This window comes from Zea mays, chromosome 5 (assembly GCF_902167145.1).
Source record: "Zea mays cultivar B73 chromosome 5, Zm-B73-REFERENCE-NAM-5.0, whole genome shotgun sequence".
NCBI lineage: Eukaryota > Viridiplantae > Streptophyta > Magnoliopsida > Poales > Poaceae > Zea > Zea mays.
In genome coordinates, this window is record NC_050100.1 from 22,246,096 (window position 1) to 22,307,043 (window position 60,948).

The 60,948-nt window shown below is 46.7% G+C and overlaps 1 protein-coding gene across 4 annotated transcripts; it reads left to right on the forward strand.

The window, feature by feature from the left end:
* The first annotated feature begins 31,866 nt into the window (after positions 1-31,866).
* Positions 31,867-57,443, forward strand: LOC100274006 (uncharacterized). Of its 4 annotated transcripts, none has more exons than XM_008683295.3 (30): positions 31,867-32,011; positions 32,101-32,230; positions 33,039-33,127; positions 34,933-35,056; positions 39,296-39,779; positions 39,867-39,967; positions 40,053-40,424; positions 40,559-40,660; positions 40,777-40,959; positions 42,694-42,835; positions 42,930-43,111; positions 43,292-43,377; positions 44,141-44,189; positions 46,532-46,598; positions 46,680-47,158; positions 47,244-47,343; positions 47,471-47,604; positions 47,719-47,786; positions 47,876-48,095; positions 48,974-49,189; positions 49,286-49,438; positions 49,596-49,649; positions 49,725-49,933; positions 50,024-50,090; positions 52,570-52,886; positions 54,101-54,281; positions 54,360-55,781; positions 55,875-56,678; positions 56,767-56,838; positions 57,031-57,443. In XM_008683295.3, the coding sequence occupies exons 2-30, from the start codon at positions 32,156-32,158 to the stop codon at positions 57,049-57,051; spliced, it is 6,573 nt and encodes a 2,190-aa protein (XP_008681517.2). In that variant the 5' UTR covers positions 31,867-32,011; positions 32,101-32,155; the 3' UTR covers positions 57,052-57,443. The 4 variants fall into 4 exon arrangements, with proteins under 4 accessions (XP_008681517.2, XP_035823719.1, XP_035823718.1 ...); XM_035967826.1 differs by having other exon boundaries at positions 31,876-32,011; positions 32,083-32,230; XM_035967825.1 differs by having other exon boundaries at positions 31,876-32,011; positions 32,083-32,230; positions 39,296-39,967.
* Positions 57,444-60,948: the final 3,505 nt, after the last annotated feature.

Sequence of the window (60,948 nt, forward strand, 5' to 3'; positions counted from 1 at the left end):
CGGAAGCAATTACATAAACTTACATTTATTTAGAAAGTAAGATCAAGTTACTTATTACAGACCAGAGCTATAAACGAGTGCTGAGTACACATATCATGGGAGGCAAAAACTCCTCCCAAAAACTATCAACAAAAAGATCCTATGTGGAGGACCAAGTCCTCCCGTATCTTCATTCTTGTTTTTCTTCATTAGATACCACCTTGGAGCAAAAGCAACAAAACTTTGTCGCTTCCTCACCTAAAAACAACAAAGGGATAAACCCTGAGTATGGAATACTCAGCAAGTCTTACCCGACTAAGGAAAAGACTCTCAAGGGTATGCTGGATAAATAGGAGTCAAGGAGAGGCTTTAGCAAAAGGTCAACTTATACTTTTGCAGAAGTAGCTTACTAAAGTGAGTCCTTACTTTCAGTCTTTTAACGCCATGTTAAGTATTAATAGACTTCATTTGCATCTAGTCTAATTTCACATCATATCAAAACAACATCATTTTTATCCATCGTGTTCACATCCTGACTCTAGGTTGCAGGGTAGTGACCAAGTCTTCATAACCGCGAAGGTACGGCGATCCGAATCGATTATACTCAGCTGAGGATCTCCAATCACACGACATATGTAGCACTTAACCCTTGCATATGTCAACCCGCCACCGGGGTTCTTAAGACCGGATCAGGTTCACGCAAACCGAGAGCACAGATACACCACCGTCCAGCCTCTTGCCACGGAGGGTACACGCTACTCTCGCCACCGCTCCACGCCCATTTCGTGTTATCTTATTCCGGCCTTAGTCTGCCCGAGGCAAGGCTTACCCATGACGAGGCATGTGACCAGTTAAAGGGTCCTCGATCATCAAGCCTACATACGCGTTAATCCTTAATCATCCTGGGTAGAACATCACCTGTTCCTACCCCAAGTCTCGATTTACATAGTTCCATCATTAGGATTGTTTCTGTTCCCAAGGATGAAAAGAGCATCACAGGGAGCTTTGCAGTAAGATCCCACCACTGCTCCAAATGAAAATATTCTTGCAGGTAGAAGCCATCCTCTCCCGGGTTAAATTGAGGATAACCTCTATCCACAAGATCTAAGCAAGGCTAAGCATTTTTGTAAATCATAATTTTGATACTTCACAGAAGTATCTATAAAGGTATGGATATCAAGGAAAGCAATGCATCAAAGGGTTCCAAGCAACTCCTATGAACCTAATGCACATTTCACTAGACTTAAGTGTGCAAAAAGTATTTTTAAAACACAAGGAAAGGGGTTGCATGCACCGGGGCTTGCCTTCGTTTACAGGTGAGTCAGGCTTGGACTCGCAGATGTCGAAGTAGAGCCAAGTCCTTGCCCGAGATTCCAAAGGTGGTTGTGCCTTCTCTTCAATCACTTCACTCTCTTCTCCGTTTTCTAAATATAACCATATAGGTATATATAAGAATGAATGCCATGTAATGCTCATGAGAATGCAAAGATAATATAAACTTATTATCTATGTCTTGAGTACAACTTTCCTTCACGGAATTCCGGGAACTTAGGTTTTCCGGAGTCGGTAAAGGAGTTCATAGGGCAGGGGTGGTTTTGGGTTCTAGTTATCAAACAATGTTCAAATCAAACCAAACTCTACCCATGGCTTCTAAATAATGTGAAAAGCTCACATAAAAAGTTTGGGAAATTTTGGGATTATTATCTATTTTCTAAAAATCTAGAACCAGTAGTTTAGGCTATTTTAAATACTCTAGAATTTCTTATTTCCACTAAAAATCATAAAACTATTTTTATTAAATACTATGGAAAATGAGAAGCCTAGGAAAATTGGTCTCATGTTTTTAGGATTTTTCTGTAATTTTCTATATATTTTTAAAGATCTACTGAAAAAGAAAAAGGAAAAGGTGTAACAGTATTGGGCTCAAACTGACTTAGGCGGCCCAACCACGCGCAGAAGTGCGCCCGCGTACGCGCCCGCGCCTGCGTTGGCCATCTTGCAGAAGGGCCCTCGGGTTTTAAGCTAACTGGGAACAAGTTCTTTCACTGTTTCATGTGTCGCTGACGGTTTGCAGTATGGTCCCTGGATTTCTATTTCTTTACCCGACACAACCTCGACGGCGTCGAGCGCGGCCGAAGCCCGGCGAGCTCCTAGACCGGCGGGATAGGACAACGACTAGGGTTCCCGAGCGACGGACACGGAATTGGACTCATCCCAAACCTTTCCCCCAACTTAATTTCATTAATGATCAACAGGGTTGTGCTGGCCACGGTGGCCGTGAAGGTTGCGGATGAATGAGGATGTTCCTGGCGATGGGTGGGCTTCTAGTGTAATTGGACGGTTTGGTGAGCATTAAGGGCACATGAGGACGCTAGAACAAGAAACAGAGGGACGCGAGCTAACCGGAATCAAGCTGGCCACAGCGAGCTGTTCTTCACGGCGGCGGAAACTGATTTGGGGCGAATTCAAAATTCGTGGATTCTAGCGAATGGATGCGGCTGATTCGTGGTGGCTGGATAGTTTACTGCCCTACGGAGATTGTGGCGCACTCAATTTATAGATCCCATCGACGGTGGTGTCCAATTTCGCAAGGTCGTGCTGGCGGCCGGAGATGAGGAAGGACTCTGGCGCCACGGTTTCGTGTCCACCGCCGTGGCGGGCTCACCGGCATCGGTGAGACAGCAGCGGGGAAACACGATGACACGACAGAGGTGCCCGGATACGTGGCGCAAGGCCGTGCGACGGTGGTTCCCCGGCGAGCTTATCTGCTCAGCCGCAAAACAGAAAGAAGATGGTGACGGTGAGTCACCGGAGTGACCTCCAGCCCACTGACGACAAAGATCTTTCCTCACGCGATGTTATCCACCCAACCGAGCACGAATCCTAACGCCGACGACACGTATTGCGGCGGAGGAGTGATCGACGGCGATGAAGTGCTCTGAACCCAAACAGGTTACTGTACCATCGACTAAACCATTCAGTTGGCCTGACAGCCAATATTTAGGCTCGATTTGCTCACAATTTCCTATGGTAACATACCCCATGCTCTGCAGTAAAGTTGGAGAGCTACAAATCAGTTACATCTTTATTATAGCACTCCAAGACAGATTCTCTCTGGATCAGGGCTAAATTGGCTCTCAAACTTGGATCCAAGTCACTATCCATCTGCAATTCAGATTGTATCAGCCTGACAATCAAGTTTAGAGCTTAATTATCTTTGGATTTTTCTTAACAAAGGAGCTCACAACCTTAAGCAAAGTTGTTCTCCTATAATTGGGCTACAATTTTGATGTGGTGACCTAGGGCACAAACCCCATAATTTGAAAGTTACAAGGGCTTCAAGTTGAGGCAATCACACTGAAATGCAGACTTAACCAAAAAGGGTTAAGTATGGCTCTTTTGCACTTAAGTCCAAATCTCAAGTTTTGGATTGCAAATTCACATATGATTGACCCAAATGACCTAATATACTTATTTAACTTGATTTTTGCACTTTAACCCAAAAGTGGGCTAATTTTGCACATAAGCCCCTAGGGTTTGGTTTTAGGGTTTTCCAGGGTTCCAATTAGGTTTTCTGGTATCCCAGGGGTATAAAAGTGATTCAAGTTTATTCTTAGGGTCATTTTATGACTTTTACCCTAAAGTCTTTAGGTTTTCTTAACTTGGGTTAAGTTTTACCCCTTTAACCACTATTTAGGGTTAAGTCCAATAACCAGGGTTCTATTTGCAAAAACATTAAAACAATACAATTTGTTTGAAATTTTTGCCTAGTGAATGCACTCTAGGTGTGTCAAACATATGCAATGCCAATGCTTATGATGTCATGCTCAAGTTTTAGTTATAGTAACACCAGGGGTGTTACATCCTTCCCCCCATAAAAGAATCTCGTCCCGAGATTAAGATCCTAGGGTAGATAATGGTAAAGGAAACACATCACATTTTTATTTCCTAAGTTTTGGTACAAGGCAGGGGTAATGTGGGGGTTACTTCTTTATTACAATAGCTATACAGGCTTTACAATTTACATGAGGCTAGAAAACCTGGGAAATTCTTATCTAAAAAGTCTTGGGTTTCCCATGTAGCCTCATCTTCCGAATGCTGGTTCCACTGTATCTTGTAGAACTTGAGAGTCTTTCTTCGGGTGACCCTGTCCTTTTGATCCAGAACTCGAATAGGATGCTCCGAGTATGTTAAATCTGGTTCCAGGACAACATCAGCCACTTCAACGGTTCGATCAGGAACCCGAAGACACTTCTTCAATTGTGACACGTGGAACACATTATGCACAGCAGACAATGTTTCGGGGAGCTGAAGTCGGTATGCCACTGGTCCACATTGCTCAAGCACCAGGAATGGACCAATGTACCTGGGTGCAAGTTTCCCTTTAACCTCGAAACGCGATACACCCTTCATTGGTGAGACCTTTAGGTAAACATAGTCTCCTTCCAGGAAATATAAGGGCCTTCGCCGTATGTCTGCATAACTTTTCTGACGAGCTTGTGCCTTTTTCATATTATGAATGATTCTCTAAACCTTTTCTTCGACCTCTTTCACCATATCAGGCCTAAAGAAGCACCTTCCACCAGGTTCAGACCAATTTAGCGGAGTACGACATCGTCGTCCATATAAAGCTTTGAAGGGTGCCATCTTGATGCTTTCTTGATAGCTATTATTATATGAAAATTCCGCTAAGGGCAAACATTCATCCCATTTCTGTGGGAATTCCAGAACACATGCCCGTAGCATATCTTCCAGTATTTGGTTTACCCTCTCAGTCTGCCTACTGGTTTGAAGATGATACGCCGAACTGTGGAGCAACTTAGTACCCAGGGATTTATGAAGTTCTTCCCAAAATTTGGATACGAATTGCGATCCATGATCCGACACTATGGTCTTCGGAACACCGTGCAGACTAAGAATACGAGCAATGTACAATTGGGCATAGACAGTAACTGGGAATTGGTCTTGACTGGCAGAAAATGAGAAATTTTCGTAAGCCGATCAATAATAACCCAGATAGAGTCATACCCTTTTGTAGTCCTGAGTAATCCCATGATGAAGTCCATACAATATCTTCCCATTTCCATGTTGGGACAGGTAAGGATTGTAATGGACCAGCAGTCTTCATGTATATGGCCTTGACACGTTTACAAGTGTCACATCTAGCCACGTAGTGTGCAATTTCAATTTGCATCATTGCCCACCAGAAGAACACATAAGGTTCTATGTGTGCAACTTGCTTTTTCTGATGACACTGTACTATCTGAGTCTGTTGGGTGGCAATTATGCAACTTTACCCAAAAAGAATCAGATGCACCATCTTGGGTAAAACACACCAGAAGAGGTTTACCAACAAGTGGTTACAGTAAGTTCATAGCACACGAGACGAGTGTGAATGTCGAATAACATCACGGTCAACTCGTGTTAGCCAAGGAATCCAAATTCACGAAAGGTGATATTGATTCAAGAAAAATCACCAGTGGAGGGATCTAAAAATGCGGACTTTGCAACTAGTCCATTTTATCGGGCACTAGACATGGCTCGACCCAATCACTTATGCTGGAAAAGCATACATGAGGCAATCGAGGCACGACTAGAGCGATGGTTAGGTGGTTATTGACCGACTTAATCTCGATTCTTGAAAATTCTTCCTTAAGAGGGGTTGTACAAAAGTGAGCTTAGACAACTCGATAAAACGATCTCTAAACTCAACATTCGTTCAACGGGCAGTTACAAGTTAGTTAAAACCAACTTGTTGAACTACTTTTGACATTAAGCAAATCCTCTCAGTACCATTGGTAAGCCAAGGGGTTGAGAGTTCACATTTGCAAACAAAAGGTCATGCATTTGGGTAAAAATCCATTTGGTCATGTTGTTCATCCGTTTCTTTATGCAAGATGAATTATCCACTTGGTTAGAGAATACATGGATTAAATAAGAGAGCGAATGAACAAACTCCTGTATCTCAGCAGTAGGGAAAACAGATTTCCATTTTAGGAGCTAATCAGTTGTTGTCCAACACTAACAAGCTTCAAGGCTTCACCTTTACACAAAGGATGTAAAGGGAACTATATGAGTAGCCACTACCAAGATCAAAAGAAATAAGACCACACATGAAAGTGGTATGGCCTTTTGATCCAATGGAAATGACAGATGTTGCTTGATCTCTTTACAAACAACAAGAAACTGTTTTAAGGAAGGAGTCCACAGAAGATCACACATCAGCGTAGTTTCACAATGGATCATGACCAGAGACTTCGATACCAACATGCGCCAAGCAGCAGAATCCTGAATGTACATTCACAGGAGGCTCTCAGTTTCGCCGCGGTACCATAAGTTCTTAACCATGACACTATTACAAAACTGGCACCAATAATGGATCCACGTGATAAGAACGATTTGCGTAGAGATAACATATTGATATAATCTCATAATGGATTATGACTACTAACTGTGATACAAGCGTGCATCGAGCAGCACAACCTTGTGTGTATACCCACAAGAGGCCCTCGGTTTTGGCGCAGCATCATCAATTTTAGTCATAACGCCAATACCAGACATAACCAATAAGGAATCTCACACAACACAAATAGACTGATCAAGGATGACAAGGTACAAAAGAGACTCCACCTGTAAGTACGATCACAAGTAGAGATCCAAATAGATCATGGCCCAAGGAAGTGAACAAGGCATGGCCATAACCTAAACTTGATGAAAGAAGTATGATGGGAGACTGTTAATTCAGCCCAAGCATATTTCTATGCCCATCATAGGGATCACCAGGTCAAAGATTAAGTTGGTAGGCCTTCGATAGATAACATGTCTTTCCTAGGTTAGGTTAATAAGGCAACATGGTGATCCACATGGAATATCCAAAGGAATAGCCATCTTAACTCTTGAATTTTGATAAACTACTATAGATATTAAAAGTTGCTTCATAAACCGGCAGTCGTTTCTTACACCATAGTCATATAAAAGCTCACATGTTACATGATCCAGGTAAAACAGGAAAACTCTTTCCAACAAAGTTTAACCTGTTTTTATTACCAAGCTGGTCTATCTACACCTACCTTATTACATTGATCTACTACATCTTCTCTAGCTACACCATCTGCTAGATGTTTGTTGCCATTCTTCCAAGGAACCCTTAGTCCGCCGGTGCAGGAGTAGGATAAAAGGCAACATTGAGCCTATGCACTGCTTGCTGCAGATGGTTGACAAGCCGTTGTGCTACTTGAAACTCCATGGGATGAGCACGATTCAATTCTTTGATCGCCTGATCCTGATGGCTTATGAAGCTCATGGTTTCCTTAAGGTCTTCTCTAACAGCAAGAGCATACAGACAAATTTCTTCTTGTTGCTTACTCAAAATTTTTAATTTAGAATGAGCATTAGTTAGCTGATGCTCAAGCTCCTTAATGCGATTCTGATCAGCTTGGTGTTGCATCTGAAGTTCTGTCACCTGATGCTCTAGTCCAATAACCTGTTCCGCTTGAACCTTTGTTTCCTCAAGTCGTTCTTGTGCTTGAGTACAAGCACTGTTCTTGGCCTTTTCCATCATCTTAAATGCTGCATAGCTCCCAGTGTACAACTGCTGCCACTTTTGACGATTGTGCCCCCGAGTAAGTTGCAATTCTAGCACGGTCATCAAAACTCGAGCAGATGCCGATTCAACAGAATCCTGCCCAATAGGAATGCTTTCCATTAATCGGGCCTGGTGATGATACACCAACGGGTCACTTAAGGCAACTGCAGGGAACAACCTCATAGATGTGGCTTGTATTTCTTCCCTTTTCTGGTAACAAATGGTTGTTAGTACCTCTAAGGCAGCTACCTGAGCACCCTCCCAAGGAGTCATTCCTTCGGCATGGAACATCCAATACGGCCAAGATGGTTTTCTAGCACGTTCTGGAATACGCACTACTACCTCATACCATGGTTGTCCTCTAAGAACAGTGCGTGACCACTGGTACTTGGGTGCTTCGATATATCCAACCTCTTGAAGTAGTCGCCACAGGACCACTGGAACACCAAAATCTCATAGAAACTCTCCAACTCCTGTAGGAGCTTCTTGTTGATTCATCTATAGAGAAGGGCAACGGACACACTCTATTTACTAAGGATGTATGAACAAGGTAGATGAATCATGTACTAAACTAGCTACGCAGGGGGTTTAACTTAAAGTTTGTATGACATGATGCATGTGTAATTACAGAATCAACCTTAGTTGATTCATACCTTCTATACGTTGCACTCTTCCTATCTGGTCTTTAAGATAGACTCTTCAGAATACTCAGGGAAGAAGAGAAAAGAATTTTGAGGTAAGACTTTTGAAAATCTTTTGAAGATGCCTCATAATATCTGCCAAGAAGGGCTACGCTCCGATACCAGCTGTGACGGAACCTCCCAAGTAATTAGGCCCACCTACAGTTGTCCTTGTCCAACGGACATCAGACAACCCTGTAGGTGCCCCTGACTACTTGGCAAGTTCGGTATCTTTCCTTACATTACCAGGAACGTCTCACCCGTCTTGCAGACATTACAGAACATCGGAGATATAGAAGTGCGGAAGCAATTACATAAACTTACATTTATTTAGAAAGTAAGATCAAGTTACTTATTACAGACCAGAGCTATAAACGAGTGCTGAGTACACATATCATGGGAGGCAAAAACTCCTCCCAAAAACTATCAACAAAAAGATCCTATGTGGAGGACCAAGTCCTCCCGTATCTTCATTCTTGTTTTTCTTCATTAGATACCACCTTGGAGCAAAAGCAACAAAACTTTGTCGCTTCCTCACCTAAAAACAACAAAGGGATAAACCCTGAGTATGGAATACTCAGCAAGTCTTACCCGACTAAGGAAAAGACTCTCAAGGGTATGCTGGATAAATAGGAGTCAAGGAGAGGCTTTAGCAAAAGGTCAACTTATACTTTTGCAGAAGTAGCTTACTAAAGTGAGTCCTTACTTTCAGTCTTTTAACGCCATGTTAAGTATTAATAGACTTCATTTGCATCTAGTCTAATTTCACATCATATCAAAACAACATCATTTTTATCCATCGTGTTCACATCCTGACTCTAGGTTGCAGGGTAGTGACCAAGTCTTCATAACCGCGAAGGTACGGCGATCCGAATCGATTATACTCAGCTGAGGATCTCCAATCACACAACATATGTAGCACTTAACCCTTGCATATGTCAACCCGCCACCGGGGTTCTTAAGACCGGATCAGGTTCACGCAAACCGAGAGCACAGATACACCACCGTCCAACCTCTTGCCACGGAGGGTACACGCTACTCTCGCCACCGCTCCACGCCCATTTCGTGTTATCTTATTCCGGCCTTAGTCTGCCCGAGGCAAGGCTTACCCATGACGAGGCATGTGACCAGTTAAAGGGTCCTCGATCATCAAGCCTACATACGCGTTAATCCTTAATCATCCTGGGTAGAACATCACCTGTTCCTACCCCAAGTCTCGATTTACATAGTTCCATCATTAGGATTGTTTCTGTTCCCAAGGATGAAAAGAGCATCACAGGGAGCTTTGCAGTAAGATCCCACCACTGCTCCAAATGAAAATATTCTTGCAGGTAGAAGCCATCCTCTCCCGGGTTAAATTGAGGATAACCTCTATCCACAAGATCTAAGCAAGGCTAAGCATTTTTGTAAATCATAATTTTGATACTTCACAGAAGTATCTATAAAGGTATGGATATCAAGGAAAGCAATGCATCAAAGGGTTCCAAGCAACTCCTATGAACCTAATGCACATTTCACTAGACTTAAGTGTGCAAAAAGTATTTTTAAAACACAAGGAAAGGGGTTGCATGCACCGGGGCTTGCCTTCGTTTACAGGTGAGTCAGGCTTGGACTCGCAGATGTCGAAGTAGAGCCAAGTCGTTGCCCGAGATTCCAAAGGTGGTTGTGCCTTCTCTTCAATCACTTCACTCTCTTCTCCGTTTTCTAAATATAACCATATAGGTATATATAAGAATGAATGCCATGTAATGCTCATGAGAATGCAAAGATAATGTAAACTTATTATCTATGTCTTGAGTACAACTTTCCTTCACGGAATTCCGGGAACTTAGGTTTTCCGGAGTCGGTAAAGGAGTTCATAGGGCAGGGGGTGGTTTTGGGTTCTAGTTATCAAACAATGTTCAAATCAAACCAAACTCTACCCATGGCTTCTAAATAATGTGAAAAGCTCACATAAAAAGTTTGGGAAATTTTGGGATTATTATCTATTTTCTAAAAATCTAGAACCAGTAGTTTAGGCTATTTTAAATACTCTAGAATTTCTTATTTCCACTAAAAATCATAAAACTATTTTTATTAAATACTATGGAAAATGAGAAGCCTAGGAAAATTGGTCTCATGTTTTTAGGATTTTTCTGTAATTTTCTATATATTTTTAAAGATCTACTGAAAAAGAAAAAGGAAAAGGTGTAACAGTATTGGGCTCAAACTGACTTAGGCGGCCCAACCACGCGCAGAAGTGCGCCCGCGTACGCGCCCGCGCCTGCGTTGGCCATCTTGCAGAAGGGCCCTCGGGTTTTAAGCTAACTGGGAACAAGTTCTTTCACTGTTTCATGTGTCGCTGACGGTTTGCAGTATGGTCCCTGGATTTCTATTTCTTTACCCGACACAACCTCGACGGCGTCGAGCGCGGCCGAAGTCCGGCGAGCTCCTAGACCGGCGGGATAGGACAACGACTAGGGTTCCCGAGCGACGGACACGGAATTGGACTCATCCCAAACCTTTCCCCCAACTTAATTTCATTAATGATCAACAGGGTTGTGCTGGCCACGGTGGCCGTGAAGGTTGCGGATGAATGAGGATGTTCCTGGCGATGGGTGGGCTTCTAGTGTAATTGGACGGTTTGGTGAGCATTAAGGGCACATGAGGACGCTAGAACAAGAAACAGAGGGACGCGAGCTAACCGGAATCAAGCTGGCCACAGCGAGCTGTTCTTCACGGCGGCGGAAACTGATTTGGGGCGAATTCAAAATTCGTGGATTCTAGCGAATGGATGCGGCTGATTCGTGGTGGCTGGATAGTTTACTGCCCTACGGAGATTGTGGCGCACTCAATTTATAGATCCCATCGACGGTGGTGTCCAATTTCGCAAGGTCGTGCTGGCGGCCGGAGATGAGGAAGGACTCTGGCGCCACGGTTTCGTGTCCACCGCCGTGGCGGGCTCACCGGCATCGGTGAGACAGCAGCGGGGAAACACGATGACACGACAGAGGTGCCCGGATACGTGGCGCAAGGCCGTGCGACGGTGGTTCCCCGGCGAGCTTATCTGCTCAGCCGCAAAACAGAAAGAAGATGGTGACGGTGAGTCACCGGAGTGACCTCCAGCCCACCGACGACAAAGATCTTTCCTCACGCGATGTTATCCACCCAACCGAGCACGAATCCTAACGCCAGCGACACGTATTGCGGCGGAGGAGTGATCGACGGCGATGAAGTGCTCTGAACCCAAACAGGTTACTGTACCATCGACTAAACCATTCAGTTGGCCTGACAGCCAATATTTAGGCTCGATTTGCTCACAATTTCCTATGGTAACATACCCCATGCTCTGCAGTAAAGTTGGAGAGCTACAAATCAGTTACATCTTTATTATAGCACTCCAAGACAGATTCTCTCTGGATCAGGGCTAAATTGGCTCTCAAACTTGGATCCAAGTCACTATCCATCTGCAATTCAGATTGTATCAGCCTGACAGTCAAGTTTAGAGCTTAATTATCTTTGGATTTTTCTTAACAAAGGAGCTCACAACCTTAAGCAAAGTTGTTCTCCTATAATTGGGCTACAATTTTGATGTGGTGACCTAGGGCACAAACCCCATAATTTGAAAGTTACAAGGGCTTCAAGTTGAGGCAATCACACTGAAATGCAGACTTAACCAAAAAGGGTTAAGTATGGCTCTTTTGCACTTAAGTCCAAATCTCAAGTTTTGGATTGCAAATTCACATATGATTGACCCAAATGACCTAATATACTTATTTAACTTGATTTTTGCACTTTAACCCAAAAGTGGGCTAATTTTGCACATAAGCCCCTAGGGTTTGGTTTTAGGGTTTTCCAGGGTTCCAATTAGGTTTTCTGGTATCCCAGGGGTATAAAAGTGATTCAAGTTTATTCTTAGGGTCATTTTATGACTTTTACCCTAAAGTCTTTAGGTTTTCTTAACTTGGGTTAAGTTTTACCCCTTTAACCACTATTTAGGGTTAAGTCCAATAACCAGGGTTCTATTTGCAAAAACATTAAAACAATACAATTTGTTTGAAATTTTTGCCTAGTGAATGCACTCTAGGTGTGTCAAACATATGCAATGCCAATGCTTATGATGTCATGCTCAAGTTTTAGTTATAGTAACACCAGGGGTGTTACAGGTTGTTTCAGTTGAACTCCTTTTGCTCCTTTTGGATTCGGCTTAATTGAGTTCTTGGCACTTAGACAAGCATGTTTAGCTCATAAAAACAATTGTCTAAGTGTTTAGAACTTACCTTCACACTTGATCCATCTTGATTTTCCTTTGCTCAACATTATGTTAGTTCACACATAGTGTGTTGTGCATCTAATCACCAAAACAATATAGAAATAGCCCAAGGGCACATTTCCCTTTCAATGTCCCCCTTTTTGGTGATTTGTGCCAACACATCAAAAAAGCAACTCATTTAGAACTAACATATCTAGAAGAGCTCAAAAGCACAAGTTTATGTCAAATTGAAGACCACTAGAATTATTATAGAATTTTGGCATATGTGGATCACTTATACCACCACTTGGTTAATTTTCACAAAACAAATTCTTTTTCCTATCTCTAAGTCCAACACACTTGTTTTGGCAAATCGAGAGATCTTTCAAGAGTAAATTTGAAATTTGATCAAATGCCACAAACTCCCCCTTTTTACCATAATAAAAAATCCCCCCATAAGAGAACATTTTTTTGCAATAAGAGGGTTTTGATCAAACACAAAGATTCTAACTCTACGGTTTTTGAAATTCACAAGTGGTTGGCTGATCCATTTGCTTTGGCCTTAATTTCTCCCCCTTTGGCATTAAGCACCAAAACAGGAGAACTTTTGGCCCTTTAACCCCATTGTCTCACCAAAATGTCAAATAAGAGCAAAAGACAATGAGAACACAAGTACAAACTTGGGACAAGATACATTGATACCAGAATGCAGTGGAAGCCCACTCTTTGTCCAAGTTCACTTTTCCCTTTCAATATAACTTCGAGACCGTATCAAGAGTACTTGTCACACCCGGTTTTGGAAGGCAAACCGAATGCGAACTATGTACGTGCCAGGATCAGAACTCACGTACACAGCGATTACATAAATGAACATCATCGCACAATGCTCGAATAATAACATAAAAGAGTATTAACTTATTACATCACAGAGTCATAGACATCCACATAGTCATCAACTTAACAGTTAAATCAAAGTGCTAGCGAAACGCAGTAAAGATAAGGCCTTCACAGGCAGCTGACTGGGGGTTGCCGCCAACCCACACCTAGAATTCGTCGTAGTCTTGAAACTCCTGGAAGTCTCCTTCCACGGCTTCACCTTCTCCTGAGCAGTGGTTACAATGCGGACAACCTGGTGTTTTGTGGTAAAGCAAGGATGAGTACACATCAACGTACTCAGCAAATGTCCCGTTTGGCTGAAGTGGACTAGCTTTATGTGGGGTTAGGCTCAAGCAGTTGCTTTTAGTTGGCCAGGTATTTATCATTAGTAGAAGCCAGATTTTAGCATTAACCAACTCGTAAACCATTTCCTCATCGAGGAACAACATCATCATAGTCGAACCAAAACCATAACATAATCCTTGTATCTCGAACCATCTGTATCTCTAATCAAAGAGGATCCCAAGGCTGCTCTTAACCGTGAGCACGGCTGATATATCAGTTTCACTACCCTCTGCAGAGGTTGCACACTTTACCCATGAGTCATGATTCCCTTTCTACCCGGGGAGAGCTAATCCCCATTGACCACTACCCAGGTGGTCCGGCAGGGCATCACTACGTAGCTTTTACAAAGATTCCCTAGAGATCATAGCTGCCCGTTAGGTTTCTCCGGTTTGATAAACACAGTACCCCTCCCCGCAGGAGAGTGACTAACAAAGAGCAAAACGAAAGAACCTCGGCACTCAGCCTCGGCAGAGCAAGCACTGTGCCTGGACCCCATTGACGGCACGACGGCTAAGCAACTACACCTCTAGTTCCTCTAATTAATTAGCTAAGGGCATCCCATTTCACCCTCATGGTTGCACTGTTATCCCGGGTGGTCTCTCAACGAACAGGTCCTTACGGAGAGGTACTCAGGAAACAGCCTGAGCCCCCTAGAGTATCACCAGATCATCAACATCATCAGGATAACAGTATCATAAATAGTCACATCATGTTCATTGATTAAGTTAAGGCAATAGCAGAATGCTAACCATAACAGCCCATAAGGTCATCAAGGATAAAGTAAAGTGTAAAGCTAGTCAATCCTTAGGTTTCAAGTAAGTAATGTGGGGTAGTAAGTTATAGATGAATAGGACATAATGGGACAGAGGACACTTGCCTTCACCAAACTGCTGATCAGGGACTTCCTCTGCAACTTCCTCGGGAAACACAGACTGCTCGTTGTCTACGTAAAGTAATCATTCACACTATGCACTTGGGAAATAACAAACAAAAGCAATATACCAAACATATGCAGCAGAGAGATCACAAGTTCATAATAGAAAAGGGATAGGCACTCTGGTGTTCCCTAGGTCTAGGGTAGAGGACTATACAAAGTGATTCATTATCCACTAATCAGATTTAAGTCAATGGTGGGGTTAAATCATTACATGGTTTTAAGTTCCTAAACTTAGGTGCTTAAGTCCATAAACTTAGGTGCTCTAACTTTTATTAAAGTCTACCATCTTCTATTTATCTCAAATAGGGTTCCAATAACCTTAATCCTATCCTAATGATCAACTATTAATTGAGACATGGAAACAGCAGAGAAACATTGTTTAAATAGATAGACAAAAATACTATGAGCATTTTGCAATTTGAAGCACCTAATTTGGAGTTCATATGACAAAGTTATGAATTTTACAAGTTTAGGGGTTAAAATATACCCTAAATACTTATTTTGAATTAAATAAAAGGTCTGAGGACCTAACTGTGAGAATCCAGGGACGGCGGGTTAAATTTCAGAAAACCGGGGGTCTCTTTAAGAAAACGCGCGGGCGAAGGGGTATCAGGCTCCTACGACCGTCGGATCTCAGATCAACGCGCAGGATTAGATCCGCGGGCGGGCGCGCGAGCGCGCGGCAGCCTGAGCGGCTAACAGGCGGGGCCGGGCGGGCAGCGCGAACGCGGCGGCTGACAGGCGGGGCCAGCGGGCAGCGCGGGCGCGGGCGGGCTGATAGGCGGGGCCAGCGGGCAGAGCGGGCGCGGGCGGGCTGACAGGCGGGGCCAGGTGGGCAGAGCGGGCGCGGGGTGTGGGGGAAGCGGCCCTGGGCCGTTGGATCTCCGGTAGGCGGCCAGGATTGGGCTCGGGCTATTTAAATCAGGGTCACCCGATCTGGGATGGACGGCGGGGATCGGGTGGCCGGCCTCTGTCCCCTTCTCCAGCCAGCAGAGACAGCGGCGGCCGCACCCGCGGCGGAGAAGCTCGCCAGAGACGAGGGCGCGGGGGCTCTGCGGGTCCTTAGGGCGACCGGAGTGGCCTGGGAGGTTGGGGAAGGCGCGGGGAATCCACTGGCGGGGGCTAGGTCGGGACAGAGGCACCGGAGGGGGGCGGTTCACGGCGAAGCGACTCGGCGGCGGCGTTAATCAACTCCGACGAGGAATTAAGCGCATCAGAGAGCAATACAAAGGTCGGGAGGGGACGGGAGAGGTTCCTTACCTCAAGGCGGGCTCCGGGGACTCCTCGGTGGCGGCAATGGCGCGACGGCGGCCCGGGTCAACGGTGGCGGACCTCCGCGGCTGCACGGAGGACGGCGGGTGAGCGCGGGCAGAGGGAAATAGGGAGGGGACGGGGAAATTGGGGCGCGTCCCGGGTTGCGGACGCCGAGGCGAAGCTCACCGTGGCAGAGAGCACGGCGGAGCTCCAACGGCGACGGGGAAACGGGCTCGGGCGGCGATGGTTAGTGGCGGCGGCGCTCTGGCGTGCGCGCAGCGAGGGGATGTTCAATGGAGGCTTCGTGTATTGCTTCATATGCCTGGGGTCCCTTTTATAGCCCTAAGGCAGCTAGGAGCCATTGGAGCTACATTTGACAGGTAATTATTGCCTTCTATCTATTGGCGCATCGGATAGTCCGGTGCACCACCGGACATGAACAATGCACGATTTGTTTCTTTCTTTGGCGAAGTCGACCGTTGAACCCTCGGTCCCCTTGGCACACTGGACACTGCCGGTGCACACCGGATAGTCTGATGCGGCCTAGTGACCATTGCCTCTGGCCACGCGTCACCCGTTGATTACGCGTCGGTCGCACCGCCGACCGTTGGCTTGGACGCTGTTGGCTCACCGTATAGTCAGGTGCCCACCGGACAGTCCGGTGAATTTTAGTCGCGGCGTCCTCGGCGATTTCCAAGAGTAGCAAGTTCGTCGCTGAGCCAGCCTGAGCACCGGACACTGTCCGGTGCACCCACAGCTGGTGCTATACTGGCTGTTTCAGTTGAACTCCTTTTGGACTCGGCTTAATTGAATTGCTGGCACTTAGACAAGTATGTTTAGCACATAAAACAATTGACTAAGTGTCTAGTACTTACTTTCACACTTCATCCATCCTGATATTCCTTTGCTCAACATTATGTTAGTTCACACATAATGTGTTGTGCATCTAATCACCAAAACAATATAGAAATAGTCCAAGGGCACATTTCCCTTTCAAAAACGAAAATTTATCTCACTGATGTTCGTGGGCCCTAGATGACGGGTGGCACTGGAGGACTGGTGGCCGCTGTGATATCCTGGCCCCTAGGATGGTGATTTCCTGGCCTAAGGCTTAATAGAATTAATAGAGTATTCATACAAATAAGGTGTATCTTCTTTTTCGAAAGCCTATCTCGAAAGAACTCCAAGTTAAGCATTCTTGGCTTGGAGCAATTTGGGATGGTGACCGACCGGGAAGTTTTCTCGGGTGCGCATGAGTGAGGACAAAGTGCGCACAAAAGACTCGTGTTGGTCTGTGGGGACGATATATGATCCTAGAGAGCTGCCAGGAGTAAGTATCGTCGGTCCAGAGATTGGACGAGGTGTTACAGCCGCAGCAAGGATGGGTTGCCGAGGCGCTGCAGACGGTGGTGCGGCTAGGCGAAGGCGATGACGACGTGGCCTACAGTGGCCTCAGACAGGGGTGGTGCGGGCGGGGTGGTGCGAGCGGTGGTCTTGGGCGACGGTGGCGCGGGCGAGCTTGGGCACACGGTAGCGACGAAGAAGGAAGACCGGTTTTACTTCAGAGCTCGGCGCCATGTAGGCGCCATCGCAACACTCGGGCCTGTACCTCACGCACCATAAGTAACGATGTCGAGACGTGTTAACTCAACGTTGTGGCTTGTGGTGCTAAGAAAAGGGTCCAATAATAAGATTACGTCATCCAAGGGGCCAACACATATTTTTTTTTACGAAAAGGTTAAAATGCAAAAATTGGCCAAAGCACGAGGGGATAGGGATTTATTCGTGTTAGAGGTGTATATAGTAATTGTCGGGGACCATAATTAGGGGTACCCTCAAGGCTCCTAATTCTCAGCTGGTAACCCCCATCAGCATAAAGCTGCAAAGCCCTGATGGGTGCGGTTAAGTCAGGGATCGGTCCATTCGAAGGACGCGATCAAGCCTCGCCCGAGCCTAGCCTCGGACAAGGGCAGCCGACCCCGGAGGATCTCCGCCTCGCCTGAGGCCCCCCTCCAGCGGCTAACGTGTTTCCAGCTCGCCCGAGGCCCTGTCTTCGCCAAGAAGCAACCCTGACCAAATCGTCGCGCCGACCGACCAAATCGCAGGAGCATTTAATGCAAAGGCAGCCTGACGCCTTTATCCTGACGTGCGCCCTTCAGCCGACAGAGCCGAAGTGACCGCCGTCACTTCGCCGCTCCACTGACCGACCTGACAGAAAGATAGTGCCGCCTGCGCCGCCTGCGCCGCTCCGACTGCGGTGCCACTTGACAGAGTGAGGCTGACAGGCAGTCAGGCCCGGCCACAGGCACCATAGGAAGCTCCGCTTCACTCGACCCAGGGCTCGGACTTGGGCTCAGCCCCAGAAGACGACGAACTCCGCTCCGCCCGACCCAGGGCTCGAACTCGGGCTAAGTCCCGGAAGACGGCGAACTCCGCTCTGCCCGACCCAGGGCTCGGACTAGGGCTAAGTCCCAGAGGACGGCGAACTCCGCTCCGCCCGACCCAGGGCTCGGACTCGGGCTAAGTCCCGGAAGACGGCGAACTCCGCTCAGCCCGACCCAGGGCTCGGACTTGGGCTCAGCCCCAGAAGACGACGAACTCCACTTTGCCCGACCCCAGGGCTCGGACTCCGCCCTGGCCTCAGCCAACGGTCTCCGCCTCGCCCGACCCAGGGGCTCGGACTCGACCTCGGCCACGGAAGATGGACTCGACCTCGGCTTCGGAGGAGCTTCCACATCGCCCAACCTAGGGCGCAGACCTGCCATGTCAACAGGAGGCGCCATCATCACCCTACCCCAAGCTGACTCGGGCCACGGGGAACAAGACCGGCGTCCCATCTGGCTCGCTCCGCTAGATAGACAATGATGGCGCTCCGCATACTCTGTGACGACGGCGGCTCTCAGCCCCCTTACGGAAGCAAGAGGACGTCAGCAAGGACTCAACAGCTCCGACAGCTGTCCCTCCGCCAGGCTCCAGCGCTCCTCCGACGGCCACGACATCACACCAGCTGGGTGCCAAAATCTCTTCGACTGCCACAACGGCATGTACTTAGGGCGCTAGCTCTCCTCCGCTAGACACGTAGCACTCCGCTACACCCCCATTGTACACCTGGATCCTCTCCTTACGCCTATAAAAGGAAGGACCAGGGGCCTCTTAGAGAGGGTTGGCCGCGCGGGGACGAGGACGAGACAGGCGCTCGCGTGAGGCCGCTCGCTCCCTCTCCCGTGTGGACGCTTGTAACCCCCTACTGCAAGCGCACCCGACCTGGGCGCGGGACGAACACGAAGGCCGCGGGATTTCCACCTCTCTCACGCCCATCTCCGGCCACCTCACTTCCCCCCTTCGTGCTCGGCCTCGCGCCGACCCATCTGGGCTGGGGCACGCAGCGACATCTCACTCGTCGGCTTAGGGACCCCCCGGTCTCGAAACGCCGACAGTTGGCGCGCCAGGTAGGGGCCTGCTGCGTGTTGACGAACAGCTTCCCGTCAAGCTCCAGATGGGCAGTCTCCAACAACCTCTCCGACCCGGGACGGTGCTCCGTTTCGGGAGCCTTGAGTTCATGTCCCTCGACGGCGGCTACGACATGATACTCCTTCCACCGCCTGACAACAGCGACAATGACGGCCGACAGCCCGCCCGCCGGCGGCGGAATCGACGACGTCTTCCCCGCGTGGTGGAAGAACAACATTCGAGCTCGCCCCGTCCTCTCCCCCGCCAACGGAGGAGGAGGCGGGGCAACCAAGGCCAAGCGGGAGGCAGCGCCTCGTCGACTGTCGAGCGAGTCGACGGCCCCAGCGCCCCAACGGGGGGCGCGTCGGGCATCGACCTCGCGTTTGAGACGAAGGCGAGCGCCGTCTCCCCGCGACACGCCAACTCCGAGCAAACGGACGACGCCGGCACGCTCGCGAAAGGCTTGCAGGACGTCACCCTCGTACCTGAGACGACGGTGCAGTCAGTCCCCGACGTGACTTCATCACCGCCCGTCGACCGAGAGGTACCGACCGATTCCCATCTTGCGCCTTTCGGATTCAGCCTCGACCCGCCAAGCGGCCTCGCTTTGGCGGACGCTCTCGTAGAGGCGAGTCCGAACCCTCTGGGGTTTCGTATGCGGTCACCTTGGGACCGGCTGACGGACGTCTCGACCTACGGGCCCTCTGGGTCCGAGGAAGACGACGAGCCCAGCTTCTGTTGGGATTTCTCCGGACTTGGCAACCCCAGTGCCATGCGGGACTTCATGACCGCATGCGACTACTGCCTTTCCGACTGTTCCGACGGCAGCCGCAGCCTCAGCGACGAGGACTGCGGCCCAAGCCGCGAATGTTTCCACGTCGATCTAGGGGGTCCCTTCGAAGGCAACCATCTCGGCATGCCGGAGGACGGTGACCTCCCTAGGCCGGTGCCTCGCGTTGACATCCCACGGGAGCTAGTCGTGGTCCCCGTTCAGGCGGGGGGGCATGACCCACAGCTCGAGCAAATCCGCGGGGTGCGGGCCAGGCTCGACGAGGGAGCAGGAGCGCTTGAGCCGATTCGCCGGGACGTCGGACAGGAATGGGCGGGCCGACCTCCGGTCGGAGAAATACCTCATCTACCCCAGGGCTTCCAGCACCGCATCGCCGACGATGTCAGGGTCAGGCCGCCACCCGCATCCAGTGGGGTTGGCCAGAACCTGGCTGCAGCAGCAATGCTCCTCCGCGCGATGCCGGAGCCATCAACCACCGAGGGGCGGCGAATCCAAGGAGAGCTCAAGAATCTCCTGGAAGGCGCCGCGGTCCGACGGGCCGAGAGCTCCGCCTCCCGAAGGCAGGGGTACCCCTCGGAACCTCATGCCGCGACTTCCCGATTCATGCGGGAAGCCTCGGTCTGCACCGGGCGCACGCGCAACACAGCGCCTGCGGCCCCGGGTCGCCTCGGCAATAAGCACCATCACCGCGATCGTCAGGCAAACCTCGACGAGAGGGTGCGCCGAGGCTACCACCCCAGGCGTGGGGGACGCTACGACAGCGGGGAGGATCAGAGTCCTTCGCCCGAACCACCCAGTCCGCAGGCCTTCAGCCGGGCCATACGACGGGCGCCGTTCCCGACCCGGTTCCGACCCCCGACTACTATCACAAAGTACTCGGGGGAGACGAGACCGGAACTGTGGCTCGCGGACTACCGTCTGGCCTGCCAACTGGGTGGAACGGACGATGACAACCTCATCATCCGCAACCTCCCCCTGTTTCTCTCCGACACCGCCCGCGCCTGGTTGGAGCACCTGCCTCCGGGGCAGATCTCCAACTGGGACGACCTAGTCCAAGCTTTCGCCGGCAATTTCCAGGGCACGTACGTGTGCCCCGGAAATTCCTGGGACCTCCGAAGCTGCCGACAGCAGCCGGGAGAGTCTCTCCGGGATTACATTCGGCGATTCTCGAAGCAGCGCACCGAGCTGCCCAACATCACCGACTCGGATGTCATCGGCGCGTTCCTCGCTGGCACCACCTGCCACGACCTGGTGAGCAAGCTGGGTCGCAAGACCCCCACCAGGGCGAGCGAGCTGATGGACATCGCCACCAAGTTCGCCTCCGGCCAGGAGGCGGTCGAGGCTATCTTCCGGAAGGACAAGCAGCCCCAGGGCCGCCCATCAGAAGATGCCCCCGAGGCGTCAGCTCAGCGTGGCGCCAAGAAGAAGGGCAAGAAGAAGTCGCAAGTGAAACGCGACGCCGCCGATGCGGACCTTGTCGCCGCCGCCGAGTACAAGAACCCTCGGAAACCCCCCGGAGGTGCCAACCTCTTCGACAAGATGCTCAAGGAGCCGTGCCCCTATCACCAGGGGCCCGTCAAGCACACCCTTGAGGAGTGCGTCATGCTTCGGCGGCACTTCCACAGGGCCGGGCCACCCGCGGAGGGTGGCAGGGCCCGCGACGACGACAAGAAGGAAGATCACCAGGCAGGAGAGTTCCCTGAGGTCCGCGACTGCTTCATGATCTACGGTGGGCAAGCGGCAAACGCCTCGGCTCGGCACCGCAAGCAAGAGCGCTGGGAGGTCTGTTCGGTGAAGGTGGCGGCGCCAGTCTACCTAGACTGGTCCGACAAGCCCATCACCTTTGACCAAGCCGACCACCCCGACCATGTGCCGAGCCCGGGGAAATACCCGCTCGTCGTCGACCCCATCATCGGCGACGTCAGACTCACCAAGGTCCTCATGGACGGAGGCAGCAGCCTCAACATCATCTACGCCGAGACCCTCGGGCTCCTGCGTGTCGATCTATCCTCGGTCCGGGCAGGCGCTGCGCCTTTCCATGGGATCATCCCCGGGAAGCGCGTCCAGCCCCTCGGACAACTCTACCTTCCCGTCTGCTTCGGAACGCCCTCCAACTTCCGAAGGGAGACCCTGACGTTCGAGGTGGTCGGGTTCCGAGGAACCTACCACGCGGTACTGGGGAGGCCATGCTACGCGAAGTTCATGGCCGTCCCCAACTACACCTACCTGAAGCTCAAGATGCCGGGCCCCAACGGGGTCATCACCGTCGGCCCCACGTACAAACACACGTTCGAATGCGACGTGGAGTGCGTGGAGTACGCCGAGGCCCTCATCGCCGACCTGGAGAGCCTCTCTAAGGAGGCGCCAGACGTGAAGCGTCATGCCGGCAACTTCGAGCCCGCGGAGACGGTTAAGTCCGTCCCCCTAGACCCCAGCGGCGACGCCTCGAAGCAGATCCGGATCGGCTCCGAGCTCGGTCCCAAATAGGAAGCAGTGCTCGTCGACTTTCTCCGCGCGAACGCCGACGTATTCGCGTGGAGTCCCTCGGACATGCCCGGCATACCGAGGGATGTCGCCGAGCACTCGCTGGACATCCGAGCCGGAGCCCGACCCGTCAAGCAGCCTCTGCGCCGATTCGACGAAGAAAAGCGCAGAGCCATAGGCGAGGAGATCCACAAGCTAATGGCGGCAGGGTTCATCAAAGAGGTATTCCATCCCGAATGGCTTGCCAACCCTGTGCTTGTGAGAAAGAAAGGAGGGAAATGGCGGATGTGTGTAGACTACACTGGTCTGAACAAAGCATGTCCGAAGGTTCCCTACCCTCTGCCTCGCATCGATCAAATCATGGATTCCACTGCTGGGTGCGAAACCCTGTCTTTCCTCGATGCCTACTCAGGGTATCACCAAATTAGGATGAAGGAGTCCGACCAGCTCGCGACTTCTTTCATCACGCCCTTCGGCATGTACTGCTATGTCACCATGTCGTTCGGCTTGAGGAATGCGGGTGCGACGTACCAGCGGTGCATGAACCATGTGTTCGGCCAACACATTGGCCGGACGATCGAGGCCTACGTCGATGACATCGTAGTCAAGACGAGGAAAGCCTCCGACCTCCTTTCCGACCTTGAAGTGACATTCCGATGTCTCAAGGCGAAAGGCGTCAAGCTCAATCCCGAAAAGTGTGTCTTCGGGGTGCCCCGAGGCATGCTCTTGGGGTTTATCGTCTCCGAGCGAGGCATCGAAGCCAACCCGGAGAAGATCGCAGCCATCACCAGCATGGGGCCCATCAAGGACTTGAAAGGCGTACAGAGGGTCATGGGATGTCTTGCGGCTCTGAGCCGCTTCATCTCACGCCTCGGCGAAAGAGGCCTGCCTCTGTACCGCCTCTTAAGGAAAGCCGAGTTCTTCACTTGGACCCCTGAGGCCGAGGAAGCCCTCGGGAACCTGAAGGCGCTCCTCACGAAGGCGCCTATCTTGGTGCCCCCGGCTGCCGGAGAAGCCCTCTTGGTCTACGTCGCCGCGACCACTCAGGTGGTTAGCGTCGCGATTGTGGTCGAGAGGCAAGAAGAGGGGCATGCATTGCCCGTTCAGAGGCCAGTCTACTTCGTCAGCGAGGTACTGTCCAAAACCAAGATCCGCTACCCACAAGTTCAGAAGCTGCTGTATGCGGTGATCCTGACACGGCGGAAGTTGCGACACTACTTCGAGTCTCATCCGGTAACTGTGGTGTCATCCTTCCCCCTGGGGGAGATCATCCAGTGCCGGGAGGCCTCGGGTAGGATTGCAAAGTGGGCGGTGGAAGTCATGGGCGAGACAATCTCGTTCGCTCCTCGGAAGGCCATCAAGTCCTAGGTCTTGGCGGACTTCGTAGCTGAATGGGTCGACACCCAGCTCCCAACAGCTCCGATCCAGCCGGAGCTTTGGACCATGTTCTTCGACGGGTCGCTGATGAAGACAGGAGCCGGTGCAGGCCTACTCTTCATCTCGCCCCTCGGGAAGCACATACGCTATGTGCTACGCCTCCATTTCCCGGTGTCCAACAATGTGGCCGAGTATGAGGCTCTGGTCAACGGGTTGCGGATCGCCATCGAGCTAGGGGTTCGACGCCTCGACGCTCGCGGTGACTCGCAGCTCGTCATCGACCAAGTCATGAAGAACTCCCACTGCCGCGACCCGAAGATGGAGGCCTATTGCGATGAGGTTCGGCGCCTGGAAGACAAGTTCTACGGGCTTGAGCTCAAGCACATCGCCCGACGCTACAACGAGACTGCGGACGAGCTGGCTAAAATAGCCTCGGGGCGGACAACGGTTCCCCCAGACGTCTTCTCCCGAGACCTGCATCAACCCTTCGTCAAGATCGATGACACGCCCGAGCCCGAGGCACCCTCAGTCCAGCCCGAGGTACCCTCGGCTCAGTCCGAGGCACCCTCGGCTCGGCCCGAGGCGCCCTCGGTTCAGCCCGAGGTACCCTCGGCCCCCGAGGGCGAGACGCTTCACATTGAGGGGAAGCAAAGCGGGGTCGCGCCTGATCAAAACTGGCAGGCCCCGTACCTGCAATATCTCCACCAAGGAGAACTACCCCTCGACCGAACCGAAGCTCGGCGGTTGGCGCGGCGCGCCAAGTCGTTCGTCTTGCTGGGAGATGGGAAGGAGCTCTACCACCGCAGCCCCTCAGGCATCCTCCAGCGATGCATCTCCATCACCGAAGGTCAGGAACTCCTCCGAGAGGTACACTCGGGGGCTTGCGGTCATCACGCAGCACCTCGAGCCCTTGTCGGAAATGCTTTCCGACAAGGTTTCTACTGGCCGACGGCGGTGGCCGACGCCACTAGAATTGTCCGCACCTGCGAAGGGTGTCAGTTCTACGCAAGGCAGACCCACCTGCCCGCTCAGGCTCTGCAGACGATACCCATCACCTGGCCTTTTGCTGTGTGGGGTCTGGACCTCGTCGGCCCCTTGCAGAAGGCACCCGGGGGCTACACGCACCTGTTGGTCGCCATCGACAAATTCTCCAAGTGGGTCGAGGTCCGACCCCTAAACAGCATCAGGTCCGAGCAGGCGGTGGCGTTCTTCACCAACATCATCCATCGTTTCAGGGTCCCGAACTCCATCATCACCGACAACGGCACCCAGTTCACCGGCAGAAAGTTCCTGGACTTCTGCGAGGATCACCACATCCGGGTGGACTGGGCCGCCGTGGCTCATCCCATGACGAATGGGCAAGTAGAGCGTGCCAACGGCATGATTCTACAAGGACTCAAGCCTCGGATCTACAACGACCTCAACAAGTTCGGCAAGCGATGGATGAAGGAACTCCCCTCGGTGGTCTGGAGCCTAAGGACAACACCGAGCCGGGCCACGGGCTTCATGCCGTTCTTTCTAGTCTATGGGGCCGAGGCCATCTTGCCCATAGACTTAGAATACGGTTCCCCGAGGACAAGGGCCTATGCCGACCAAAGCAACCAAGCTAGTCGAGAAGACTCGCTGGACCAGCTGGAAGAGGCTCGGGACAGGGCCTTACTACACTCGGCGCGGTACCAGCAGTCCATGCAACGCTACCACGCCCGAGGGGTCCAGTCCCGAGACCTCCAGGTGGGCGACCTGGTGCTTCGGTTGCGACAAGACGCCCGAGGGCGGCACAAGCTCACGCCCCCCTGGGAGGGGCCGTTCGTCATCGCCAAAGTTCTGAAGCCCGGAACGTACAAGCTGGCCAACAGTCAAGGCGAGGTCTACAACAACGCTTGGAACATCCAACAACTACGTCGCTTCTACCCTTAAGATGTTTTCAAGTTGTTCATATACCTCGCTCCTACGCAAAGTTTAGTCATCAAGGAAGGGTCAGCCTTGCCTCGGCAAAGCCCGACCCTCCCTCGGGGGCTAAAAGGGGGGAACCCCCTCTGCGTCGAAATATTTTCCTCGAAAAAAGATCTTTTCTGCCAGAATGTCTTTCGTGCTTTTCGACTACTTCGAAAGTGGATCCTGAGAACGACGGAGTACACGTAAGCAGCCAAGGCTGACCGAGCCGAGGGACTCCTACGCCTCCGGGATACGGATACCTCACTCATCACCTTCTGCGATAAGTAACTCACGTTCGGATAAGTGATTCCGCGGACCGAACAAGTCTTCACGCTCGGAAGCTCTTCTGCCGGAGCGATTCTTCGAGCCTTCTCGACTGCGTCGGTGACAGAACCCCATGGACGGGTAAGAGTGCGCGTAAGCGGCAAGGCCGACCGAGCCGAGGGACTCCTACGCCTCCGGGATACGGATACCTCACTCATCACCTTCCGTGAGAAGCAACTCTCGCTCGCACAAACAATTCTGTTACCGACAAAAAAGTCCGGATACTCGAAACAAGAGGAAAAGAGACGCAGCTTTACAACACGGCGAGGGTGTGTTCTGGCCTCGGCGGCCGCAGAAAACACGCGCTACAAGATGATCTGATCCTGCAGGCTCGGATCTTGACGCTTGAAGGGAGCAGCAGCACCCTCGGCGTCGGCAACACCTTCGGCGAGGTCCGACCTAGCCTCGGACGGCGACGCAGTCCAAGGGTCTCCGCTTTGAAGGACAACGTCATCACCAAGCCCGGGCCGTCGCCGCCAGGGCCTTCTCCGAGAATCTGGCTCGGGCAGGCGGCTCGGCTGGCCACCCCGAGGCCTCGGCCAGCTGTCCCCCGAGGACATCAGCCCGACCCGAGGCCTCGACAGGTCAATTCCGGCGTCGGTCCCGCTAACGGACGACCCGGCCAGGCTCCGCCGACCAGGTCTTCTTTCCGAGCCAACTCTGCCTCTGTTCGCGCTGACACCGCTACCCCTGGCCTCGGCTCATCGAAGAGCGGCCGAGGGGTTCCTTTAACTGAGCAAGAGAAGCCTCGGGCAACAAGGCTGACCGAGCCGAGGGACTCCTACGCCTCCAGGATACGGATACCTCACTCGTCACCTTTACACGGGGCGACTCACGCTTGGTGAAGCGGTTCAGACAACCAACAGGCGAGTCTTAGTGCTCGAAAATGAGGAAAAAATACATACATGTTCAGGCCCCGACAGCCACAATGAACAAAAACACTGGCATTCAAAGTGCCATTACAAGCGGAACTCCGGTTCCACCTCCGCAGGTACGAACAACCCCACTCGATGGGGGGAGGCCTGCGGAGCAACAGAAGACCGACGAACGGCGTGCCGTCGCCCGCTCCGGCAGTGGCGACGACGACGACTTCTGCTCCGGGGGGCCGAACAGCAGCAGCAATGACCTCAGGGCGGATGCTGCTGCCAGGAGGCCCCCGCCCATGCCCAAACTCGTGAGGCAAGGACGGGCAGAAGGCCGTAGAGTTGGAGGTCGGTCCGTGGGCGGCCCTGGCTATCTCGTCGGCGGAAGAACCTCTTCCAGCTGCCGTGGCAGAAGCCGGTGCCGAGAGCGGCTCCGAAGCCACTCGGGCCCGAGAGCCAGGCACGCGGCAGCTGCCAGCGCCACGGACGACAACCGCCCTTCCCCCCAATCACTGAGGGAAGGAGCGGGCCACCGCCCACGCGGGGACCGGCCCCAACTCAGCACACTCCCCTCCCCAGCCCTGGTGATGAAAATCCTTGAGGCTGAGGGAGGGGCAGAGGTCGCGGCCCGGTTTGCTTTCCCCCGCCATCAAACTGGAGGTCACCATCTTGGGTGACCGCCGGCGGAGGGGTGCAGCCGGGCCGACTGATGAAAATCCTTGAAGCCGAACGATGGCTGAAAGGTACCAACTCCCGCGGAGTTGCGTTCCTCCAATGACGAGGCGGAAAGACGGCAGGTATCCCCCATCCGGGGGCTTGGAAGGTGGAAGGACACGATGCATAAGGGAGCGCGGAGACATAGTAACCTTCAAAGGGGGTCACCCTCCTTTTAAAGGCGACTCTCCCTACTTGCGTCCCCAGCCGTCGTGGGCTGAGTCTTCTCCAACACGCTCCAAGGTCCTCCCCTACGGCGCGGGGGCTAGGTCCCACACGTCATGCAAGCCGGCTCAGAGCAGAAGAACCAAACCGCCGTGCGCGGTGCGTGCAACCGCCCAGCGGTTACAAGCGGCTCTCCACTTTTGCCCAGACCAGCGGGCGAGAGGGCGGGCAGCCATGCAGGCAGCATGCAACCGCGCCAAGTGGGCGCACTTCTCCGACTCCCAACACGCCCAGCATGGAGGCCCAGGCCCACACGTCATGCAACCGGCGCGCCGAATGCTTCGTGCATGCAACCGCACCGCCACTTGCGCCACCACCGCACCTCCTCGACTGCGGAACCAATACCGTGACTCGAGGCGACCCAGCGCACGACCCAGCAGCGCCAGCCTGGCGCGACGGTCAATGCGGCCGAAAATGGGCCGGCAGTAATGGCGGTGGCAGGCGGGCAGGAGCAGCTGTCACGTCGTCAGCCAAGCTTACGTCCCATCCAGGGGCAACGAGAGAACCCTCTCTCACGGCGTGAAGACAACGCGCCCGTGTTCCGTTCCTCGAACAGCTCGCGCACGCGCAACGGCTGCCCCATGAACCACTCGCCTCGTCGCATTAACTCCGCGGCGGGACAGGCGGCGCCTCTGGCAGGAGAAGCGAGCGACGCTTCGCCTTCGCCATAATGACCGCGTCGAAAAAGGTACGTCGCGTTGTTCGATTTCGTATCCTTTTCCTTTTTTCCTCTTTATCTCTCTTGCAACAGGGACCGGGAAAGGGGGATACCCCGAAAAGGATCCTTCCCCGTGAAGGAACCAGGCTCCGAGCCTCCCTACTGATCAGAGGTTCGAAGGCTGGCCCCTCGGAAGGGTTCGACAGCCGCCTCAGATCGCGTGGGCTCTACACCCACTACTGGTCAGAGGTTCGAAGGCCGGCCCCTCGGAAGGGTTCAATGACCGCCTCAGGCTACTCGGGCTCCGCGCCCACTACTGATCAGGGGTTCGAAGGCTGGCCCCCGAAGGGTTCACAGCCGCCTCAGACACAGAGCGAGGGATGACCATGGGTACGTTCGATACATAACCAAGGCTCGGGCTGCGCTCCCGAGGTACCCTAGGACATTTCCGAGACCAGCGGGAACGATCTTGTAACGGAATCCCATCAGAGGGAGGCATCGAGCCCTCGGACCCCGTCGCCAGGGGACCGGGTCCGGCAGATCACCCGCAGGTACTTTTGGGCGCGCCTCTGGGCCTCTAGCCGACCCCTAACGAATGGGGCACGGACGTCCACTCGGATTACCCGCCTGCAGCTCACCGGAGACACCATGTTCGGCGCCCATCGAGGGCAACATGGCGCTTTCCCCCCTCCTCCTTGCGAAAAGGCGACGCAGGGGCGTATGTAAAAAAGTCGAGTATGTCCCTGATCGCCCTCTCGCCCTGTGCAGAGGCTCGGGGGCTGCTCTCGCAAACCCGGCTCCGGCCGAACCGTTGACAGCGTCAACATACCAGCCCGAGAACTTGGGACCCGACCGTACACCCGGGCTACGGCCAGCTCGCATGAGGGAACAACCAGACCAGCCGAAGCATTACGCGAGGCATTAAGACTTCGGAGGAGTCAAACCACTCCTCCGAGGCCTCGGGGGCTACACCCGGCGGGTGCGCTCGCGCGCACCCACCGAAACAAAACGCAACCGAGAAATGCTGGTCCCCTTGCAAAAAAGTGCGACAAAAGCCTCCAAGCGAGTGCTAACACTTCCTTCGAGGCTCGGGGGCTACTGTCGGGGACCATAATTAGGGGTACCCTCAATGCTCCTAATTCTCAGCTGGTAACCCCCATCAGCATAAAGCTGCAAAGGCCTGATGGGTGCGGTTAAGTCAGGGATCGGTCCATTCGAAGGACACGATCACGCCTCGCCCGAGCCTAGCCTCGGACAAGGGCAGCCGACCCCGGAGGATCTCCGCCTCGCCCGAGGCCCCCCTCCAGCGGCTAACGTGTTTCCGGCTCGCCCGAGGCCCTGTCTTCGCCAAGAAGCAACCCTGACCAAATCGTCGCGCCGACCGACCAAATCGCAGGAGCATTTAATGCAAAGGCAGCCTGACGTCTTTATCCTGACGCGCGCCCTTCAGCCGACAGAGCCGAAGTGACCGCCGTCAGTTCGCCGCTCCACTGACCGGCCTGACAGAAAGATAGCGCCGCCTGCGTCGCTCCGACTGCGGTGCCACTTGACAGAGTGAGGCTGACAGGCAGTCAGGCCCGGCCACAGGCACCATAGGAAGCTCCGCTTCACCCGACCCAGGGCTCGGACTTGGGCTCAGCCCCAGAAGACGACGAACTCCGCTCCGCCCGACCCAGGGCTCGGACTCGGGCTAAGTCCCGGAAGACGGCGAACTCCGCTCCGCCCGACCCAGGGCTCGGACTCGGGCTAAGTCCCGGAAGACGGCGAACTCCGCTCTGCCCGACCCAGGGCTCGGACTTGGGCTCAGCCCCAGAAGATGACGAACTCCGCTTCGCCCGACCCCAGGGCTCGGACTCCGCCCTCGCCTCAGCCAACGGTCTCCGCCTCGCCCGACCCAGGGGCTCGGACTCGACCTCGGCCACGGAAGATGGACTCGACCTCGGCTTCGGAGGAGCTTCCACATCGCCCAACCTAGGGCGCAGACCTGCCACGTCAACAGGAGGCGCCATCATCACCCTACCCCAAGCTGACTCGGGCCACGGGGAACAAGACCGGCGTCCCATCTGGCTCGCTCCGCCAGATAGACAATGATGGCGCCCCGCATACTCTGTGACGACGGCGGCTCTCAGTCCCCTTACGGAAGCAAGAGGACGTCAGCAAGGACTCAACAGCTCCGACAGCTGTCCCTCCGCCAGGCTCCAGCGCTCCTCCGACGGCCACGACATCACACCAGCTGGGTGCCAAAATCTCTCCGGCTGCCACAACGGCATGTACTTAGGGCGCTAGCTCTCCTCCGCTAGACACGTAGCACTCCGCTACACCCCCATTGTACACCCGGATCCTCTCCTTACGCCTATAAAAGGAAGGACCAGGGCCCTCTTAGAGAGGGTTGGCCGCGCGGGGACGAGGGCGAGGCAGGCGCTCGTGTGAGGCCGCTCGCTCCCTCTCCCGTGTGGACGCTTGTAACCCCCTACTGCAAGCGCACCCGACCTGGGCGCGGGACGAACACGAAGGCCGCGGGATTTCCACCTCTCTCACGCCCATCTCCGGCCACCTCACTTCCCCCCTTCGCGCTCGGCCTCGCGCCGACCCATCTGGGCTGGGGCACACGGCGACATCTCACTCGTCGGCTTAGGGACCCCCCGGTCTCGAAACACCGACAGTGATATATAAGATACGATATAAGAGGGGACCGAGCATTAGCCCGGATGGCTAACACTGCTAGTCTGCATGCAGCCAGCCCCGGATTCAAGCGCTGCTCGACTCAGGTTTTGCCAACTGGGAACAATAGTTCCTGATGTTGCCTCGAGCTCAGATATGTCGTACAAAGAAACATGTGTATTTTCGCCAAAGTTAGCCTTCGGTATCCCTCATCTGCGCGTGTGTACCTTTAGGTATAGGTTGTAGATCTATTCACAGGGTAAGTGTGCGTGTAGTGTGCATTCGGTGTGTAGTGTATGAGTTCAGATACTACAACTTGTACTTGGAGGGTGAGATAATACAAAAAATATGAGATAAGAAGTGTTTTTAAAATAGTGCAAGAAAAAAAATAATGGAGTCGCAAAAGAAATACTATACGCGAAAAGAAACGGCCCAGTAAAGGCCCATGCGGGTGCCCCCCGCTCCCGGGCCGAAAAAACTCGGATCGGCCTACCGCCGTACGCCGCATCTGTTCACTTCACCCAGCGTGCTCTCTCTCTCCCTCCTCCCTCTGTGCGACGGCTGGGTGGGCTTCCGCCGCCGCCCTACGCCAAGTGCCGGGGCCATATAGCCGGTCTCTTCGCCGGCGACGAGAACGCATCAGGTATTAGCACACTTTCTCTCTTCCTGCTATGTGAAACCGAGCACCTAAACCCTAATTAGCTATCTGGCGAGGCTAACTTCCCTGCGCAGGCGAGGCTAACGGCAACACCGAGCCAGGCCGTCCGGGTTTAATTGGTTCGCGGCGATGGGCCGCCCGGAGCCGGTCGTGCTGTTCGCTCAGACGATCCTCCACTCCCAGCTGGACGAGTACGTCGACGAGGTGCGATTCCCATTCCCGTTTGTTCTCTCCCCCCCCCCCCCCCCCCCCCCCCCCCCCCCCCCCCCCCCCCCTTATTGTTAACGCGCTCAGGAACGTCTGACCAAGCTAGTGTTGGGTGTATAAAATTCTCTAGGAGTTTGGTAGTCTTGTTTGGGGTACATACAATGCACTTGCACATGGTTAGGCAAGGTTGAGAATTAGATGTAATTGGTGTGGTTTGATATTAATGCACTAATTATGTAGACATATCTTTTCATTACATGAAGCGGTTCAGTGAGGAAAATATTGGACCTAATCATGTTAACTAGGTTTAAGTCTCACAGAACACAACTAGCTGTTATTCATTAAGGAAAACCTAAGAACTATTTCATTTTACAAGCTCATGATATAAGATCTGTACTACCATGGCTCTGCATTGCCTGTGCAGTGCGGTGAAATTGCTGGTGTCACTTAATTGAAACATATTTGAACATACTGTATCATACATGGATCATGGATGGATTAAATGCTAATGAGACCCTGAATGCTGGACCAACTATTTATTGTCCCTGTTTGATACGATCATCTGTATCTTACAACCTACCTTGAAATATTTTTCACTAACCTAGGAATGTAATGCTGGGGTATGAATGGGTAGAAATCTGCACAGCTGGTACTCAACTTTGGGACATTTTCCTCTAAGCCAAGAATCTAATTTTGAGCTATCAATGATTGCAACTAACAAATGTTGAGATAAAGGGAGTGGCATTCTCTTATGTCTTAACTTCATATATGTTTCTTATCCTTAAGTGCACCTTACATCATGCAGGTGCTATTTTCTGAGCCAGTTGTGATCACTGCTTGTGAGTTTCTTGAGCAGAATGCATCTCCTTCTACGCCAAACATTTCCCTTGTTGGGTAAGAAACATTTCTTTTGAATCTTGTTTTTTGTGCTTACGAGACTCTTGTATTTACAATATATTTTTAATCAGCATAAAGATGATCCTGATTTAAAGGTTATTTATGACAGTCAGTCCGGCAGAAGAGCGCACTGTTGAACTTATTTGTCTATTGCAGTTTACTGAAAATGGGCATAACTTTTATAACATCTGATGATATTGATGTTTGGACCCTTCTGATTATTGGTGATAGGATTTGATTATGTGATTCCACATATAGTAAATGTGTTAATTACAAGTTAGTTATGCCTTCATTTGCCCCTTGATGGTTTAATGCCATACCTTGGCAATTATTAGGTGTTCGATGAGTGTTCCTTTTGCTACATTTAAATCAGATATTTTTTTATCAAGTGCTTATATTTCTAATAATGTTTTCAAGTCGTCCGATTAATCTTGATTAGTCGCGATTAATCGTCCAAGTTGGTTTGGAAAAATCACGATTAATCGCCAAGTCGTCCGACTAATCGTGATTAATCGTCCAAGTCGGGTCCGACTTGAAAACATTGATTTCTATGAGTAAAAGTTGAAAAGATCCATTTTTTGGAATGATTTATTTGGTGAGATCATATGTTTTAAGGAAAATATGTATTTTTACCGTTCTGAAGTATGCTGAAAACAACAATGGATGCATCAAACTTGGATTGCATACAAGTTTGCTTATCCCATTTTAACCTAACTACAATTATAATAAAAATGGTAGATGTTCAAAACAATGTCCTAGCACTAATATTGGGGGGGGCATGAGATAAGTTCTATGAAAACTACCAAGACTAAAGCTTCCGAAAATATTTCAAAACATGGAAGGATCAACAAACACTCTCAATTTTATATTATCTTTTTAAAAAAAATCTTGCAAACACGACTACACATTTGAATTTTCCATGTGTATGGGCCATTCATTACAGCTGGAATTTTTTTAAGAATCTTTGTAAACTATATATGTCATGTCATTTATGAAGAATTCGCAAAATTTTTACTCAGTCAATTTTCCGTATAGGGTATGGCCTGTGGACGTATAATGTGTATCAACAATAATCCTTGATAGTAGTCATGTTGGCGGTGATACTTTTTATGCAGAGGATGACAATGATTTGTAATGGTTCACCTTAACCTTCAACCTATAATAACGTCTCATTTTGTTGATACTGCCGTGACTTCATAAGTTGTACGAGTAGGAGATACTGCCGTGACTTCACCTTAACCTTCAACCCATAACAAACATTTCCAGAGTATATGATAGGATCCGGAATCCTGCCGTGACTTCATAAGTTGTACGAGTAGGAGATCGATGGCAGAGTGTGTGCCTCCGGCGGCACACAAGAGGTTGTACACAGAGAGTAGACAAGTGAGAGAGACGTAGAAAATGGTCCTTGAGGACAGACAAGATAAATGCCTTGCTTGATTAGAGTGATACATCTCCTCTCCTCATATAGATTTACTTTGCCCCTAAGCAAGGTATCCTTATTTTTGTGGAAACCTCAGAATCAAGAATCAATCATGATTGTATTTTATGGAAACAATGAAAAATATCTAAGAAAGGATTTTTTTGGGATTTGGCCCCTAACGGCCCGGCGCCTTTACGTGACGCTGGTCATAACAGTATAAGATTCTAGTTCTTTTAGTTTGGAATTCCTAATATAATTGTACTAATTCTTGACCTGTGTAAGGAGCATGTGCACATATTTTTTCATTAACAACACTGCTTTTACTAATATTGATTGATGAACCATGTTCCCTGACTATTATTGTTTTTGTTATATACAGTGCTACATCGCCACCTTCATTTGCTTTGGAAATGTTTGTTCACTGTGATGGGGAGTCTCGGTTTAGGCGTCTTTGCCATCCTTTCTTATATTCACATTCTTCATCGAATGTGCTAGAAGTTGAGGTATGAATAAATTCATAGTTTCTAGTTTGTCTTCCTTTTAAGTGACACTTCTTATTTCTTTGCTATTTTTATCCATATCTTGCTGAGGTAAGGATTGCTGTAGTCCAGGTTGGGTAAGGATCCCAATGCATGAGAGTAGGACGCCTGTCCTTGGTTGACTGGTCAGGAGCTCATCTCCTATGCAGCTCGCCAAGAATCTGGGCCAGGCTGAAGAAAGAGGCTGACCCGAAAGAACATTTTGTATGGCCCTGTTTGGAACAGCTTTCGTTCCACTTTTGGCAGAAAAAGCTGGAGAACAACCGACAACGCCAAATGCAGCGCCTCCGCTTCCTTCCTCTGCGCTGCCTTACCCCATGTGGTTTACACATAAAATCAGAATCGGGCTTGATCTAGTGTCAAGGACCCCCCCCCCCCATTCCTCACTTGAACCCTCCTCTCTCTTCCTCCTTCGTGGGCTTGTCCTCCAATCTGCCATAGCTGTAGGCCCCCTCCTCTACTGCGTTTCTGGCTGGCTGGCTCCTTCCTGCATCCATCCTCCGCGCCCCCGGTAGCAATGTTTTTAAGTCGTCCGATTAATCGTGATTAATCGCCTAAGTCGTCCGACTAATCATGATTAATCGCCTAGGCAGAACGACCAGCAAGTTCTCCGACTTGAAAACATTGCCCGATAGGCTTGTCTTCATCATCGGCGACCTCTTCTTGCCGCCAGCGAGCTCATTCTTCCCACTGCTAGCGAGGTCATCCTCCCTGAGATCCTTCTTTGTGCCGCCAGCTAGCTTGTCGTCCCCACACTCATCCTGTGCACCGCTGGCCTTGTCGCGCCGCTGCTGAGCTCCTCCCATTCGTGCCAGTGGCTGTTCCCCTTCCCTGCGCTCTACCTCCATCCCTTTCTCATGCAGTGGTGACTCGGTACTTGTGGGAGGCCGCAGCAGCCTTGAGCTTAGGGTGCTTGCCGTCAATGGAGGAGAAGATGAGAACACGGCCATGGGAGTTCCCAAAGGGTGTGATTTTCTTTGATCCAGATTCTTAAGAAAGCTAGGTTTTGGAGAAAGCCAGCTTTGATCCAAAAATGGTGGGAAATAAGTTGTCCCAAACAGGATTACAGGACCTATATTTTCTTGCTTATATGAATTTCAAGGCTATTTAGATGATTGATAGAAAGCCTCTGAAATTGTGGTGTCTAATCTTTTCAAATTTCAACTCATCAAGATAATGTTCTGGCCAAGATAAAATACCATGTAACTGATCTTATCCTAATAAGCTAATTTATCACTAATAGAGAAACAAGAATTCTGGTTTAGGTTATGAATTAGTTCTAATTTTGGTTGCAGCCGTCGCAACACTATTGCATGTTTTGATCATACCACGCTCTGGGCGTGAAAGCCATGACAATATTTCATCTTTCATGTTAAGTTAGTGAGATTTTTCACATTGGAAGTCCTAAACCCTGTGCACTGTCCCATCTGTTGTACACAAAAAATATCTTTAAACCTAGAAATTGCAGCTAAAACTTCTGATTATTAAACTGCAAAGTTTCAGATTATCCAGATGAATAAAAGAGAGCAGATAATCCTATCCTCACTTGAGGATGCTATGTGGAGCATGCACAAATCAATCCACAGATATTCATTTAAGGTGAACATGGTAGAACTCTTCAGAACCACCTAATTTCTCTTTAAGCAGTATCGATATGAATAATATGATAGACATCTCTTCAGCTATGGTAAACTATTGGCTGAACAGTATTAGGAACCATTGATCTGAAATGTGAAAAAATCTCACTAACCTAACATAACATTGTTATGGCTTTTAGGCCCAGAGTGTGGTATGCACAAAACCTGCAGAACATCCTCAAGTGAGGATGGGATTATCTGCTCACCTTCTATAAAAAAGGATCTTTGCAGTTTAATGATTATCAGTAAGTTTTAACTGCAATTTCTAGATCTAAAGGTATTTTATGTGTGTATACAGATAGGACAGTGGTAGGGTTTAGGACTTCAAATGGTTGTTTATTTCAGATCTATAAATTGCACTATGTGATTGCAAGACCCTGAACTTTCCAGAGTGTGACATTTGAGTCCTTGAACTCAGAGCTGCAAAATTATTTAAAGATTCTTTGGGAACTGTTTACTGAGTGTTTATAAATGGTTTTAAGTTGTCAGTTATGTTCTTATTTAATAGTACAATCTTTGTTTAGTTCTGCCTCCAATAAACCATATTAGGATTTGAGAAAATCTTTCAAATTATACTTTGACTATTAGTACCTTCTCTTACAATATATTACCACCTACTACATACCAATCTCTTTCTATCTATATATCTATCCATCTATATCTATATATCATATAATCCTAAACCCTACTAGAATTCTATCTCGACATGCAAACCATCCACATCTGCAACCCACCGGCACATGCAATTATGGCACGTATCTATTTATGCAAGCTATCCACCTCAACAAGCCACATCATCCACTAACATTTATTTGTCCATGTCAGTATACCACACCATCCACTAAAATTCATTCACAATCCCCACAATGCGTGGGGTATGCCTCTAGTGTCTTACTAAATTATATGTGAAATACGAACCAATTGATGTATATTTTGACTAATGGTGTCAAAGTTTGATTTTTTTTTTGAATTCTCATACTGCACCCTATATTTTGAAATGAGGGAGTAGTAGTATCAACCACTTTGTTCTTTGATTTTTTTTAAATTTTCTGATGAAGCTCGTATTTTGTGTTCGAAAATTAGATTTTCAGTATCCTTATTTTGTCCCAACAAACAAAATATGGTTCTTATTAAAATAAATAAATAAATAAAATGTGGCATTTAAATTGTATTTGACAAATGTTTTTTTTTGCAAAACTGAATATCCAAGCAACCATAAGTCAGCAACAGTTCTATGCTTTCTAATTGGTAGTAATGGATAATATTACACCTTGTATCAAACTAATTTACAGGTCACTGGTGTCCTCAGATGTCATTTTACTTTTCTGCTTATTGAGCCCTCTAGTCACAAAGATTTTCTTACTGGGCACTGGCAATTTTCAAGTTAATAGACATCGAAAATACAGTCAAACATGTTTGAGGACTTCTGTTGCTCTTTACTTAGTGCAGACTGTTTTTTCTCTAGATTTTCTGCTGGTTATCGTGGGCAGACCTTCCTATGCAGTCCAATAATATAGTGCAGTTTATCTTCTCTATTTCCATGGCTTCGGAGTTAGGAGATGGCTCATGGGGCAGCGGCTTGAGGACTTGGCCCCTCTATTTCCTAAGTGTGTTGCTAACAAAAGGTCGGTGGCCGAGGCTTTAGATAACTCCAGTTGGGTTAGAGATTTGAGAGGTGATGTTTCCTGGGAGTTCATCCTTGAGTTTCTCTCTTTATGTGAAGCCATTTCAAACTTTTGTTCCCAGCCGAGGTTCCTGATAGACACTTTTGGAGGTTTTCTAGTTCTGGCCATTACTCTTCTAAATTGGCTTATGAGCTGCTCTTTGTGGGGTCCACTTCCTTTGCCCCTTATGAGCACATTTGGAAATCTTGGGCACCAGCTAAGTGCAAGTTCTTTCTTTGGCTTGTGATGCACGATAGATGTTGGACTGCTGATCGGTTGGCTAGAAGAGGTCTCCCTCGCCCGCCCTCTTGCCCTCTTTGTGACCTAGAGGAGGAAACCATCCATCACTTGCTGGTGTCATGTGTCTTTGCGAGGCAATTCTGGTTTTATTTTCTGCAGAGGGTGGGCCTGGCAGCTTTGACATCAGGTTTTGATGAGGTTAACTTTGACAGTTGGTGGATCAGCTCAGCTGAACGCATCCATGAGGATAGTCTATGGTGCCACTGGAATGTTTGGCGCCACTGGAATGAGTTTGTGTTCAATGGGTCGCAGCCTAGTATCGCTAAGACCTTGACCTTAGCCGGGGATGAGTATAGTCTATGGTGTATTGCTGGGGCTAAAGGGCCTTCTATGTTGTCAGGTTTTGTCCTTGACCCAGGTTGAGGCACTGTGGTGCTTCCTTGGTGTCTAGTGTGGGTGGTGGGGTTGGTGGTGACAGTGAGTGTGTTGTGGGCGTGTGTTGTTTCTTGTAACTTTGTTTTCTCTTTTCTCTTTAATGGAATGATGCACAGTTCTCCTGTGCGTTCCAGAAAAAAATGGTGCGGCAGTCTGTTTGTCTGATATTGTGGGGCATGATTCTTCTTTCATTTTATATGAATTTCTTTGTTTTTCTTAATTTGCAGGCTATTGTGACGAACCACTTAGTTCTGCGTGGAACTTATCGCAGTCTCACCCTTGTAATTTATGGCAATACCGCCGAAGACCTTGGTCAATTCAACATAGAACTAGGTCTGGACCATTCTCTTGCTAATGTTGTTAGCTCTCCATCAGAGGGAAAGCTTGAAGACCTTCCACCAGCGCTACATTCATCCAAGTTGTCATTTGAAGAATCATTATCATCATTGAAACCATCGAGTTTTCATGCCACTGATGTCGACTTATCAATTGAAGCGAAGAAAGTCTTGCATTTGGCTCTGAAAATGTACCAAATATCTGATGTGGAGAATCTTATTCCCAACCTAAGAAGTGCAGTTCTCTCAGCTATTTCAAAATATGTGACTGCTAGTACAAATCATATTCTACACACTTTGAGTCAAGATTCAGCAAATGCGTTTATCAACAGTGATTTTGATTCTCAGGAAATTAACAAAATTCTTGCTGAAGCTGGTAAGGAGCTCTCTGAAATTTGGAAGAATGTCCATGCTGTTACTGAGAGTAATCTTTTCAATGATAATGGTTTTACCATTGGAGTAGATGAAGACTTGCCCACGACCAAGATTCTAATTGAGTTGTTTAACCATTGTTTCCCATATTACAAGAAATTATCTTTACTTGATCTACAATGTCCTTCTCAGGTATATTATGTGATGTTATTTGATTGGCTACACATCTATTTAATGTTCCAACATTTTTTTTTATCTCATGCCAATTCAATTTCAGAGCAAATGGTTGGTTCTGTCTTTGAGTTTGGTTCTCCTGCTATGCTCCTCAAAGGAGAGTTGCTTTTATTTTGTTGATACTGGTGGGATGGAGCAAATTATTAATCTGCTTTGCTGGAGGACACCAAAATCTGCAGCTACCACATTGCTTCTCCTAGGTATTGTGGAGCATGCTACTCGGAATGGTTTTGGATGTGAAGCTTTTCTGGGATGGTGGCCACGAGCTGAGCACACCAGCATACCTGTTGGCAGCAGCGATGGTTATTGCTCTTTACTGAAGCTTCTACTGGAAAAGGAAAGGCATGATATTGCCTCTCTAGCTACATATGTTCTACAGCGCTTGCGGTTTTATGAGATACTATCTAAATACGAGGTTCGAAGTACTCCCCTCCCCCCTCCTAACCCCCTTCCATCCGATTTTTGTATTTAATTGTAATTCATTGTTTTGTAATTTTATATATGATAATGTTGATGAATGATGATGCGAAGCTCTTGGTTGTTTTGCAGTCTGCGGTAGTCAAAGTGATTTCCAATATTCAGGCAGATAAACTTTCTACTGATGGAGTTCCATTTCTTATTTCTGCTAGTGTTGAACTTGGTGAAATGCTGGTAAGACTATCACTTTGTCCTTTTACAGGCAAACAGTGTTTATAGGTGTGTGTGTAGTGTCATCCTCAAAAGTGATTGGCTACATTGTGACTTCTTGTTGACAAATGTTGATGCAGAAATTGATAATTTTCTGTGGCCCTATTGAAGATCCATCACCAGTGGCTACTGCTAGTAGAATATTTAAGTCTGAACATTTAGAAGGCTTGCTTTCGTACAAAGCAACAATTGATCTTATAACTTCGTCCAAATACAGTTTTTTGCAGTATGATACGGATCCATACTTATTGTCTCTTATCCAGGTAATACTGTTAATCTGTATTACTGTTTCTACACATATTTTGTACCTATGTGGTCTGAGCTTGATCATAGTTAGGTTAATACTCGTGTCAATTTGCATTATCTTCTCTGTTTTTGTATTATTCTTTTATATAACATCATTATCCTATATTACACAGTTGCACATATTCTGCACTATATGCTTTGACTGCTGTTTTTACTGGCTATGAATGCTTTGTGCTCTCAACATTTCATGTCTGTTTCTAGGAATTAGGGGCCAAATCTTACTAGCTCTTTGACCTTATAAGTCTAATATCTCTATTATGGTGCTGTCTGGGGTCAAGGTCTGACATAGCTCACATTGGATTAAGTTGAGTCCTGGCAGTAGCCCTTGTTTCTCTTTTCCATCTGTTCCAGACTTTCTACTTCTTTAATTGGGTGTTATAACTGGATCTTTATTCTTTTTTTTTTCCCGAAAGCGCAGGAGAGCTGCACATCATTTAATTAGAGTTGAAAGAGTCCAAAATGGACCAAGGTACAGAGCCATGAACAGGCAAAATAAAAAACGACACACACTACAGCCTCCCCCGACAAATTAGGCCATGTGCATATTAAGCGCGACCTCTAGGCCTAAATTCTCAAGATGTTTAGCTCCAACCTTAATCCAACACACCATCTCATCTACAAAAACACATTTGATAGTGCCCAGCGAAGGGTTCTCTTCATTGAAGACTGCTTTGTTGCGGTGAATCCATAAACACCAGGCCCCCAAAATGATGACGCTGTTTATACCCTTTCTCTTGCTTTTATGTATCCTCTTACATACCTTCCGCCACCAATCGGCAAAGGAGATCTTATCTCCAGACGGAGAGAGATTATCAAAGCCCAATGGCAAAAGAATGGTATGCCAAAACTGTCTTGCAAAGACGCACGTACACAATTTCTCATGTGCTTGAGAAATCTTTATTCTTAATGCAACAATACACATTTCTCATGTGCTTGAGAAAATTTTGTGATGCGATTCTATTTCGCTGTTAGAATTCCACTGAGGCTGAACTATATACTGCTGTAACTGTTGTATCTGAGTATCTCATTTGTTTCTTTTCCTGTTATCCTGTATCATTGGCCTTTCTAGGTACCCACAATTTACAGTTTGACCCATCCTTTTGCATTCTGATATAAAAAATACGATGAGCTGATCGGCATACCATTCTTTATCTTGGAAATAACAAACTTTTGCTAGCTATCTAGACACCAGTCCCAACCATAGGTGCAAGCTTATCTGTTTTTTATTTATTTTGATGCCAAATTGAATCTAAGATAGTACCACCCTCTCTCCCAAATTATAGGTTGTTTTTTGTCTTTTCTAGGTACATGGCTTTTGGTATGCACCTAGATATACAATATATCTAGATACAAAATAAAAGTTGTGGATCCAGAAAAGTCAAAACAACCTATAAATTGGAATGGAGGGAGTAAATAAGTTTGGCAACTAGAAAAGATTTGGAGAATATGTGATCTCTGGCGTTGCCTAACTGGGCAACTGGATAAAGCAAATTGATCAATTTTAACTACTTAAAAGCACGAGATGAGAAATATTTTAACTTAGCTTCGTAAATGAAATGATTTATGGGAATGCATTCTGCAATCTGTTGATCATCAGTATTCATAATCATAAATGCACTTGTTTTATAAGCTTACAGCTAAATTCGTGACTTGAGATACAATTTCTTTATTTCTGTGTTCTTTATATGCAGGAAAGAAGTTTTTTTCCTCTGTCAGCGGCCTTATTGTCATCACCTATATTGCATTTACCAAATGGCCCTGCCGCCGAAATTTTGATGGGGATAGCATCATCAATTGAATCTATTATCCTCTCCCTCCTCTTTTGTCGTTCAGGTTTTGATCTGCTATCTACCTTTCTTAAACTGGAAACATCATAATATCCATTTTCCCTGAAATTATGACTGAACTTATTCTTTTATATTCCCAGGGTTATCGTTCTTGCTCAGTCAGCCTGAAGCAACTGAGCTTATACTTCTTTCTCTTCAAGATGCAGAAAAAATGAATAAATCAGAATGCATAACTCTTCGACAGGCTTTTGTTCTTTTATCAAAAGGGTTCTTTTGCCGCCCAAAAGAAGTGGGATTGATAACAGAATTACATCTTAAAGTGGTTTGTGAACATTGCGTCACAATTATTCAATTTCTATTGTTTTAAGAACTTTTTCACATACACATGTTCTAGGAGTATCCGGGTTTTTTATTTATTTAAAATCCCAAAAATATTCGATACGTATCAGATCTGAACTGTATAGTCTCTTATTTCTAATGATAATAATATTCTTCTTTATAGGGAAGTGCTGCCACTAGGATCCTCTCAGTTCCTCCGAATTCTGATGAACTTTTGTGGGTTCTCTGGGAACTTTGTGCCATTTCAAGGTCAGTATTGAAGATAGTGTTACATTTACTTGTGCGTTTGAACAGTTTCATAAAAGAATAGCGAGGGGCTGCAAATTGAGATTATCTTCCAATTTTGAGTTCAGTACCCTGCTTACAAATCATTTTTTTGGATAAAAGTTATCTTTTCCACAATAATCAGCAATAGAACACCACACTGATATTATCTAGATGTCCAGTGATGCATTGATTTCCTTTTAGCACTCTAGTTAATACCTGCAAATTTGTGAAAGGGCATCTAGCTGAGTTGGTTAGGTGGTCTGAGTAGCACTTCTCGGGTACTGAGTTCGAATCCTAATGAGAGCGAATTTTAGGCTGACCTTAAAAAAGGTCACTCGCTGGTTGTCCTGGTTGTGTGCACATGAGATGGACTGACCTTTGGGGGCGGATCCTCGTGTAGGGGCTGGGAGGGTTTAAAACATGAGTAAAGATCTGACCTATAGGGGTGGACCCTCATGCTGCACGGGGGCTAGCTTTCGTGACCTTTCTCGGTCAAGGGCTCCGATTGAGTTTCTTCTTAATATAAAACCGTAGGGATGGTCTTTCCTCTATCGGCCTTTTTTTGAATACCTGTAAATTTTATATTTAAACAAATATATCTAAAACTGAATATGCCTAGATAAATTCTCAGCACAAAGGTTTGCACTTCTGGAATGAGAAAGATTCTTGTTTCCAACATTCTTTTTTGTAGACTTTTCAATGACTCCATATGATTTTCACCACATAGGTTTTCATTGTGATACAGGTCTGATTCTGGCCGACAAGCATTATTAGCTCTTGGGTACTTTCCTGAGGTACACACTGTTTGTCTATGTCTACTATTCTCTTAACTGAAGTTATTGAGAGAATTACCTATGTGCCACTAAAAAACCTTGTTGACCCATATGTACTACAGAAAAAATCCTCTTGGATGTACCACGGCGTCAAGTTTCTCTGTCTCCCTTTGCCACTACTGTCAAGTGTTGCTTACGTACTCCCTCCGTCCTGAAATATTAGGGATTTTCTGTTGCCTTAGGTCAAACCATACTAAGGGTCTGTTTGGATAGGTGAAACATATTCGTTTCTGCTGAGAATCACAAGAAATGGCGCCAGCGATTTGGAGCCAGAACGTTTCATGCTTTTTTCCCTTGGCAGACGAAACGGCTGTAGCGTGGTTTCGGCGTTTCACACTTATTCGTGTTTCTACCTCATGCGCTTCCTCTTTCTTTCGCTAGGAATTACAAGATTTGCCATCACCCTTATCGGCTTAGGCCTTCAAAAATGAGAGTACTCACGGACCGAATGCACCACCGTAGGTAGCATCGCGACGCGTGCCCACCAAGTGCTAAAGTTGCACTGCTGCCTAGCCTTGTCCATCTTCCTTCCATGGCCTGTGTCATTCGGCCGCCTGCTTCACCGCGTCGGTCGTCTTGGCACTTCTGCTATACAGCTGCTGCTTCGCCAAGCCATTGACAGCTGGACAACCACCAACTAGTTTTTTTGTTTTTTTTTGACAAAGCCCAACCTGCTGTTGAGCTGCCGAACGCCTGGATGCATAGCTGTTGCTGTTGCCTGCTCCCAAGTGGCTGCAGCCCACTCACCTCCAAAGCACAATATTGACTTTATTTCCTGGTTATTTCTTTTGCACAATATTGGATATATTTTTTAATGCTTGCAAAGACTAGTTCCCTTTTGTTATTACCCAAGAAAAAAATCAATCACATGGTCAGCTAGCCAAACAATTTTATAGGCGATTCTGTTTCTGCTGAGAATCTGAATTTTAAACGTTTCTTAGAGAATTTGGATCCCTACAAAACGGACCCTAAGTTTGGCAAAGTTTGTACGGAAGGACAATAATAATATGTACACTATCAAATGAGATTCATTAGATACAATATGAAATGCCTTTTCATAATTTAGCTCTTTAATGTACACTGGTGGAAGCATCCATTCCATGGCAGTGCTCGGGTTATCCCAGACATGGGAGAACCGCTCACCACCTGTGGGGTTGAGTGCCTGCTGCAAGCCATCGTCCTTGGTTAGGCTCGGATCAAGTAAAACAGATGAACAAATTTGTATATGGAAGAGGGAGAAGAGCATGCTCACTGAAGCAGAGGAAGGAGACCTGTAGAGGGAGGATGATGTGACAGGCACTTGTGAGGTATACCATGCACATGGGGTCCACAGGCTTGGGCAGCATCTTGTTCATGTCCCCAGGGATCTCTGGGCACAGGCACAGCAGCATGCAGTCATCGTTCCCTGCCCCCTTCAGATGTTTGAGCTCTTCAGGGATGATCCTATGTCATTGCAGCACTTGCTCTGCAGCATTGGTGTCTGTTCATTGTTCGAAGGTACCACATTGTCTGTTAGCAAGCCCAATTTGCTGTGTAGGCACAATACGGCTTGGGTGTAGATGCAATCGGGATGTCCGCATGCAGCCTCTCGGTGATGTGTTGCTGTGCTCATCGGGGATCATCATTGGCGAGAAGACAGTGTTGCAAGGCTAGGTGCAGATGTGTGTGTACATGAGCCGTCAAGGGCCTTGTGCCCTGGATCCCGGTGGTGAGCCTCTCCTTTTGCCTGCTCTTGTCTCTCTGTTGACCAGGGAAACATCAGTGTCAGCTCGGAAGGACAGCCCGCAGCTGTGGCATGGGCGCATGGCTATAACGAGGACGATTATCTTGGGATGGAGTCAGCATCAACTCCTGTCAAAGAGAAGGGTTATATCTCCTTCAAGCAAGGGCAAAATTGTCTGTTAAACAAAAAGTAAAATCACAAGTACACCTAATGTGTGACAGGTAGGCAGAACTTGACAGTAGTGGCACTGGAATGGAGAAATCAAAAGCTGTGGCATAAGATTTAAGATGTTTTTTTTTTCATTTTTATTTTTTTACATGTGTCGAGCAAGTTTTCTTAGTGGCACATAGGGAATTATCTCAGGTGATGTTTGGTTCACATATTTCTAACGTGATGGGTATCTGATAACATTAAACCATGTTTGTTTAAATCCAACCATAATCATATGCCACACTAGAAATTGATATCGGCCTATTCAAAATTATTACCGTTACCGTTGCCATTTACGTTACATTTCGTGAACCAAACAGCACCTCAAAGTCATTTAGGTTGTTGATTGATGTCAATATTCTTGTTGCAGGCAATATCAGTTCTACTGAGATCTCTCTCTTCATATAAGGATCTTGATTCAGTCATGGCTGAGAATGGTTGAGAATCTTCTGGATCCTTCCATTTGATTTAGTGTTGTATCCGTGTGCTTACATGTCTTTGTGTCTGTCTGATCTCAGGAGGGTCGCCTTTGGGTCTTGCAATTTTCCATTCAGCTGCAGAAATTCTTGAAGTTTTGGTTGTGGATTCAACTGCTTCATCGCTTGAATCATGGATTGGGTTTGCTGTTGATCTGCACAAGGCTCTGCATTCATCTTCTCCTGGTTCAAACAGGAAAGATGCACCAACAAGGTTGCTTGAATGGATTGATGCTGGTGTTGTTTATCAGAGAAATGGTGCTCGTGGGCTTCTTCGTTATTCTGCTATTCTTGCATCTGGTGGAGATGCTCATCTTTCTTCAGGAAATGTGCTTGTGTCAGATTCAATGGATGTAGAAAATGTAGTTGCAGATTCAAACAGTAGAGATGGTCAGGTCATCGATAATCTTCTTGGTAAACTTGTTGCGGATAAGTATTTTGACGGAGTTGCTCTATGCAGCACTTCTGTGGTCCAATTAACAACAGCTTTCCGTATCTTGGCATTTATTTCGGATGATAAGGTAAGAAATTCATGCTCATGGAAAACCCATTTATTCATGACTTATAGTTCGTAATGACATGCTTACCTTTTTGCTATCTGCAAAGCCTGTGGCGTCATCCCTTTTTGAAGAAGGCGCCATAACTGTTATATATGTTGTCCTGATGAACTGCAAGTCTATGCTTGAGCGTTTATCAAATAGTTATGGTGAGTGCAACATGTTTTATATTTTTCTACCATGACATGGAATTTGTGACAGCAGTATATCTTTAGATTCTTGTATTCATGAATCTTTGTGTGCTCTTATTTGTCCTAAATTTCAATTATTCTACAGATTACCTTGTTGATGAAGGGGCTGAACTGAGTTCTACCACAGAATTACTTCTAGATCGAACTCATGAGAAAGCTATTGTTGACCTCATGATTCCCTCACTTGTCTTGTTGATAAATCTCCTTCATATATTACGTGTAAGCTGCACTTCATATTCTCTGTGATACAATCAATATGGATGTATCTTTTGCGTATGAGACAACAATTGTTTCAAGCTGATTTTATGATCTTGGGTTATTTTTTCATTGCAGGAAACGAAAGAACAATACCGCAACAAAAAACTTCTTAGTTCTCTTCTGCAGTTGCACCGAGAAGTTAGGTTGTGCATATCACGTTCCATTTTATACCTCCTACCCTTCCCTCTCAATCTCTCTCTGTCTAACAATGTCTGCAATTCTATTCTTGCAGCCCGAGGCTAGCAGCTTGTGCTGCAGATTTGTCCTTCATGTTTCCTACTTTTGCTATAGGTTTTGGTGTTGTTTGTCATCTTATCACGTCAGCACTTGCTTGCTGGCCGTTGTATAATTGGGCACCTGGTCTGTTTCATTGCCTTCTTGAAAATACCGAGGCTACTAATGCGTCCGTACCATTGGGCCCGAAGGCTGCTTTTAGTCTGCTTTGTCTCCTGGTAAGCATTTTGGCTACTTTTTCACCTCTAGGACTGAGGATGGGATAATGAATGGATCGTCCAATCCTAAGTAGGACCTAAAGCTATGTAGCTAACTGTTTGGTTTGTCGAAGAATATTTGCTCCATCACCATATCATTTTTAGTAAGCTTCAACCAATATCGTGGGTTGTGACACATGTTCTCAAACCTAATGTCTAATTTGAGAATTGAGATGACTGTAAACTCCTTTTTTCTTTCTGCACGTTCGAGAAAAATAAACTCCTTTTTTTATCCCTCCGTTTCAAATTATAGTTCACTTTAGCTTTGTCCTAAGACAAACTTATCTAACTTTGATCAAGTTTTTAGAAAATAATATTAATATCTACAAGTTCGTGTAAATGCATTATCAATACATATTTCTGTTGAAGTGTATAAGTGGATTGTTTATCTTCTCCTAACAGCTTAAGCTTTTGGGTTGAACTAACGTGTGTCCACTCTAACATGGTATCATACCCAGAGGTCCGAGTTTGAATCCTGGCAGATGCTTCATTTGTGCCTCCATCCCTTTATTTTCACGTTTGCACCTTCCTCTCTGGTTGCACGTGACTGGGTGTGTTGAAGTGTACAAGTGGATTGCCTACCTTCTCCCAACAACTTAAGCTTTTGGGTTCACTCTAACAATTTTAAAGGGAATCTATCTAATGAAAGTAATTTGCCACTATAGATGTTGTCATGTTGATGCATTCCAAGAAATTTTGACTTAAGAGAAAGCTAAACTGAACTACGATTTGGAATAGAGGAAGTAGTATTGATGTCATCTTGTGTTCGATAAAAAAGTATTGATGTCATCTTTATAGTTGTTTCTACTGCTGTTCTAATGTCATGTGTGCACTGTAAGGGTGATCTGTTCCCAGATGAAGGCATATGGCTATGGAAAGTTGAACTTCCTTCTCTCAGTGCCATTAGATCTTTGAGTACTGGAGCAGTGCTAGGGCCTCAAGTGGAGAAAGGGGTGAACTGGTACCTGCATCCTGAACATGTGACCATATTACTTGTGAGGCTGATGCCACAACTTGATAGGCTTGCTCGTATCATTGATAACTTTGCTACTTCGGTATGTACTGGCTTTATTTCTTTTGCTTATCATATCATTCCAAAGCAAATGACTTTTTTCCTTACCACTTTTTACATAAATCATCGTATATGGCAGGTCTTGATGGTGATACAGGACATGCTTCGTGTTTTCATTGTTCGTGTTGCCTTAGAAAAGATTGAGTGTGCAGTTGTTCTTCTACGCCCTATATTTATGTGGTTAGATGATAAAGTTGACAAAACTTCCCTGTCAGAGAGAGACACCTTTAAGGTATGAGAATTTGCAGTGATTATGCTAGCATAATATATGTTCTATCACTTTAATTCAGTTGAATGAGGCACTTTTTTTGTTCGTCAAATTCAGTTGTCAGCATTTATTTGGTAAAAACTCAGCATTGGCAAGCTAAAGTTCTTTATGCATTTTCCAGGTCCATCAGTTGCTTCAGTTTACTGTAAAATTGTCTGAGCATCCTACTGGCAAGGTGAGAGGTTTTTTGCTATCTACGATTCTTGGAAGCTGTTTTTCTTGTGGTCCCTTCTCATTTCTCTTAATTCAGGCATTGCTTTGGAGGATGGGGTTCACAAGGATTCTTAGCAAGTTACTACAGAATTGTAGCCGAGCATCTTTCCCGTATGATAATCAGACTTTTGGAAGGGCGCACTCTAAGAATGACCTTATGCTCAAATGGAGGATCCCTTTGTTTAAATCTATTGCATATATCTTTAGTATCGACCCATGTAATAATGAGAAGGCTGATGTTGAAGAGTAAACACACAATTACACCATTATTTGTTTAGAAACATATTTCTTATTTACATAGTACATACTAAAACTAATGATTTTTCATTCAACTAGGTCCCTGAATGAGAAGTCTGTTCATGAATGCTCTTCTGTCATGCATGACCTCATGATGTTCTGCCAGGTACATTTCTTTTAGTTTGTTTATTATTAGTCTATTATTGTGGAAACATGGGGTTTGATGCGTATTGAAACACTTCATAATATTTTACTTGTTTCTTTGATCCCCAAGCTTCGCTTCATGGTGTCAATATTGTCATGCTCTTAAGTTATTCTGCTCTGAAGGAATTAGATATGATTTGAGAGGACCCTGTGTGTTTTGATTTGGCCCCGAGAGTTGGCAATAAGAACAGACAATTAGACACTAGTTGGTTTCATATAAAATTACATCATCAAATTTTGTAATGTTGGGCCACATGGTAATAATGCTGAGAACTTCTGGATCTTTCAATTGGGTTTTGAGTCCACCTAGTTTAATTTTTTTTCTCGAACGACGCAAGAGAGCTGTGTGTCATACTGTCATTTCATTTAAGAAAGAAAAAGACAACGAGTAAGGTCAAAATGACCCAACCCGAGTACAAGCAGCTAGGTTTTACACAAAAGAAAAACAAAAACTGACGACCAAGACCACCAGCATCTAGGAGGCTGGGGATAACGACCTATTCAGGAGCTGAAGCAACCTTGGGATGAGCGATTCAGAGCGAGTCACCGGAGTTGATCACAGAGGACTGGCGGTTCTTGATCAACAGTTGGCCGGGGAGGAGGTGGAGCAGCCGGAGATGAGCTCAGGAAGGAGGAAGGGATGAGTCGGTCACCAGGAAGGAGGACAAATGAGAATTGAGATCACGAGACACAGAGACCAAAAGAAAACAGGAAAGTAAATTTGGTTTTGGAAACAGGGCGCCAATCAGTAATTAATACGATGGCAGAATGGAAACGAGGCACCCAGAAAATATAACACAGTCGCGACCTTTCCAATTTCAGATTTCAAGTCACAGTATTACCTAACCAGACGATTAATCACAATTACTGTCCGATTATTCGGACGTCTGGACCATTAGGCCACCTAATCGGGTTGGTGGTCCTAATCGAGTAGAGTAGAAGTGACCGACCAGACTAATTAATCACGATAAATCGAGATAAATCGGACGATTTGAAAACCATTCCCGGATGAAAGAGATATGGACTTTAGAAATTTAATTATTCACCGTACTGCATGTTGTTCTCAATGCTGTAGGAAAATAATACCCCTTCGTCCAAAAAAGAATTCAATTCTAGTTTTGAATCTGGACAAGTCCATGTTCAAAACTAGAATTGCATTTCTTTTGGGATGGAGTATGTTTACACTAATTTTGATAAAACACTATGTATGTAGATTGCAGAAGATTTAGAAAGGTTTAAAAAACCGCAGCAATAAATGAGTCAGAAAATATAAATAATAGGTGTGGCAGTGTAAACCTTGACCAGTAGATTTGCACTATTACACTTGCATGTAATCTGTTCTTGACTGTTATATGGATTCTTTTTTTTTTCTCGAAAGCGCAGGAGAGCTGCGCATCATTATATTAAGAAAGGAAAGGTCCAAAATGGACCGAATTACAACACCAAGACCAAACCCTCAAGCCTCCCCCACAAGGGGAAGCCTGACGGGCCCTACGAGAGTTATATGGATTCTGAACATTCTCTTGCCTGTAGCTGAGTTGTCTTTGAGCACCTTCGAAACTTGTTAGTTTGTTTCCACCTGAAGTACTACTCTTACTATATTTATATAAGTGGGAGTTTCTCCCTTCGTGTGTTGTCTCCTCCAGCAAGCACTACGAGTGAAATAAAAGTCAAAAAACGAGCGTGGTGCTTGGGTTCGAACCGTCGCCCCCTCCAAGTTTAGGTTCTAACCACTGTAGCTCACAACCATTTGTATTCAATAAAGAATAGATATTGTAAATATTTTGAATGTAGAAACCATAGTAACACACGGGCAACCGACTAGTCCTAATGCATTCATCACTGTTTTTAGGGATTAAAACGGTTGGAAACGGTATTTATTTGGTAATCATTTTTTGGTCATTTTTCTTTAATTGTGAATAAATAGGATATGAAATCTACTATACAAATTTGTATCCTTGTTTTTAGCATTGAGTTTGTAAATATTCATAAAAGGTAAACGTCGAATTCATCCTATATTTTCTCAAACGATAGATATAAAATTTGGTATGGATTCGGAAACAATTAAACAAATTCGGTAAAATTTTCACCTTTTTTTATTGTTGAAGGGAGCAAATAATACATATAACAATTTATGCAATATTTTATTCTTATTTGTAATAATGTGCTTGATAACATAATAAAAGATCAACATCAAATTTTATACATATCTGTTTTAAAATATTAAATTTGTCCTAACAGTTCGGATTACCACTTTCATCCCTAACTGTTTTAACTGAATCGTATAATATGGTGCTCCAAATTTTATAAATAATTAACAAGCTATATCTTTATTAAAATTTTAATACCTTTTTTATTATCTTATATAGTTGTTCAAATTTACTTTATATTACTTCTGTCATTCATTATAATGTTTATCATGTTATAATATAATACCCCAGGTTTTGCCTGTTGGCCGGGAAATGTTAGCATGTTCGTTGGCGTTCAAGGAATTGGTTTATTCTTATACCTGTAGAAGTGCAGTAACTTTGATACTTTCACAAATACATACTTCCAACAAAGATGTTCTTGAAAAAGATGAGAGTGACCCTAACCATAACTCACCATCTCTGGATGGTTGGAATTGCTTTTCCTCATTGTTCAAGTGCTGGAAGAAGCTTGTAAAGTATGTTGGTTCTAATGAACGAACAGATTATTTAGTAGAAACTATTTATTCCTTGACACTAGGTGCTATCACCCTCAGCCAGTATGGTGAAAAGTAAGTGTTGCTTCTGCTTATTGCTTTTGAATGTCTCAATAGCATTTAATCCACAGAAGATTGTATAGAGGCGTGATTTTACATGTTGTCAATGTTCATTGGGTGAAGCCATTTTATTTAGCACATTTTCCTTTTGCTGTCTCTTTCTGTTTGTTGAGGTAGTCAACATATGCTAATTTCTACAGAAGTGTGGATATTATGTTTACCTTGTGCCGTGGCTGTGGGTCATGCATGTATGGATATAGCGTGATCTGCTGCATACACCCACAATCTGGAATGGGTGGTCCTATTATTATTTATACATATGGGTATCAGACCATCGATGTAGGATTCCTGAGTTGCCAGATTCCGTACTGTCATGTTGTGCATGCATATGACATCATGGATCTGTTTCATTTTCACCTTCTCCATTTTATTTTCTTCGTTTCTAATTTTTCCATATATTTCTCCTTGAATCATGTACGCATTATTGGTACAATTTATAGACTTATCTTGCTCTCAAAGCTAAACCTATTTTCTTAATGTCGTTGTTGTTTCTTTTTTTTTCTCGAACACGCAGGAGAGCTGCGCATCATTTACTTAAGAGGAGAAAAAAGGTCAAAAATGTACCCAAATACAAAGCCTACAGAAGGCAATAGAAAAAACACACCCACTCACAATCTGCCCTGCAACTATACTGCAGCATCCACTCTAGATGGTTACAGCCAAAAAAATGCAGGCATACCCCCAAACTCTACAAACACTAGACCCACTCAGTGTCGTTGTTTCTGGTTCATCCTATCCAATGCCCTCTTGAATTCACTGTGCATCCTGCTACTAAAACATGCATGATGTTCGTCTATTCCATTATACATTAGCGTGCATTTTAGTGGTCTGCTTTGCTTTAATTCTCTGGCATCTGTGTTCACTATAAAGCTCAGAGATTTATTCACTTGCCTGTGATGTGCACACAAGATAGTGAAGAACTAATACCTATTTAGTTTTAATTGCATGTGATTTATTCACAGAGGAAGTTGCTACTATATACTTCTAATTATTTTAAGATCTTTGAACAAACTTGTTATATCACAATTAACTTTTAACATGTTTGGGTATTAGCTGATTCCAGTGCTATTTGTTTGGCTTGCAATTTATTTTTATCTGTATATTATGGTTCATACCAGACCAGAGTAAATATTATTGACTTAAAATTATTATCTTGCTGTTCCTTGTAGTCTTGAGGGTCTGTTAATACTGAGGTATCTATTTGGGCTCCCTTCTGATCCTAGTGGTTCCTTGGAATCATCTGGTGAGAGTCCAAGTGAGATTGAGTTATTCATGAAGACATATGAAGAGAAGATATGCCAGGGCATTGAAAATTCAGCGACTGCTGTTGGAAAGACTCTTTTACGCAAGGTATATAACTTCATTACTAGTAATGTTAGAACATTTTTGCTCCACTGTCTTGATTCTAATATCTATAACAATTCACAGCTACTGAATTCGATCAAATTACTACGCTCAATTCTTGAGAATTCTGGTCAATCCGCAGATACAGTTCAGATGGTTCTTGAAGAAGGCACTGACTCACTGTCTGAAATTGCTCGCTCTGTTGTTATGACAGCTCATCTTATGCCATCCCTAGCCAATGTGTCAGTAAATGATGAATCTCCTTTTCTCTTCTCTAATATGTGGAAGGTTATTGTTGATTCAGAAGAGCCTCTTGACTGCCAAGAGGGTGAATTTGCAAAGAGGCTAGTTTGGGAGTTGCCTGATTCTTCTCTTGATAGACAACTAGCACCTGGCCAATCTGCCAGGAGGAAATTAGCACTGGGAGAGAGTGCAAGTAGGCGTGTAAGGGATAATCAACTGCCTGAACCCACTGGGCAGTTCTCACGAGGTTTAAATACATCCAATGCTTCTTCGGGACATACACGCAGAGACACTTTCCGTCAGCGGAAACCTAACACAAGTAGACCACCTTCAATGCATGTAGATGACTATGTTGCAAGAGAGAGAAACATAGATGGTGCAAGTAGTGCGTCAAATATTGTGAACTCTACCCCACGAGGAACACTTAGTGGAAGGCCTCCATCCATTCATGTTGATGAATTTATGGCAAGGCAGAGAGAACGTCAAAATCATGCGCCAGCCCCAACTGGAGATGCACCTCAAGCTAAAAGTCAGACAACAAGTTTAGATGACAGTCTTCGTACTAAGCCAGAGAACTTGCGTCAACCCAAGACTGATCTCGATGATGATCAAGAAATTGAAATTGTCTTTGATGAGGAATCAGGTTCGGATGATAAACTTCCTTTCCCTCAACCAGATGATAGTCTCCAATCTCCACCTGTCATTATTGGGGAAAATTCTCCTGGTCCTGTTATTGACGAGACAGAAAATCAGGAGAATGAAAGAGTTCCCTTTTTCCAGAGGGCCACATCTATCCCGAAGGACGATGAAAATCTTGGCATTGGCATTTCTTCCCAGACTGCAATGCTCTCAGAAGCTAACAGTTCTTTGGAACTGAAACATTCAGTTTCTAGCCCAGGGAAGAATTCTTTTCGTGATCATGCTGAAGAGTCTAATTATGATTCTATTGGTGTATCTGGGAGACCATCTTTACAAGCAGATCATCAACAATTATCTCGTAGACATGAAAAGAGAAGTCCACGAAAATTTTCTGAGACTTCTCTGTCAAATGGATTCCATGGGCGTGAGCATAGACATTCCAATAACCATCCACCTCTGCCACCAATGCCACCTCCAATTTCATCCGTGTCCATGCAAAATACTGATTCAGTTAATAGGCAGTCATCTTCGTTCAGTGCTCGAGATCGACCAACACCTAATCCTTCTGGTTATCCTACACAATCTTTTGACTCTAGTATGCCTAGTGCTTTCACAGGCCTTCAGGTAATTGAAGATAGGAAAGCTTTAGTTATGCAGATTCTTTTCTGATTTCATCTGTTATAGTTCAGTTTTTGAAATGTGAACTTGCTTTTGTAGGGTCAAACTCAATACATGCTTGCAGGCGCTGGCAGTTCATCAGCGAATGAGTTACCCAATGTGGAGGCCAAGCTTCTATGGAACACATTTCCAGCAAATAGGATCCCTCTGGAGACCTTCAGCTCAGGTTTACCTGCTCGGCCGATGCCACCCCTTACACCTTATTCAGCTGTTGCTACTCAGCACGCTACGATGAACTCTGGCTCTCCTGCAAACCTGTATAGCCAGGGCAGTGTTGTCCAGCCTTCTCCAACTGCTTCTATTATTAGTGATTCAAATTTGGCCATGAACTCCGCATCTGGCAGCATGCTTGCATCGAATCTGCTGCCATCATTTGCATCACAATTTCTGATGAGCAGGCCTTCAATGCCTACTCCGTTTTTTGGCACGCCTCTTCAACAAGTTCAATTCTCATCCGGTCTTCCACAAAATATTTCTAACCCTCAGCCACCTGTCTCAATACAACCACGGCCACCCCCACCCCCACCACCCCCGCAGCAGCCACATCCTTCTCAGACACTCCAACAACTTGGTGCTATCCAATTACCACACCAAGATCAGCAGCACTCATATCCCCATAGTGCTATCTTGCCACAAGTTACGTTGCAGTTTCCTAACCAGCTACCCATTCCTCAAGTACAATTGTATCATCAAAGCCAGCAGGAATCTGGGCAAACACTGAGGCAAGTTGGTGAACAATCACAACTTCAGAACCAGGGTATGCAAGCAGATAGTTTCTCTCAACAGCAGCAAGACTCAGGGATCAACTTAAACCAGTTCTTTTCATCTCCAGAAGCCATTCAGGTAACATTTGAATTTATTTTATGAAGCTACATTTTGGGATGAACTTAATGCCAAGGAGACTATTAGTCATAACTTTTATTTCTTGCAGAGTCTACTTAGTGATCGTGAGAAGCTCTGCCAACTTTTAGAGCAGAATCCAAAACTTATGCAAATGCTCCAGGTAAAATCTTGTGAAATGTAGTTCAAGTAGTCACTTCAAATTTTTGATCCGCTGGAAGTTATTTATGCTTTGAGTTTGATTACACCTGCATTTGGACACCTAGAGGATTGGGTTGATTGTATGTGTACCGTTTATTCTCAAACTGTGATGCAAGTTGATTTTAGTTTTTTTTTTCTCTCGCATTGCTAACAGGATCGCATTGGCCAGTTGTAGTCGCACTGGAGGTGCTATTGTGAAAGTGAAATCTGATGCTGGTCGATCGCTAGGTTCCTAGAGTATGGTGTTGTTTTGTTTTCGGCTATGGCTGTAGCTAGATGAAAGCAACTGCCAGCTTGCTAGTCGCCGAAATGTATTCCTATGTACATTATATGTAACTTTGTTCTGTAATGTGAAAATTTGTAATGTTAGTGCGTATCTAATTTATAGTTTTAAGTTTACCTTAGTGGTTAGATCGTGTGACATGCGCAGCGACGGGAAAACGACGCCGCCTTTTGTCTGCAAAGGCATTTGACGCTAACTACCTGTAGAGTTCTGAATATCCTGTTGCACTCTTGTGTGTATCTGGTTGCTTTAATGCTCGAAAATGAATATCCTAAGGTTTTGCATTCGTATGCAATCATAAGCAATCCTACGCTTCCGTTCCTATTTTGAACAGCATGGGGTTTTATATGATATATAAATAAAAATCAATATTGGAGGGAAGAAAGTAAAAGACCGATACACCTTTTTAGGCTGTCACCTCTCAAGGCTTTGTTCGGTTACACATGGGGATGTTCGGTTACACATCGGAATGTTCAGTTACATGGGGATATAAAGGATCAAGAGATTAATTCTATTTCTGTACAATTTTGATTAATAAGCGATTTGATCACCTTTAATCCATCACTAACCAAACAAGCCCATATGATATATGAGGACCAGAGGTTTGAAATAGATGACTTAAATCTACTTCTAATACTATGGGTTCTAATTTTTATATACTAAAAAACGTATACTGTAAAATAATCTATATAGATATGCAAATAAAATTTTACTAAGCTATTTTGCTATAAAAAGTTATGTAATCTAGATTTTAATTCTATCAATTAATCTAGCAAGCTAAACTACAAATATAAGCAATATAAATTAAATGCAGAAGCTTTAAACAAGATAGAGACGTCTTGTTTTTACCAAGTTATTAAGAAGCTCACATTTTTTCCTAGTTCTTGGAGTCCTTTGTACCTATGTTATTTTTTTCTAGTTTTTGTTAGAGTCCCTCGTAAAAGCATCTCCAACCATGCATCAAATTGATGCCCCATATTAAAATATAGGGTTTAATCTAGAAAAAACAGTTCTAACTGTGCCTCATTTTATAAAAAATATCAAAAAAATTATAGTACACCTCTTGAAATGCCACAAATATATTACACCTTATTGAATTGTCATATTTGTCGTAGTGGACCTAGCTAACGAGGCCACAACAACCACGTCTTCCCTCGTGGCCCATGGCCTTCCTCCAATCCTAAAGCGCCACATGTCTTTGTTACTCATATGAGGCTTTATTGTTGGAGCTTAACTATTTATTGCTGCCCTAAATCCTCTAAAGCATGATGGTTTTAAATTTATAGGGCATTTTTATAGGGCACCCTCTTGGAGATGCTCTAAGGATACCTTTGTGAGGGCTAAGCTCTGATTGCAAGGGTTAAGCTTCTGATTGGGTAACTTTTGGATAGTTCTCGGGTCTTCAAGCGCATATGATTCTATGAGATAGGTTCTCCTAGACCCTTTTTGCTATTTTTACTATCAAGTCTTGGTATATGGTGCCAACCACACCATAAACTTGGTTGTATTCATGTGCTCTAATGTTACATTATGGACTTGATCCTCCCCCTAAATCCTTAATTCACATTTTCCTTTTCTTGTACTATCTCTCAAAATAGAATTCTCCATTCAATACCACTCAATTTTTTGTAAAATTTATGGTTTTAGTATTTGTTATGGACTGAGCTTGTTTTTACCTTTCAAATTCTCTTTCGCATCAGACACAAAAGAAAGGCATTACTACCATAAAGCAGGGTCAAATTTTGTGATCCCTTATATGTATAATATAGTTGATCATAAAAGTTGACTCTCATATTATATAGAAAGCTCCCCTAACTGTATGCATATCGTAGCACCCCGATTTTTTTGGCTCGAGAGGTTAGAAACTCTAACTCCTTAACCCCCTTAAGCCCTAGCCTCAAACATTCCTATTACTCATATGCATAAACTATGCTTGCTAGTGGCACCTCACATATGTAGTCTCACCTAGCATCTTATTTTGCACTAGGAAAATCTTATATATATATGTATATAAAGAAGAAAAGGGAAATAGGAAAAGAAATGAAAAAAAAGAAAAAGAAAAATAAAAGGAGAAAACCATCCCTCCCCTCGGTTGGGCCAGCTTGGACCCACGCCCGCGCGCCCCCGCTCCCTCCCGCGCTCACCCCGCTCTCCTCTCTGAAAGGGAAATGTGCCCTTGGGCCATTTCTAAGTATTTTGATGATTGAGTGCAAACACAAGTGCTTAAATGTGAATTTATGCTCATGGATGAACAAAGTGCAAATCAAGAGTAAAGGTATGTTTCTAAGCCTTAGTACATTGGTTTTGTGTACTAATATACTTGTCTAAGTGTTAGAAACAGAAAGAAGAAGAAAAGAAAAGAGGTGAAAAAGGCTTGGCTGTGTACAGCCAAGACTCAGCTCAGTCTGGCACACCGGACTGTCCGGTGGTGCACCGGACAGTGTCCGGTGCGCCAGGCTGACTCGGCGTGAAGTGACCGCTCTCGGGAATTCGCCGACGGCGTACGGCTAAAATTCACCGGACTGTCCGGTGTGCACCGGACTGTCCGGTGAGCCAACGGTCGGCCGGGCCAACGGTCGGCCGCGGAATCTGCGCGCGACACGTGGCCGGGCAAACGGTCGAAAGGGGGCACCGGACTGTCCGGTGTGCACCGGACATGTCCGGTGCGCCAACGGCTCCCAGATCTGCAACGGTTGGCCGCGCCATTTTAGGAAGGAAATCGGGCACCGGACAGTGTCCGGTGTGCACCGGACTGTCCGGTGCACCCGACGACAGAAGGCAAGATTGGCCTTCCAGATTTGCTCTCAACGGCTCCTAGCTGCCTTGGGGCTGTAAAAGGGACCCCTAGGCGCATGGAGGAGAACACCAAGCAACCTTAGAGCATTGTTGATCATCCACACTCAGTCTTTGCGCATTCGTTTGTCATTCTCAGTGATTCGAGCTCCGTTCTAGTGAGAACTTTGAGATAGTCTTTTGAGCTCGATTCTTGGCCGTGTGTGTGCGCATTTCGCTGTGGATTTGTGTGTGTTGCTTCCCTCCCTTACTCCGTACTTCTTTGTGAACTTCAATTGTAAGGGCGAGAGACTCCAAGTTGTGGAGATTCCTCGCAAACGGGAAAAGATTAAAGTAAAGAAGAACACTGTGGTATTCAAGTTGATCATTGGATCACTTGAGAGGAGTTGAGTGCAACTCTCGTCCGTTGGGACGCCACAACGTGGAGTAGGCAAGTTTTGTACTTGGCCGAACCACGGGATAACCACCGTGCCATCTCTATGATTGATTTCTTGTGGTTACTGTGTTTTGACTCCTCTCTAGCCACTTGGCAATTAGTGTGCTAACAATTAACCAAGTTTTTGTGGCTTAAGTTTTCAAGTTTCACAGGATCACCTATTCACCCCCCCTCTAGGTGCTCTCAATTGGTATCGGAGCCGTTCTCTTCACAAAGGGACTAACCGCCCGAAGAGATGGATCCTAAAGGGAAGGGAATCGTGATCAACGACAAGGAGAAGGAATCCTTCGTCAACGAGCCAAGGGATGACAAGTCCAACGACTCGGGCTCGGGCCACAGACGCAAAGATGGGAAGAAGAAGAAGACACGACGCATCAAGGAGATCGTCTACTACGACAGCGATGAGTCTACTTCCTCCCATAAGGACGACGACCACAACGAATACGAGAGAAAGAAACCGGTCAATTCGAACTTTTCTTTTGATTACTCTCGTATTCCTCAAAGTACTAATGCTCATTTATTATCTATTCCACTTGGTAAACCTCCTCATTTTGATGGAG

Bases quoted from the DNA above. Each gene is read 5' to 3' on its own strand.
- LOC100274006 (XM_035967825.1), top strand. From the start codon at position 32,156: ATGGGCCGCCCGGAGCCGGTCGTGCTGTTCGCTCAGACGATCCTCCAC. The intron at 43,378-44,140 runs GTCAGTATTGAA...ATTGTGATACAG, and splicing joins GAACTTTGTGCCATTTCAAG to GTCTGATTCTGGCCGACAAG. The intron at 56,679-56,766 runs GTAACATTTGAA...TATTTCTTGCAG, and splicing joins CATCTCCAGAAGCCATTCAG to AGTCTACTTAGTGATCGTGA.